This window comes from Mobula birostris, unplaced genomic scaffold (assembly GCF_030028105.1).
Source record: "Mobula birostris isolate sMobBir1 unplaced genomic scaffold, sMobBir1.hap1 H_1, whole genome shotgun sequence".
Taxonomy (NCBI): Eukaryota; Metazoa; Chordata; class Chondrichthyes; order Myliobatiformes; family Myliobatidae; genus Mobula; species Mobula birostris.
In genome coordinates, this window is record NW_027274040.1 from 809754 (window position 1) to 881842 (window position 72089).

Consider the following 72089-nt stretch of genomic DNA (forward strand, 5'->3'; position numbering starts at 1 on the left):
ATCCATACACTATAAAAATGGTGAACAGTGACATTGGTCCAATTTTTACCTGCCCAATGCTGTCTGCTAGTCACATTGTCGGGTTGATTGGACCACTGCATTAGGGGCACGAGGAGGTACCACACAAGGAAATCCCTGACCAGTTTTTCTTAGACCCTGGTTCTGAACACAAACGGAATCAAGACAATTCCCAGCAGACTCGCTGCCAGAAATTTTATAGGCTTGAGGAGAACCTCATAGAATGCATCCACGATGGCTTTCTTGAACAGCACGTTACTGAACCTACAAGGGAACATGCTATCTTAGATCTGGTCCTGTGCAATGAGACAGATAAAATTAGTGATCTTGGAAAGAGTGATAGCAGTATGATTGAATTTCTCATCAAATGGAGAGTGCAATAGTTCAGTCTAATTCCAGTATATTATACCTAAACAATGCAGGCTGCAAAGGGATGAGGGAGGATTTGACTAGTGTAGACTGGGAACACAGGCTATGTGGTGGGACAGTTGAGGAACAGTAGAAGACTTTCAAAGAGATTTTTCACGATGCTCAACAAAAGTATATTCCAATTAAAAGCAAGGACAGGAAGGGTGGCTGCAGAGCTGGACCATCAAATCCCTTTAGGATGTTATACATTTCAATCAGATCCCCCCTCAATCTTCTAAATTCCAACGAGTATAAGCCTAGTTCATCCAGTCTTTCATCATATGAAAGTCCTGCCATCCCAGGAATCAATCTGGTGAACCTTCTTTGTACTCCCTCTATGGCAAGGATGTCTTTCCTCAGATTAGGGGACCAAAACTGCACACAATACTCCAGGTGTGGTCTCACCAAGGCCTTGTACAACTGCAGTAGTACCTCCCTGCTCCTGTACTCGAATCCTCTCGCTATGAATGCCAGCATACCTTTCGCCTTTTTCACCGCCTGCTGTATCTGCATGCCCACTTTCAATGACTGGTGTATAATGACACCCAGGTCTCGTTGCATCTCCCCTTTTCCTAATCGGCCACCATTCAGATAATAATCTGTTTTCCTGTTTTTGCCACCAAAGTGGATAACTTCACATTTATCCACATTAAATTGCATCTGCCATGAATTTGCCCACTCACCCAACCAATCCAAGTCACTCTGCATCCTCTTAGCATCCTCCTCACAGCCAACACCGCCACCCAGCTTTGTGTCATCCGCAAACTTGGAGATGCTGCATTTAATTCCCTCATCCAAGTCATTAATATATATTGTAAACAACTGGGGTCCCAGCACTGAGCCTTGCGGTACCCCACTAGTCACTGCCTGCCATTCTGAGAAGGTCCCGTTTATTCCCACTCTTTGCTTCCTGTCTGCTAACCAATTCTCTATCCACATCAATACCTTACCCCCAATACCGTGTGCTTTAAGTTTGCACACTAATCTCCTGTGTGGGACCTTGTCAAAAGCCTTTTGAAAATCCAAATATACCACATCTACTGGTTCTCCCCTATCCACTCTACTAGTTACATCCTCAAAAAATTCTATGAGAAGACAGAATTCCTTGGAGAAGACTCTCACGTTAGGTAAAACAGGAGGTAAAAGAAGGAGAGGACGATAGAGGCTATGATGGATAGACAATATTATTCAGACAATGCATATGCCTTCGGGGATCTTAGAGAGACAGTTTCCAACAAGAAGGCTTGGTGTGCAGCAGTCCATGAGGTCACGAAGAGTTAGACTCGACTTAACGACTGAACAACAAGGGGAATCAACATATCAATTTGGGTGGCCATCCCCATTTCGGGTGGCGTCCACCCAGTGCTGGATTAGTCTCAAATTAAAACCTGCACCTTCCAACCTGCACCTTGTAGGGCATGAAAATGCCCGACACAGGCCTCTCATGGTCTGAGTTGACATTCCCTCCCTCCTTAATTTTGTAGCCCTAGCTTGTTTTCTTCTCAAGTTTTCTTCCAGCCTCAGTTGTGCAGGTGTCTTGGCTTACTCTGAGTCACTGGCCGGACGCTAGGGTACTGACTACCTTCCCTTCTCCCAGGGAGGTCTCTGGCAACTACCCCCCTTTCAGCTAGAGCAGTTCCAAAGTAATTCGGACCCCACCCCTCTTTCAGCTAGGGCAGTCCCCTATTTAACGTGGCCCTCTTTGTTAGCCTTGCTTCAGATCTCGCTTCACAGAGATCACCAGATTCTGCCATGGAAACACGAACTAAGAACACCAGAGTGACTTTGAGTTTTGTTTTAAGAGTTCATTAACATGACATCATGGAGAGTCTGCAGCAGTCTCCACGGCCACCAGAATTCTGATTTTTAGATAATTAAAGGCATCCGTTAGTCTTGCGAGACCATGGATCTGTGCCTGGAAAGTCTTCACTCTCCAGGGCGCAGGCCTGGGCAAGGTTGTATGGAAGACCAGCAGTTGCCCATACTGCAAGTCTCCCCTCTCCACGACACCAATGTTGTCCAAGGGAAGGGCATTAGGACCCATACAGCTTGGCACCAGTGTCGTCGCAGAGCAATGTGTGATTAAGTGCCTTGCTCAAGGACACAACACGTTCCCTCGGCTGGGGCTCGAACTCACGACCTTCAGATAGCTAGTCCAATGCCTTAACCACTTGGCCACGTGCTCACACTTTTTTTGATAATGCAGTGCTCATATTCATACAGCAAGACAAACAACTTCACATAACTTTGCTTAACATCCCACTACCTGATCAACTGTTGAAAAGATATGTTAATTGTCTCTCAGCAGGAGTCTAACAGTCCTCTTTATTCCATTATTAGGACTCATAATTTACCTCCAGATGCATCCTCTCTCCTGGTTCCAGGGCCCTAGTACCTTATTTATTGGAGTTCCTTGTACTGTGCTTATCTTCCAAGGTTATTTTGGAGCTGCTCCAGAATGGTCAAGTATCCCATCATACACTAGCTTTAACCACTACCACCACAATCTCAAGAGAGTGAGTTTGTTGATTGCCAACCAGATGGTTTTTCATTGAGCCTACTAGGGGATCAGTTATATTGGATTGGGTGTTATGTACTGAACCAGAGGTAGGCAGCCAGTGATTGAGTTCAATTTGAAATTTAATAAGGAGAAAGTGAGGTCTGATGTAGCAGCATTTTAGTGGAGTAAAGGAAATTACATTGGTATGAGAAAGGAGTTGGGCGAAGTAAACTGGAAGACGATGTTGACAGGGATGGCAGCAAAGCAATAATGGGGCGAGTTTCAGGGAGAAATGAGGGAGACGCAGGACAGGTGTGTAGCCCCCCCCGCCCCGGCCCCTTACAGGTGTATTTCAAAAACAAAGACCGGGCCCACGACGAGCCCCACAATTCGGACGCGGCCACAATGACCCCACGGACTATGGAAACCGCATCCCAAGGGGGAGAGGGGAACACGGGAGTGGGAGTGCGCCGACACGTGCAGTCGCGCTGTCTCAGGTCCTGAGAACAACACGTGTAATGGGAGTTCCGCCACCGTCCACGGGAGGGCGCTGGAGCTAGTTAGTCCTCCCAGAGCCGACACCTGCAGTGGAAGTTCCGGCACCGTCCACGGGAGGGCGCTGCAGCTAGTTAGTCCTCCCAGAGCCGACACCTGCAGTGGAAGTTCCGGCACCATCCACGGGAGGGCGCTGGAGCTAGTAAGTCCTCCCAGCGCCGACACGTGCGGTGGGAGTTCCGCCACCGTCCACGGGAGGGCGCTGGAGCTAGTAAGTCCTCCCAGCGCCGACACGTGCGGTGGGAGTTCCGCCACCGTCCACGGGAGGGCGCTGGAACTAGTTAGTCCTCCCGGTGCCGACACCTGCGGTGGGAGTTCCGGCACCGTCCACGGGAGGGCGCTGGAGCTAGTAAGTCCTCCCAGCGCCGACACCTGCGGTGGGAGTTCCGCCACCGTCCACGGGAGGGCTCTGGAGCTAGTTAGTCCTCCCGCGCCGACACCTGCGGTGGGAGTTCCGGCACCGTCCACGGGATGGCGCTGGAACTAGTTAGTCCTCCCAGCGTCGACACCTGCAGTGGGAGTTCCGACACCGTCCGCGGGAGGGCGCTGGAACTAGTTAACCCACTCGACGCCGATGCGGGCCCACTGCCCCAGTCACAGGAACAGAGAAGATGCCAGGTAAGCCCCTCTCCACCCATGAGCCCTCGGAGAAGATGCAATCCTACCTAGAGCAGGGGAGCCCCAGCCCGCCGCCCCCATGGCCTCCCCGACCCAAGACTCCAAGGAATCAGCACCCTACCCCATACCAGTGCGGATGGGCACACAGACAAGGGGAGCCAGTCCACGAGGACCGAGCAAGTCTTCCAACCCAGGGAACCACAGAGCCCGAGAGTCGGAGGACATGGGACAAACAAGAGGAGAGGTAACCCCTATTTGCAACAACCAGGAGGGTCAAATAACGAGGCATCCTCACTCTAAACAGAAAAATGTAACTTAGGAACTAAGGCGTCTTAAACCTATACTAATTATAGGGGACTCAAACATTTCCAGGATCAAAAGGTGCCCTAATAAGGATGTTCAATTGGACAGCTTTCCGGGAGCCAAATTCACCCATGCCACTGCTATCCTGACAAAGTTAGAACCACAACTGGAAACTAAGAAGGTTATCCTTTCCTTTGGAATAAACAACAGGTCACATCAACCAGCAACAGCGACTAAACAGCTTCAGCAACTATTAAGAATGGCCCGTATTAAATTTCCCAATGCCAGTATCTGGGTGCCAGAGCTGAACTTTAGCCACTGTTTGACAGAGGCAGAACAAGCAACCCTGGGCCAACTAAGTGATCTAAGAATTATATCCCTCCAATCCTGGCGAGGCAGTTTAAGGTAGACACAGACCACATCCATTGGACAGAGAACATAGCCCTGACCATAGTCAAGAGGTGGATGCAGACTTTAAACTAGAGTGGAGACAAAGCCAAGAGAGGCAGGGTCCACGACTGGGAGAGACCATCGTGAACCTCTCCCGTACATTCATCCCTACAGAAACCCAGCGAAAGGTTCTGAACAGGGGCCTCACTTTTGTGCCAACTGCAAAGCACCATAAAGAGCAGATTGAGAGGGACATGGATAAGTTCTACAGGAGAGTGGTACTCGTCGACTTTTTTGGGGAGACAGAACGTAGAAAGACCCCTTTCACCCCACCCTCAGACTGGATGCCCAAGAGGAGGTACAGGTCAGAAGCAGTCCTACAATTTGAGAACACGCTGGGTGAGATAACGCAGAGGGAGAGAGAGGTACAGGATAAGCCCTATTTAACCAGGAAGGAGAGAACAGCCCTGAAGGAGTTGAGAGAAAATATGGATATTGTTATCAAACCAGCAGATAAAGGGAGCAGCATAGTTATCATGGACAAACAGCAATATCTATCTGAGGCACACAGACAATTAAACAACACAGAACACTGCACTAAACTAAAGGAAACCATATACTGGGAAACACGCACAGAAATTAGGAACATTCTGCAAGAACTAGAAAGGACTAGATACCTCGGGAAGAAGCAGGTGGAGTACCTGACAGGGATACAGCCACGAGCAAGGAAGTTCTATATCCTCCCCAAAATACACAAGAACCCAAACTCATGGGCTGTTCCGGGAGAAATACCACCCGGCAGGCCCATCATGTCGGACTGCGGCAGTGAGTCATACAGGATAGCAGAATACATTGATGCCTTCCTTAACCCACTGTCGCAGAAACACTCCAGCTACATCAAGGACACGTACCACTTTGTCCGGATAGTCAATTCCATCAAAACACATCAAAGTTGCTGGTGAACGCAGCAGGCCAGGCAGCATCTGTAGGAAGAGGTGCAGTTGACGTTTCAGGCCGAGACCCTCGGTCAGGACTAACTGAAAGAAGAGTGAGTAAGGGATTTGAAAGTTGGAGGGGGAGGGGGAGATCCAAAATGATAGGAGAAGACGGGGGGGGGGAGGAATGGAGCCAAGAGCTGGACAGGTGATAGGCAAAAGGGGATACGAGAGGATCATGGGACAGGAGGTCCAGGAAGAAAGACGGGGGGGGGGGGGAGGGACCCAGAGGATGGGCAAGAGGTATATTCAGAGGGACAGAGGGAGAAAAAGGAGAGTGAGAGAAAGAATGTGTGCATAAAAATAAGTAACAGATGGGGTACGAGGGGGAGGTGGGGCCTTAGCGGAAGTTTGAGAAGTCGATGTTCATGCCATCAGGTTGGAGGCTACCCAGACGGAATATAAGGTGTTGTTCCTCCAACCTGAGTGTGGCTTCATCTTTACAGTAGAGGAGGCCGTGGATAGACATGTCAGAATGGGAATGGGATGTGGAATTAAAATGTGTGGCCACTGGGAGATCCTGCTTTCTCTGGAGGACAGAGCGTAGATGTTCAGCAAAGCGGTCTCCCAGTCTGCGTCGGGTCTCGCCAATATATAGAAGGCCACATCGGGAGCACCGGATGCAGTATATCACCCCAGTCGACTCACAGGTGAAGTGTTGCCTCACCTGGAAGGACTGTTTGGGGCCCTGAATGGTGGTAAGGGAGGAAGTGTAAGGGCATGTGTAGCACTTGTTCCGCTTACACGGATAAGTGCCAGGAGGGAGATCAGTGGGGAGGGATGGGGGGGACGAATGGACAAGGGAGTTGTGTAGGGAGCGATCCCTGCGGAATGCAGAGAGAGGGGGGGAGGGAAAGATGTGCTTAGTGGTGGGATCCCGTTGGAGGTGGCGGAAGTTACGGAGAATAATATGTTGGACCCGGAGGCTGGTGGGGTGGTAGGTGAGGACCAGGGGAACCCTATTCCTAGTGGGGTGGCGGGAGGATGGAGTGAGAGCAGATGTACGTGAAATGGAGGAGATGCTTTTGAGAGCAGAGTTGATGGTGGAGGAAGGGAAGCCCCTTTCTTTAAAAAAGGAAGACATCTCCCTCGTCCTAGAATGAAAAGCCTCATCCTGAGCGCAGATGCGGCGGAGACGGAGGAATTGCGAGAAGGGGATGGTGTTTTTGCAAGAGACAGGGTGAGAAGAGGAATAGTCCAGATAGCTGTGAGAGTCAGTAGGCTTATAGTAGACATCAGTGGATAAGCTGTCTCCAGAGACAGAGACAGAAAGATCTAGAAAGGGGAGGGAGGTTGCAAACAACAGGAATTCTGCAGATGCTGCGCAAACAACTTCAATTCCATGTCAGTGCCCCCTGAGGCCATACTCTTCACCATGGACATTGAAAGCCTGTACACCAATATAGAAATGGACGGGGGTATAGAGGCAGTGAGGGATATCCTTCGGGAGAACCCTCAGCTAGAGAGACCAGACGAGGCCTTGATAGAACTCCTTCACCTCAGCCTAACCAAAACTGATTTTGAATTCAATAATGAATTCTACTTACAAGTCAAGGGCACAGCGATGGGAAAGAAGTTTGCTCCAGCCTATGCCAATATATACATGGCAAAATGGGAGGAAACTGTTTATCCAAAGTGCCCCAAGATACCTGGATGACATCTGGGGAGTGTGGACACACTCGGAGAATTAGAGGAATTTATTCAAATCCTAAACACTCATCATCCATCCATTAAGGTTAAGGCCACAACAAATAGGGAGAAAATTGACTTCCTGGACACTACGGTATTTAAACTAGCACCAGAAAATGGCAGCCAGAAATGGGCCACCAAAGTATTCTTTAAAACCACAGATACGCACACCCCCCTACACACAGGGAGCCACCATCCCAAACACACCTTCAGAGGCATTGTCAAAGGACAGCTGACCCGGTTTCACCGCATTTGCACCAGGGCAGAGGACTTCCACCAAGCCACTACTTTCCTCTTCTCTGCACTTAGACACAGGGGCTACAGCAGATGGAGACTCAGACACATCAAATCTGACCTTTTAAAAAAGTATCACAAATCCCCGACCACGGGACAACACAACACGGAAACTACCCTTGATAACAGGATACAGTGGGATGGCAGTGAGTATCCACAAGACAGTTAAAACACACTTTGAAGAGCTAAAAGCAGACGGGGGACACTGGGACAATACAGCATCGTCTCAGCCTTCAAAAGGGGTCGAAACTTAAAAGACATACTAGAACCCGAACCCGAACCTGAACCTGGATGTGAGGTTATTAGCTTTGCTGCTCTCTGGACAGTCACTTGTGTCCAGCATGCCTCCGCCGCCGCCTCCTCCTCCTCCTCCTCCTCCTCCTTCTCCTCGTCCTCCTCCTCCTCCTCCTCCTCATCCTCCTCCTCCTCCTCCTCCTCCTCGTCCACCTCCTCCTCCTCCTCCTCATCCTCCTCCTCGTCCTCCTCCTCGTCCTCCTCCTCCTCGTCCTCCTCTCCCCTTCTTCTTCTTCTTCTTCTTCTTCTTCCTTCCCAAAACACCTTCGCTCGTATTCCCAGCATCCAGTGGCAAATGCTGGAATTAAAACTGAAGATGTTGTCCAATCTGAAAATGTTCTTGGAAGGGGTGGCAGAGGAGGGACCAGTGAGGGGTCCACGTTGGATGGGCCTTGGCTTGGGGAAGTTGTCCACATAGCTGGGTCCTGACCCAGATGTAGGAGAGGGTTTTGCATTTGATGGGGCCTGGTGAAGGGGTGGAGTCCACATTGATGGGTCCTAAGGTGGGTCCCACATTTAATGGGGCCTCGTAGGGAAGGATGTCTGCACTGTATTGTCCCCAGGTTGCTGAATGACGTGCTATAAGGTTTGACCTACCTTAATTTCCCTTTTAATCATTTTTAACGTTAAAAGAAAAACTGCCCGTTAGACAGTTATTGAAATGACTTTCAGTGCCGACCTCATTATTCCAGTGACTTGAACAGCAGTGCCAGTGGATGCTGTGATTACCTGATGGTTTGGTTAGGTAGCCATTGCTTCTGTACTTATTAGTTAAAGTAGATTTTTCAATAGCTGAGCTTCTCTTCCCGACCAGAATTACACAATATTGTATCATTCCAGTGGTCTGGTCACATTTGGGATGCCATTTCAATATTGCAAATCACATAATTTAATCTCTGATAGCTTTTTGAATGATTTTAGAGATTGTGTTAGGCACGTTTAACCTGTTACCAGTGGACATCTTTCTCCTAATTTGTACATTACATCGTTGTTTTGACTGGTTTCCCTAATAAAGTGGATTAAGGTAAACGCTGCCTTGTGTTGCACACCAGAGAGGTGCAGGATTTACCTCCTTGCGACTTTCGCAGAGCAGAAACACGTAAAAGGCATGTCATGTGTTTCATTTCCTTGTAATTTTTTCCTTCTGTTAAATTTCTTTTTGAGGTAGCTTTCTGTGCTGTTCACCTGGTTTTAGAGAGCAAAGTCTTGCACACAAATCAGAGTTAGTCACTGAAGATTTAGTCAACGTGGAGAGACAAGTACAGCAGGGGAACAGGCCCTTCACCTCTTCTCTCTGGCGTCTTCTCTCTTCATCTCTTCCTAACAAAAGCCCCAAGCCCAACCTTAGTGTCCCTCACCAGAGAAACCTCCCCTTAATCATAAGACCATAAGATGGAGGAGCAGAAGTAGGCCAATCAGCCCATCGAGTCTGCTCTGCCATCCAATTCTTCCAGTCATCCCCATTCCCCTTGCCTCCTCCCCATACCCTTTGATGCCCTGGCTAATCAAGAACCTATCTGTCTCTGCCTTAAATGCACCCAATGATTTGGCCTCCACAGCTGCTTGTGGCAACAAATTCCACAGATTTACCACCCTCTGACTAAAGAAATTTCTCCGCGTCTCTGTTCTAAATGGATGTCCTTCAATCTTGAATTCGTGCCCTCTTGTCCTAGACTCCCCGACCATGGGAAATAACTTTATCATATCTAATCTGTTCAGGCCTTTTAACATTTGGAATGTTTCTATCAGATCCCCCTTCTCTCGTTCTCCTGAACTCCAGGGAATACAGCCCAAGAGCTGCCAGACACTCCTCATACGGTACCCCTCTCATTCTTGGAATCATTCTCGTGAATCCTCTCCAATGTCAGTATATTCTTTCTAAAATAAGGAGCCCAAAGCTGCACACAATACTCCAAGTGTGGTCACACGAGTGCCTTATAGAGCCTCAACATCACATCCCTGCTCTTATATTCTATACCTCCAGAAATGAATGTCAACATTGCATTTGTTGCCTTCACCACCAACTGAACCTGGAGGTTAACCTTTAGGGTATCCTGCACAAGGACTCCCAAGTCCCTTTGCATCTCTGCATCTTGAATTATCTCCCCATCTAAATGGCATTTCACTTGCCATTTCTTTGCCCATTCTCCTGAACTATCTAAGTCTCTCTGCAGGCTCTCTGTTTCCTTCACCTATCTTGGTATCATCGGCAAAATTAACCACAAATCCATTAATCCCATAGTCCAAATTATTGATATACATCGTAAAAAGCAGCAGTCCCAACACCGACCCGTGGAACTCCACTGGTAAGCGGCAGCCAGAATAGGATCCCTTTATTCCCACTGTGTTTTATGCCGATCAGCCAATGCTCCATCCATGCTAGTAACGTCCCTGTAATTCCATAGGTGATTATTTTGCTAAGCAGCCTCTTGTGGGCACTTTGTCAAAGACCTTTTGAAATCCAAATACACCACGTCTACTGCATCTCCTTTGTCTACCCTGCTTGTAATCTCCTCAAAAATTTGCGGTAGATTTGTCAGGCAGGATTTCCTTTCAGGAAGCCATGCTGGCTCTGGCCTATCTTGTCATGTGCCTCCAGATGCTCCGTAATCTCATCCCTAACAATCAATTCCAACAACTTCCCAACTACTGATGTCAGGCTAACAGGTCTGTAGTTTCCTTTCTGCTGCTCCGACCCTTCTTAGATAGCAGTGTAACATTTGCAATTTTCCAGTCATCCGGTACAATGCTTGAATCTATCGACTTTTGAAAGATCAATGCTAATGCCTCCGCAATCTCTCCAGCTACTTCCTTCAGAACCCAAGGGTGCATTCCAACAGGTCCAGGAGATTTATCCACCCTCAGACCATTAAGCTTCCTGAACACCTTCTCAGTTGTAATTTTCACTGCACATACTTCACTTCCCTGACACACTTGAGTGTCCAGTATACTGCAGATGTCTTCTACTGTGAAAACTGATGCAAAATACTCTGCCATCTCTGCGTCTCTCATTACAGCATCATTTTCTATTGGTCCTATAGCTACCCTCAACTCTCTTTTGCCCTTTATATACTTAAAAATGCTTTTAGTGTCTTCTTTGATATTAGTCACTAGATTCCTTTCATAATTCATCTTCTCTTCTTCCATAAAACTACAACTTTGAAGCACCCAGGCAACAGTTGTTGTATGCACAGACTTTCCCATCTCAGCCTCTGAAGCTTGTAACTTCTCCAGGGTTGTCACAGGTCTCTTCATGTACTCCCTCACTACTCCCCTTCTTGCACGGTCACTCAGTTTTCGAGAACGGCTTACTCCCTTCAGATTTACAGCTGAGCCATATTCTTTCCATTTCTTGATGATTGACTTTACTGTACTCCAAGGGATATTCTGTGACTGAGAAATATTCTTGTATCCATCTGCTGACCTGTGCTTTTCAATAACCTTTTCGCGGAGTTGCTTGGAGAGTCCTTTTGTCTTCATGGTGTAGTTTTTGCCAGGATACTAACTCACCAGCAGCCGCACCTTCTGCTTCTTCTTCGTTTTTGTTTTATGGCGGTTGGCAACCAGTTTTTCAGTGCGTTACCGCCACCTGCTAGACTTGTGGTGTCCAACCAAATATGTCCTGGATTTCTCTACTTTAGACAATCTAGTTCAGCCTGCAGTTCTTTATTAGCATCACTCTGTAGTTGCAATTCCTCGTGAATGCTTAATGGGCTCATTAGATAATGCCGCAAACTGCTATTCTTCCCTAATTATGTCGCATGTTTTTGTGTAGTTGCATTACCTCAATTACATCAATTTCATCTACATCACTTGTAAGGCTAAAATCGTCTTGTTAAAGAACAGTAATTATCGCACGACATACTTTTAAAATTGCTGTTTTTCCAAGTCTATCTGCTTTTTCCTTTTCTTTTCTTGGATCGTAGCCTGCAGTTGTTTACTGAGACCTCGGAGTTCTTCTTCATTTGCTTCCATGTTTTCATTTTATAATCTGAATGTAGATAATTCACTTCGCAACAAACTCCTTTTCCTTTTGTATCCTTGTAATAATTTCCTCCATTTTCCAATCTCCTTTCCAATTCACAGTTGTTCTTGTCAGGTACTACTTTGTTGTTGAAGTTGTGCACCCTGGGCTTCAACCATAAAATCTGAGGATTTTCCTTAAGTTCTGAAACATATTTCTTAAATTCTCTTTTTTCATATTATTTTTATTTTTTTTATTATACAAAAAAACAGCACATCTACAAAAACCACGACCTTAACAAAATCGAATTAAATGTTGAGCAGCAAAAAGGAGAAAAATATAAAGGCAGAAGTAAACATAGACAGCAGAGGTTCACCACACTAAAAAACCTCAGTCCTCACCCCGTGAGAAAGTCCAATACAGGGCCCCATATCCTTTCAAAGATGTCCCTTCTGTCCTCTTTACATAGTCTCAGTCTCTCCAGAGGTAAAGTATCTGCCAGTTCTCTCAGCTGCAGGTTGTACGTAGGCACAGAGTCCATCTTCAGCATTTGCAGGATTAACTTCTTGGCAATCAGCATGCCAAACAATACAGCCTTTTTTTTCATACTTATTGGCTGAAGATAGGGAGCTTGTTGCTCCAAGGATGGCTATGAGCGGGTCAGGTTCCCACCGCTTCCCGGAAGCCTCAGAGAAACAGTGAAAAATACTTTTCCAGTATGGTTAAAGCTTACAACATGACCAGAATGAATGTGACAAGTTACTGTTCACAGATTTACATCTATTACAAACTGGTGAAACTTCAGGGTAGGAACTGTACAACTTTTCTTTGGAATGATGAAGTTTATGTATTGTTTTAAACTGTGTAAGTCTGTGTCTGACACTGACCGAACAATCATTTATACTCTTTAAACACTCATCCCAGACCTCCTCTGTCAGTTCTATACCCAATTCATCCACCCATGCCTGTTTAAGACCTGCAGTATTCACCCGAGCTCCATTATGTAGGATCTGATGAAAATAGGATACCGCACTACGAGTAACAGGATCAAATTTATTTATTGCCTCCAGGGACTCATGTTTGTCTAAAACCTCGAAGTTAGCTATATATTTCCTAACATAACCTCGAATTTGTAAATATCTAAAAAAAACTAGATGCAGGGATATTGTAAACTGCTTGTCACTGTGCAAATGAGGCAAAGTTTCCATTAATATACAGGTCACCTACACTACAGATGCCTCTCTGTTTCCAGGTAGGAAAAAACAGTATCATTCAGACCAGGCAAAAAGGAATGATTGTCACAAATCGGAGTGTTAATATAAATTTTTGGGGCCTTAATGTGTAGTTGAATCTGCTTCCAAATTCTTATAGTGCTGCCAACCACGAAGCTGTTACTAAAATGTGACTTATTAACTGCAATGGGGCTATTAAGGAGAGCTGGTAAGGAAGTCTTCTTACAAAGCACTCGCTCTATGAGTAACCATGCTGGGCACGAGTCTGAGGTAGAGGGTGGGCCTTTTTTCACCACGCAAGAATGGATGGGTGGGCAGCCCAGTAATACATTTTAACGTCCAGTAGGGCAAAACCACCTGCTTCCTTGGGCTTTGACGAGTCTTTTTTTAGTAATTCTAATGGCTTTATAATTCCAAATGAAGGGTATAATAATTGAATCCAATTGCTTAAAATATGACAGAGGATTAAAACATGGAATTGACTGGAAACGATGAAGAAATCGTGGCAGTACAATTATCTTGATTGCGTTAACCCTCCCCACCAAAGAAATTGGAAGGGTTTTCCAAAAGTCAATATTGCGTTTAACCTGCTCAACTTTGTTTCGCCAATTCACTTGCAAAAGGTCATCTGGGTTTTTTGTAATAGTCACACCAAGATAAGAAAAACGATCATAAGTTATTTTCAAGGGAATAGACTGTAAATACGCTGTATTAACCACTGCAGTGACTGGCATCAGTTCACGCTTACCCCAATTAATAGAGAAACCTGAGAAACTACCAAAATTATTAATTAGAGTCAGAAGGGCGGGTATTGATGTTCGTGGGCTGGAGATGTATAAAAGGATATCGTCAGTGTATAACGAAAGGTGATGTTTATGTCCATGCATATCAACGGGAGATATCAAAGGGTCCTGTCGGATGCTGACAGCCAGTGGCTCAGTGATAACTGCAAACAAAAACGGAGAAGGGGGCAGCCTTGACCAGTCCCACGATGAATTGCAAAAGGGGAGGAAATATTCTGATTAGTGATAATAGAAGCAGATGGGTGTGAATAAATTATCTCAATCCATTTAATGAAAGATGGTCAAAATCCAAATTTCTTAAGTGCAAACATCATATATGGCCATTCCACTTGGTCAAACTTGTTGCACATCCAATGAAATGACTACAGCCTCTTCTGCGTGTTTTGTATATAAAATATTGAAAAGACAACGCAAATTAATGTCTACCTGGCATAAAGCCAGTTTGATTTAGATGAATAATAGAACAAATGCATTCTTTTAACCTATTGGCCAGGACCTTCTCAAGAATTTTGGTTTCAATGGGCAGCAGTGAAGTGGGGCGATATGATGAAACCACCTTGGGATCACGGCCTGGTTTTGGAATCAGAGAAACATTGGCTTTACATAAAGTGGTTGGCAATCTGGAAGCTATCCTAGAGTGATTCAACATTCGTAAGAAGAGGTGACAATTTTGAACTAAATACTTTGAAGAATTCCATGCTAGAACCATCAGGACCTGCAGCCTTATCATTGGGGAGGGAAGAGATGACCTTCTTGATCTCACCTAGGCTTATATCAGCATCAAGTGTACTTACTGAATCTGTTGACAGTGTGGGCAGATTCAGATTATCAAAAACTGCATCCATAGCTTCAACGTCTGGACCGCCTTGTGATTGGTAAACAGTAGCATAGAACTCCGCAAGACACTTATTAATTTTTTTCCGGGTCCGTCCATTAAAAGCCATCTTCACCTTTATACGATGTGTGGCCCTGGAGGCCTGCATCTGTCTTAACTGACGGGCTAATAATTTATGGGGCTTTTCACCAAGCTGAAAATACCTCTGTCTGACTTGTGTCAGTAGTTTTGAGATACTCTTGGACGGTATAGAATTATACTCATACCGTAAGACAGTAATCTTATTAAGTAATTCTGCTTCCTGGTCATATTTCTTAAATTATTGACCATTTGCGATAAATATGCTGCCATTAAGATTCCATCTCCCCTGCCTGTGAACCGTTGGATCCTCCGTTCAGCGATTCTTTGACTTCTTCCCACCTAATCCCTTTAATACCAAGATACTTTTCTGCAGACTTGACTATAATTTTATTTTATCAGTTCTTTTGCTTGTTTGTGCTGAACAATTAAATGCATCCACCATAAAAGTACGAAATTCTTTCTACTCATTAATATTGTATCCTTATTTTTCATATTAGAACCCTCACAATTCACCAGTTTATTATTCCCTGTATTTGTTTGCTTGACAGCCTTTATTTCAGTAAATTCTTTCACTGCCTCTGCACAACTGATTCCTTGAGTTACATTTACATATTGTATCTCAGCCGCCTTCTTGCTATAAATGCACCCTCGATAAGCTGCGCTGTTCCTCGCCACAATTGCAGCATTTCAGCCCAGCGCCTGCTTCACGTTTCCCATATTCATGTTCTCCAGCGCATCTCCCACATCTTTGTTTTCCTCTGCAGACCGCCGCAATGTGCCCGAATTTCTGACATTTATAGCATCTTAAAGGTGGTGGTATATATGTTCTAACCACATAACACATATACGCTAAATGAACGTTAGTCGGCAATCTCTCTTCATCAAAGTTAATCATTACTGATAAACTATCACACTTCTTCCCATTTCTTGTAACTTTTAAACGTTTGGCCTCAATAATTTTTGCTCCTTTTATGTTCTGTTTAATCTCATCCATAGTAACTTTTGTTGGTATTCCCGAAATAACTCCTCTAGTCCACTTTCTATTGTTGGGTATTGAGCATTGTACTTCTTTGCCGTCTATTTTACATAATCTTATCACTTTGCCTTGCTGAGCACTATCCCGACAAATCACTAATAGCCATCCATTTTGTAAAATCTTTGCTCTTTTCATCTCCCCTATAATTTTGTTGAGCATCTTTGTCAAACAAATCGGGTTCCAATCACCAAACGACGCCCCGTCTTGGCTTAGTTTTAGAATTGCTTTAATTTCATCTTCTTTCCATTGTTTTGCTGTCCTGCTTTGATCATCCGCTGACTCCTCAGAGTTTGATATCCCGTAGCTCTGCTTTCTTTTTTTCCTCTTTCCATTCTGTTCCTCTTTCCCACCGACCTCTATCTCTAGTTCACTTGTGCTCTCGCCAAAAACTTCCCTCAACAGCTTGGCTCTTTCCTTGATGTCCTCTCTCTGCCATTTTCCAGTGAGCTCCACAATCAGCTCATCAGTTGCACCTTCCAGACACAGGTGTATTTTTGCTGGTGAACGCAACAGGCCAGGCAACTCTAGGAAGAGGTACAGTCGATGTTTCGGGCCAAAACGTCGACTGTACCTCTTCTTAGAGATGCTGCCTGGCCTGCTATGTTCACATGCAACTTTGATGTGTGTTGCTTGAATTTCCAGCATCTGCAGATTTCCTCGTGTTTGCAGGCATATTTTTACAACAATCAATTGAAACACCTTGTTCGCACACAGGTGATCTCCATTTAACTAATTATGTAACTTCTAAAGCCAATTGGCTGCACTAGTGATGATTTGGTGTGTCATATTAAAGGGGGTGAATACTTATGCAATCAATTATTTTGTGTTTCATATTTGTAATTAATTTAGATCACTTTGTAGAGATCTCTTTTCACTTTGACATGAAATAGTCTTTTTCTGTTGATCAGTCTCAATAAAACCAAATTAAATCAACTGTGTTTCAATGTTAAAAAACAGGAGAACTTGCAAGAGGGATAAAGACTTTTTACAGGCACTGTATAGTTCTTGGGGTTAAATTAAATCAACTGTGTTTCAATGTTATAAAACAGGAGAACTTGCAAGAGGGATAAAGACTTTTTACAGGCACTGTACAGTTCTTGGGGTTAAAGGAAGCGAAGAACATGAGGAGGTAACAGGAACATGATTCAGAATCTGGAAAAGGTCCCGATACAAGAGTTTGGCCCGAAACATTGACAATTACTTTCCTCCCACAGATGCTGTTGGACCCACTGAGTTCTTCCAGCGGGTTGTTTGTTGCTCCAGATTCCAGGATCAGCAGTCTCTTGTGGCTCTCCTGAATCTTAATGATCCGCTGTGATCATATTGACTGGTGGGGTAACTCAAAGGGCTGACGGGCTACTCCTACTTTTTGTGGAATGGATGAGGCCTAAGGCTCCATGTCTTGAGCATCTCCCCAGGATCCTACGGCCACCCCCCACCCCCCCACCACTAGCTACTTTCAAAGGAATTCCAAATTACCAAATTAAGCGTGTACCTCCCTACCCAGAAGAGTCTTGCTCTCTAAAGACATTAGCAAGCCAAGGAAGATGGAAAATTCTGTGGTGAGGTTGTTGCAAATTTTAAGAGCGTGAAAACTGGTGGAGAAGAGAAAGAAATGTTGAGGGAGGTAAAGAGTTCAACACAACAGGTATTGGAAAAGAATGAATTCAGGTTAGGAGATACAAGCATAAAAGATGGGAGTAGGAGGAGGTCTTTCAGTCCTTTGCGTCTGCTCTGACATCAATAAGATCATGGCAGATCCCCTGCCTTTGCTCCATTTCCTGGACTCCCTGATAGCCTAGAAATCAGTATTTGCCTTGGCTTTGAATGTACACAATAACTCTGCCTCCCTTGCTCTCTGGGCACAGTTCCACAGCTCGGACTGAAGACATTCCTCTTCTCAGCACTAAATGGCCAATCCCCCAATAGTGAGGCAGACATTTGAGACAAGTAGAACAGCCTTTCAGCACCCACACCGAGGAGCTCATTTGTATTTTATACATTTCAGTTAGGTCACCTTGCATTCTGCTACAGAGGTGATCAAAAAAATCTTAATCTCAAACCTCCAGGCAGAAGTTAAAGGAAGGTTGGGTAAGAAGGCAAATTTAACCAGGGCCTTTGCCTGTATTCATTTCAATGCTGTGAAAGATTTAGAAGTACAAGGTCAGTCTGCGACAGGCGTTCAGCATAATGACACATTACCACCCCTCTGTATTATGTGTGTCGCACTAAGTTATTTTTGGAAATAATCAAATTTGATTTGTTCTCAGGTGCATACTAATTTCAAATTCCTTATTATTGAAATTAACTTCAAGTTTATTAGCGTCCGACTTCCCAGGGGGCGCTCATGGAGTGAGCTATACTTTGGCATCGCTCCATTCCCTTTATCTTTTTTACAGGTAACCACCCTTATTTACTTTATCTATACCTACACGAAAGGATTTATACTACAAATATATCTTTGAACTTTGATTTTTACTGATTGAAAATGCATACCAGAGCACGAGAAGTTAAAAACTGAAAAGGCTCCAGTGGGAACGGAAAAAAAGATGGCGATCCTGAAGCATCGAAGGAAACTCCATTAACTGTTGAAGTAATGAAGAAACTTCTAGAGAATACATTTAACCAAAGACTCGCTGTGTTTGAAGAAGTTTTGAAGACAATTCAAGATGACGTTAAATCGTTCAGACGCGAAATTGATCAACAACAAATTAGAATCCCGGAACTAGACAAAGATGGTCGCAAAAGGGATCGAAAAATTGAATCTCTTGTCAAAAATTTAACTTCGGTAACTCAGCAGTTGGAGCATTATAAAGCAAAGATTATCGATCTTGAACATCGCTCTCGACGACAGAATCTGCAAATAATCGGTTTTCCTGAAGATGTTGTGACGGGAGATCCTACTAAGTACTTTTCTAAATTGTTAGTGGATGTGTTTGGTCCAGATATATTGGAGAAACCCCCATTGTTAGGGTGAGAGATTTTGTGAGTGTAGGTATTTTTCACATTCTTAAATGATAGTACTCTTTTTTGTTAGTGATTTTGTAAATCTCACATTTAATATTTTTCCTTTTGAGAGCAATTTAGTTACAGTTTTAATGTTTGCTTTTCCTTTTTTTTGAAACGTTACTGGAGAAGTATTACATTTTAAGATGGTGGATTGCTTCCTTCTCCTTCCCAGAATTCTCTCTTCTTGCGTCATTTCCAATCATTTCTCTATGAAAATCTAATAATATGAACTGGAGCTTGTTTTCCTTGAAATATGAGTAAGTTTATTAGCATCCAGGGCATTAGTCATGGAGCAGTTCTCAATGTCTGTCATTTGACGTTTAAAAGCCTTGCCTCCCTCACTTGCAGATGCAATTAGTGCCACCAATCCACGAGTCATTGATGATCCCCGGGCACGTAAACTCTGCGTTGACTTGAAACGCTGCATGTATTATGAGACCTGCACGACATATGGACTCAATGTGAATCGAGTGTTTAATGAAGGTAATGGCTTTGTGTCTGGCACTCAGTGTTTGCCCTTTGCAGTTTGTCCAAATAGTATGGAGGAAGGATAAATGTAAAACCGATCCTTTCACATTCCTTCCAGGACAAAACTGTATTTCGCCAACAAGGAGATATATCGGAATTTAGAATCTTTGTAATGTGGGAAACATAGGAACCAGTTTTCACACAGCAGGCTCCCTCAAACAGCAGTGTAACGCAGACCAAATTGTATATTTTAGTGGTGAGTATCAGTCCCAGGACACTGGAGAACTCCCCTGACCCTTTACTTGTGACAGGATCTGAATGTGCAGACAGAGTCTGGTGCAATGTCTTATTTGGACCTCCACCCTCAGCAGATCATTAGCCTTGATTCCACCATCCAAACCCATCTTAACGCTCCTCCCCCCCACCCCACTCCCCTGCTCTCCGCTTTCCACAGAGATTCCTCTCACTGTGATTATCTTGTCCATTTGACCCTCCTCATTAACCTCCCTTCTGGCACATATCCCTGCATGTGACAAAAGGTGCCCATTCACCTTCCCTCACTGATGCACTATCAATTACTCCAAACAACTGGAAGTAGAGTAAATACTGAAAGGCTTTTATTAACAGTAAATGGCCTAACGTCCATGCTGGGCATCTGCCCTGGACTGAGGGAGGAGCAGTGACACAATCACCTTTATTCAGGGGTGTGTGGGAGGAGCCACAGGAGCAGTCAGCAGAGGGGCCTGTCCAGACAGGTAACCCAGTTACAACATATAAACATGGTTCACCACACTCACCACCATTCAGAGCCCTAAGCAGTTCTTTTAGGTGAGGCAGCACTAGCTGCAGTCTGGAAATCTACTACTTCCGGTACTCCTGATGTGGCCTCCTCTACATCGGTGAAATCCAACGTAGATTGAGGTACACTGTGTCGAGCATCTTTGCTCCATTTGTAACAAGCAGGATTTCCCAGTGGCCAACCATTTTAATTCCAAAACCTATTCCCATTCCGACATGTTGGTCCATGGCCTCTTCTACTGCAACGATGGGGCTACTCTCGGGTTGGAGGAGCAACGCCTCATATTCCGTCTGGGTGGCCTTCACCTTGATGGCATGGACATTGATTTCTGTATCTTCTCTCCCCTTCCCTCTTCTTCCATTGCCCACCCTAGCTCTCTCTTACCCCTTCTGTTCTCACCCGATTATCACCTCCCTCTGATACTCCTCCTTCTTCCCTTTCTCCCAACGTCCGCTCTCCTCTCCTATCAGATTTCTCCTTCTTCAGGCCTTTACTTGTTCCACCTATCACCTCCCAGCTTCTGACTTCATGCCCCCTCCAGCCTCCACACCCACCTACCTTCCCCTCATCTGGCTTTATCTATCACCGTCGAGCTTGTCCTCCTTTCCCTCCCCCATATTTTTATCCTGGCTCTTCCCCTTCCTTTCCAGTCCTGTTGGAGTGTCTCAGCCAGAAACACTGACTGTTTATTCCTTTCCATAAATGCTACCTGACCTGCTGAGTTCCTCCAGCATTTTGTATGTGTTACTCGAGATTTCCAGCACAATCTCTTGTGTTTTTGATTTGCGCGAGTCAAGACTCTGGAGGGGCTTTGAATTTGACCCAAGGAATGTTGTCCACTGCGCCACGACTCAAATGGAGGGACCTCAGTAAGACCACTACAGGCTCAGTGAACTAAATAGTTTCTGTTCATGTTGCAAGTGATTCTACTAGTGGTAATACTTCACTGTGAATTTATGACATTGTTTGGCTGGGAATGGTGTTACATTCATCCCTGATTGAATTTCAGCCCCATAATGGTCAGTGAGTAATGACCAGGAATAGATGTTTTCTGCAGCCACAGTATTCCTTTTGCTGATCGTATCGGCACTGACCAGTTATAACATCTGGGAGCCTTCGCTGTCTGTGGGGCTTGTAATCAGTGCTTTTCCTGCTAATCTGCCTACTTTGCACAATGCCTTGGAGGCAGGTTGGTTCTATTGGAGTGATGTCTTACCTCACTCTGGTGAAAACAGAGCAGTATCTGTGACCAGTGACGGCCTCCTATTTAATTCTTACTGTACATAGTCTCTGCTCACAACGGATGTAAAGGGGTATCCCACACCAGGGCAAAGGGTTCAGTCTGTGTACAAAATGAGACGGGATGCTTGGTAAAACCCGAACTTCACTAAGGTGATTGAGAGCAGTTGAATATTACACTAAGTGTTGTTTGAATGGGCCGACCTCTTGCACCTTCCCAAATGAGGGGGGATAAAAGGAAAGAAACAGAAATACTGGAAGAACTTGCTTGCTGGATGAGTTGTTCCAGGACCTCTCGTTTAGTTTCACATTCCAGCAACTGCAGCTTTATTTATTTAGCACTTTGCTCGCATGAGTTTCATAGCCTTGGGAATTGTGAGAGCGTTTCACAGCCAACACCCCACTTTTCAATAATGCTGATGTCCTCTAACTTGCACGGAGCCCTGTCACCCCGGCCTGCTTCCTACCAGCCTGGCAGCACCTCGGTTTTAAAATTCTCATCCCTTCTCATCCTTTCCTGTGCTGTCCCTTTCCTAGATCGGAAAGTTAGCTGAGACCTCTGATCCCCTCTGTTTCCCATCTCATGATTCCTCTCACTCGGCCACTGGCAGTTGAGATGCCCTTCCTCACACCTCTCAGCCTCTCCACCTCCATTAAAACCCTCCTCAGAACCCCTACCTTTGATCGTCTTAATGGTTCTTGATGTGACGGTCTCACACTTTTTACAGGCTCTCTTGGGACAATGCAGGCTCTGTCTAAGTGGAAGTTGTAGTTTTTATTGAATTATAATCATTGTAGGGCTAGCTAAGATGTGGAAATTTCTATTTGTCAGGGAGGGTGAATTCACTGTTGAGCCAGATTGGGACCATCTGTAACCCAGGCACCCAAATGAACACATGCAGCTTCAGCTTTTACTTCTGGTTCCTCGAACTGAGGAACTCTGTTAGCAGATTCCGGTCTTCAGCGGTCTGCAGAGTGCAGACTGTTGCTGAACGCTGGTTAGTTCTGTGGCCATGACAGGAAATCTGAAGCCTGAGAGAAAACAGGGAAACCAAACAGCTTAGAAGAGGAAGGCTTTGCTGCAGACACCCTCCACCAGCCAAGTGTGTGCACACACTGATCCAGAACTGTCCGCAGATTCGGGTATCAAGCCAGATCAGGCTTGATTACTGGTAAACTCTGTTGAAGAGCCGAGAGGTAATGTTACAGCTATATAGGACCCTGGTCAGACCTGACTTGGAGTACTCTGCTCAGTTCTGGTCACCTCACTGGAGGAAGGATGTGGAAACTATAGAAAGGGTGCAGAGGAGATTTACAAGGATGTTGCTTGGATTAGGGATCATGCCGAGTGAAATCGGTCTTTCCTCCTTGGAGCGGCAGAGAATGAGATCCGCGAAGCATGCAGTGGTGCAGCGGTAGCCAGGACACACCCAGCACATTTCTTTTAAAAAGCTGAAATAAACAAGCTAATTAATGCTGAGCTCGCTGCATTGGCACTGCTTCCTGCATGCATGCTAAACTCACTGACTTCATTAACCTTGCCTCCAACTTTCACCCTGCCCTCAAGTTTACCTTTATACTTTAAACTTTATATTTTATGGTCGCCAAACAATTGATACTAGAACGTACAATCATCACAACGATATTTGATTTTGTGCTTCACACTCCCTGATTACAAATATTAAATTTTAAAGATATTAAAAATAGTTAAAAATAGTAAATATTAAAAATTTAAATTTTAAATCATAAATAGAAAATAGAAAAATGGGAAGTAAGGTAGTGCAAAAAAACCGAGAGGCAGGTCCGGATATTTGGAGGGTACGGCCCAGATCCGGGTCAGGATCCGTTCAGCAGTCTTATCACAGTTGGAAAGAAGCTGTTCCCAAATCTGGCCGTATGATTCTTCAAGCTCCCGAGACTTCTCCCGGAGGGAAGAGGGACGAAAAGTGTGTTGGCTGGGTGGGTCGTGTCCTTGATTATCCTGGCAGCACTGCTCCGACAGCGTGCGGTGTAAAGTGAGTCCAAGGACGGAAGGTTGGTTTGTGTGATGTGCTGCAACCGTGTTCATGATCTTCTGCAGCTTCTTCCGGTCTTGGACAGGACAACTTCCATACCAGGTTGTGATGCACCCTAGAAGAATGCTTTCTATGGTGCATCTAGAAAAATTAGTGAGGGTTTTAGGGGACAGGCCAAAATTCTTTAGTTTTCTCAGGAAGTAAAGGCGCTGGTGGGCCTTCTTGGCAGTGAACTCTGCTTGGTTGGACCAAGTCAGGTCATTTGTGATACTGACCCCGAGGAACTTAAAGCTTTTGACCTGTTCCACTTGCGCACCACCGATGTAAATTGGGTCGTGCGGTCCGCTACTCCTTCTGAAGTCAACAACCAATTCCTTCGTCTTCCTGACGTTGAGGGATAGGTTATTGTCTTCGCACCATGCCACCAGGTTCTTAATTTCCTCTCTGTACTCAAACTCATCATTACCCGAGATACGGCCTACAATTGTTGTGTCATCAGCAAACTTATATATTGAGTTTGATGGAAACTTGGCTACACAATCATGGGTGTACAGTGAGTAGAGCAGGGGGCTGAGTACACAGCCTTGTGGGGCACCAGTGCTCAGAGTGATTGTAGAGGAGAGCTTGTCCCCTACTTTCACAGCCTGGGTCCTGTCTGTGAGGAAGTTGAAGATCCAGCTGCAGATCTGAGTGCTAAGGCCCAGGTTCCGGAGCTTAGGAATCAGTTTATTTGGAATAATGGTATTAAAGGCAGAGCTGTAATCAATGAAAAGGAGCCTTACGTATGCGTCTTTATTCTCCAGGTGTTCTAAGGAGGAACGTAGGGCCAGAGAGATGGCATCTGCCGTTGACCTGTTGCTCGGGTCGGCGAATTGCAAAGCGTTGAGGTTGACCGGTAGGCTGTGGTTGATGTGTGCCAAAACCAATCTCTCGAAGCACTTCATAGTAATTGATGTCAGAGCCACAGGTCGATAGTCATTCAGGCATGCCACCTTGCTCTTCTTCGGCACTGGGATTATCATTGTCTTCTTAAAATACAAGGGGATCTTAGACTGAAGCAAGGAGCAGTTGACGATGTCAGCAAACACTCCAGCTAGCTCGCTTGCACAGGCCCAGAGAACCCGTCCTGGGACGCCATCTGGGCCCGTTGCCTTCCTTGGATTTATCTTCAGGAAGGCCCTTCTAACGTCCTCCTCGGTGACGATGAATCTCGATGCCACCAGGTCCAGTTCATCCAGAGGGAACGGGACGCTCCTTTTCTGTTGGAATATTGTGTAGAATACGTTAAGTTCGTCAGGAAGAGAAGCGCCACAGTTATTGATATTCCCAGCCTTTTCTTTGCGCCCAGTGATCTCATTCAGACCCTGCCATAGTCTACTGGCATCCCTTTGGTTAGCCTGGGCTTCCAACTTGGCTCGATATTGCCTCTTGGCGCCCTTAATGGCTTTCCGGAGTTCACACCTGGATTCCGTGTAGTGACTGGTAACCCCGGACCTAAAAGCCACAGCTCTAGCCTTTAAAAGGGACTTGACTTCATAATTCATCCAAGGTTTCCGGTTGGGGAATACCCGGATCACCTTGCGAGACTCACAGTCCTCCGTGCATTTCCAAATAAAGTCCGTGACAGCTGAGGCATACTAATCGAGGTTAGCTCCGAGTCCTTGAATACTAACCTTGAATACCTGGTCCATTTCCGACACCTCCCTCCCCTTTCTAGATCTTTCTGTCTCTACTCTGGAGACAGCTTATCTACTGATGTCTACTATAAGCCTACAGACTCTCACAGCTATCTGGACTATTCCTCTTCTCAGCCTGTCTCTTGAAAAAATGCCATCCCCTTCTCACAATTCCTCCGTCTCCGCCGCATCTGCTCTCAGGATGAGGCTTTTATTCGAGGATGAAAGAGATGTCCTCCTTTTTTAAAGAAAGGGGCTTCCCTTCCTCCACCATCAACTCTCAACTCTGGTCTCAAACGCATCTCCCCCATTTCACACACATCTGCTCTCACTCCATCCTCCCGCTACCCCACGAGGAATAGGGTTACCCTTGTCTTCACCTACCACCCCACCAGCCTCCAGGTCCAGCAAATAATTCTCTGTAACTTCCGTCACCTCCAACGGGATCCCACCACTAAGCACATCTTTCCCTCCCCACTCTGCTTTCCGCAGGGATCGCTCCCTACATGACTCCCTTGTCCATTCATCCCCCCCATCCCACCCCACCGATCTCCCTCCCGGCACTTATCCTTGTAAGCGGAACAAGTGCTACCCATTCCCCTACACTTCCTCCCTTACCACCATTCAGGGCCCCAAACAGTCCTTCCAGGTGAGGTGACACTTCACCTGTGAGTCGGCTTGGGTGATATACTGCGTCCGGTGCCCCCGATGTGGCCTTCTATATATTGGCGAGACCCAACGCAGACTGGGAGATCGTTTCGCTGAACACCTACACTCTGTCCACCAGAGAAAGCAGAATCTCCCAGTGGCCACACATTTTAATTCCACGTCCCATTCCCATTCCAATATGTATATCCATGGCCTCCTCTACTGTAAAGATGAAGCCACACTCAGGTTGGAGGAACAACACCTTATATTCCGTCTGAGTAGCCTCCAACGTGATGGCATGAACATTGACTTCTCAAACTTCCGCTAATGCTCCACCTCCCCCTCATACCCCATCCGTTATTGCCCATCCTCTGGGCTTCCCCCCTCCCCCTTTCTTTCTTCCTAGGCCTCCTGTCCCATGATCCTCTCATATCCCTTTTGCCAATCAGCTGTCCAGCTCTAGGCTCCATCCCTCCCCCTCCTGTCGTCTCCTATCATTTCGGATCTCCCCTTCCCCCGCCCACTTTCAAATCTCTTACTAACTCTTCCTACAGTTAGTCCTGACGAGGGGTCTCGGCCTGAAACGTCGACTGTACCCCTTCCTATAGATGCTGCCTGGCCTGCTGCGTACACCAGCAACTTTTATGGGTTTTAATTAATTAGGTGCTGATTGCATCGTCTCTGATCTGGGCCGACATTTACGTGCCGGGCGGCACCTAATTAATTACCTTGTTTATTTCGGCTTTTTTCTGGGTGCGTTCCGGCTACCGCTGCACCCTGCATGCTTCACTGATCGGTACCGGTCCGCGGCCCGGAGGTTGGGGACCTCTGATGTACAGCGTAATTTCACTTAGCAGAGTCAAGAAGACGGCCAGCACGCTGGAAGGTTCACACATCTTTCTATCATACAGTTCTTTGTAGGCACTCAAAACATCCTGCAAACCTGCCCTGAACCTACGTGCCCTTTCAAAGTTAAAGTCATACTTTCCTGCAATCATCGCAGCATTGTCAATTGTAGCGAGAATCTCACGCAGTTCAAAGCTATGACAGCTTAATGCTGAGATACTGAGTGTAGTTCCCGGGGAAGAAGCTTGGCTTTTCACCACTCTTGCAGCTCGGGGTGCGCGCTGCCACTATAACGGCTCGCTTCACAACAAACGCTGAACGCTATTTTCGCCACTCTCGCTGCTCGGGGTGCGCACTGCATTTTTTTGTAACAGTGAAAGCACCTTCTTGTCAGCGAAAACAGGTGACTAACGTAGTTCTTTCGTAACAGCGAGGTGTCGTAAAGTGAACGTTCGAAAAACGGGGGCCACCTGTACACTGAACACTTGCTAACAAGTTCGGAATTATCTGAGATCTTTCCTCTTCATCCTGCCTGAGCAAGCATCTGCTCCATCCCAACACCATTTGTTCGGAGTTATCACCTCTTTAGCTCTCTAGTATTTCCTAGCTGAAGACTGAGACACAACAGTTTGTGCTTCTTATCTGATATCAATACCAAAATATTTCTCATCGTTTCTGATTTAAAGCCAATGTGGTCACCAGCCACTGTGATGTCACCAGCCACTGTGATGTCACCAGCCACTGTGATGTCACCAGCCACTGTGATGACATCAGCCACTGATTAAAACGTTCAATCTGATAAAATGAAGCTATCCCAAATACTTGAAGCATTTCATTATTTGAACCTTCCCATCATTGATTATAATCAGTGGCCACAAATTTCAGTTTGGGTGGGTCTTGTGATTTATTTAATGAAACAGTTATGTATGACAGACTTTTTGTTCCAATGTACACAGTAAAGAACAACGACACAGAATGACATTCATGATCCCAGTACATTAATATTCACCTCTTTGGGCAAGTTAGGATAAAAAAAAGAATTCACTCTAAATTGTTCTCCGAGGCAAAACAAATAAAGGGCAAGTTGGCAGTTGTCCATACAATTGGCTTTAATTGATTTCTAATCTAAATTACCTTACCACCAATTGTTAGTCAAATAACCTCACACCTCCTCCCTTGCAGGAAGCAAAGAATCTTTAAAATATAGAAATGGTCTTTGAGAAAAACAAATCCTGGCACTGCTAGGAGAATTGCCAACTGAAGAAAACTCAATTCTACCGTTGACTTGTTTCCAAAATGCATCAGGCTTGCTTTGACGTTCCTTTGCAAACTTCTGATGCTGAAATTTGTGGTGAGGATGCAGGAAAAGTTTTCTTCTGATGACTCTTCCATGAAGGTCATATTTGTTCAGTGTCGCTGCACAGTAGAACAGTGCACCACCACTCCAGAGTCTGCTAAATCTTCCTGAAGGTCTTTTGCAGTCAAACAGGGGTTTTGATTTGCCTTTCTAGCAATCCTACAAGTAGCTCTCTTGGAAAGTTTTCTTGGTCTTACAGACCTCAACTTGACCTCCACTGTTCCTTCTAACTGCCATTTCTTAATTACATTATGAACTGAGGAAACAGCTATCTGAAAACGCTTTGCTATCATCTTATAGCCTTCTCCTGCTTTGTGGGCATCATTTATTTTAATTTTCAGAGTGCTAGGCAGCTGCTTAGAGGAGCCCATGGCTGCTGATTGTTGGGACAAGGTTTGAGGAGTCAGGGTATTTATAAAGCTTTGTAATTTGCATCACTTGGCCTTTCCTAATGATGACTGTGAACAAGCCATAACCCTAACAAGCTAATTAAGGTCTGAAACCTTGGTAAAAGTTATCTGAGAGCTCAAATCTTTTGGGGTGCCTAAACTTTTCAATGGTGCTCCTTTCCTTTTTTTCATTCTAAAATTGTACAAAACCAAAATAATACACTAATCTTGCTCAAAATGTTGAAAAGAATGTTTCATCTTCAACTTTATGATTTTTGGAGATCAGTTCATCTTCTACTCACTTAACTATTCACAGTAGCAGAAATTTTGACCCGGGGTGCCCAAATATTTTCCTGCCACTGTAAGTCAATTTAGGCAGCTGCAAGTACCATGATGTTTACTTCTGCAGAGACTGCAAGTAAACTTTATTTTTTTTCCAGTAATATTACTGGTATTGTGAAAATGGTATTCTTCACCATCCACTTCAAGGTTCGACATGTGTGTTTAGAGATGCTCTTCTGCACACCACTGTTGTAATGTGAGGTGATTTGAGTTACTGTCACCTTCCCGTCAGCTTGAACCAGTCAGTTGTCGTTTTGGGCCAAGATGCTACATCAGGACTAGAAAAAAATAGATTGGATCAGAGTAAGAAGGTGGGGAGGACATACAAGGTTGTGGGTGATAGGTGAAACCAGGAGATGGGGAGTGGGGAGGTAAAGAGCTGAGAAATTGGTGAAAGAGATAAAGGGCTGGAGAAGGGGGAATCTGATAGGAGAGGACAGAAGGCCATGGAAGAAAGGGAAGGGGGAGGAGCACCAGGGGGAGGTGATGGGCAGGTAAGGAGATAAGGTGAGGGAGCAAAATGGGAATGGGGAATGGTGAAGTGGGGGGTCATTACCGGAAGCAGGAGGAATTGATGTTGATGCCATCAAGTTGGAGGCTACCCAGACAGAATAAGGAGTTGTTCTTCCAACCCAACTGTGGCCTCATTGCAGCAGAAGAGGAGGCCATGGACCGACATGTTGGAATGGGAATGGGAAATAGAATTAAAATTGGTGGCCACCAGGAGAAGTGCCACACCTGCCCCTGAATCTCCTCCCTCACTACCATTCGGGGCCCAAACAGTCCTTCCAGGTGAGGCGACATTTCACCTGTGAGACTCGGCCCAGATTGGGAGACCACTTCGACGAGCACCTGCAGTCCATCCAGCAGAAGACAACAGGACCTCTCGGTGGCCACCAATTGACCTGGATGAGGAAGTGGAGGGATAGGTTAGTAAATTTGCGGATGACACAATGATTGGCGGGGTTGTGGACAGTGTGGATAGCGGGACATTGATAGGATGCAAAACTGGGCTGAGAAGTGACAGTGAGAGGTGGTTCATTTTGGTCGGTCAAATATGATGACAGAATATAGTATGAATGGTAAGACTCTTAGCAATATGGTGACCTTTTATCCAATATTTTTATTTAATTGTTTATTACTCTTTGTCTTTTTTCAAAGTTTTAGATTTGATCAAAAAGTCTTTCTTTCTTTCTTTTTTGATCGTATCCTCAAAATGGAATGCCCAGTCCTCTTTTTTTGTTTTCTTTTAGTGTAGTGGGTTTTTTTTTCCTTTTCATTTAAATCCCAATGTTTTTTCCTTTCTCTTCATAAACTGCTAAGAGAATTGTTATTTTCATTTTTTAATTATATATTTTACACTAATTTAACAATATCTATGATTTTGACAATGTCTTTCTTAATCTTGGATTATATTGTTACTGATATATATATTTGAATGAATTCTCCTCTTGATTGTATTTATGCTTTTTTTAAATCAATAAAAGGATTAATGAAGAAAAAGACTCTTGGCAGTGTGGGGGATCAGAGGGATCTTGGGGTCCGAGTCCATAGGACGCTCAAAGCTGCTGCGCAGGTTGGCTCTGTGGTTAAGAAAGCAGACAGTGTACTGACCTTCATCAACCGTGGGATTGAGTTTAGAGCCGAGAGGTAATGTTGCAGCGATATAGGACCCTGGACAGACCCCACTTGGAGTACTGTGCTCAGTTCTGGTCACCTCACTACAGGAAGGATGTGGAAACCATAGAAAGGGTGCAGAGGAGATTTACAATGATGTTGCCTGGAGTGGGGATCATGCTGAGTGAACTCGGCCTTTTCTCCTTGGAGCGGCGGCGGATGAGAGGTGACCTGATAGAGGTGTATAAGATGATGAGAGTCATTGATCTTGTGGATAGTCAGAGGCTTTTTCCCAGGGCTGAAATGGCTAACACGAGAGGGCACAGTTTTAAGGTGCTTGGAATGGTGCCGGAGGATTGGCTCATGTGGTTCCATTGTTTAAAAAGGGTTCTAAGAGTAAACCTGGCAATTATCGGCCTGTGAGTTTGACGTCAGTGGTGGGTAAATTGATGGAAAGTATTCTCAGAGATGGTATATATAATTATCTGGATAGACAGGGTCTGATTAGGAACAGTCAACATGGATTTGTGCATTGAAGGTCATGTTTGACAAACCTTATTGAATTTTTTGAAGAGGTTACTAAGAAAGTTGACAAGGGTAAAGCGGTGGATGTTGTCTATTTGGACTTCAGTAAGGCATTTGACAAAGTTCCACACGGAAAGTTAGTCAGGAAGCTTCAATGGTTAGGCATTAATATCAAAGTAGTTAAATGGATTCTGCAGTGGCTGGATGGGAGACGCCAGAGAGTAGTGGTGGATAACCGTGTGTCAGATTGGAGGACGGTGTGTAGCGGTGTGCCTCATGGATCTGTACTGGGTGTTGTTTGTCATATATACTAATGATCTGGATGATGGGGTGGTAAATTGGATTAGTAAGTATGCAGATGATACCAAGATAGGTGGAGTTGTGGATAATGAAGTAGGTTTTCAAAGCTTGCAGAGAGATTTAGGCCAGTTAGAAGAGTGGGCTGAAAGATGGCAAATGCTGATAAATGTGAGGTGCTACATTTTGGTAGGACTAATCAAAATAGGACATACATGGTAAATGGTGGGGCATTGAAGAATGCTGTAGAACAGCGGGATCTGGGAATAATGGTGCATAGTTCCCTGAAGATGGAATCTCATGTGGATAGGGTGGTGAAGAAAGCTTTTGGTATGCTGGCCTTTATTAATCAGAGCATTGAGTATAGGAGTTGGGATGTAATGTTGAAATTGTATAAGGCATTGGTAAAGCCAAATTTGGAGTATTGTGTACAGTTCTAGTCACCGAATTATAGGAAAGATGTCAATAAAATTGAGAGAGTACAGAGGGGGTTTACTAAAATGTTGCCTGGGTTTCATCTCCTAAGTTACAGAGAAAGGTTGACCAAGTTAGGTCTTTATTCTTTGGAGCGTAGAAGGTTGAGGGGAGACTTGATAGAGGTGTTTAAAATTATGAGGGGGATTGATAGAGTTGACGTGGATAAGCTTTTTCCATTGAGAGTAGGGGAGATTCAAACAAGAGGACATGAGTTGAGAGTTAAAGGGCAAAAGTTTAGGGGTAACATGAGGGGGAACTTCTTTACTCAGAGAGTGGTAGCTGTGTGGAACGAGCTTCCAGCAGAAGTGGTTGAGGCAGGTTTGATGTTGACGTTTAAAGTTAAATTGGATGGATATATGGACAGGAAAGGAATGGAGGGTTATGGGCTGAATGCAGGTCGGTGGGACTAGGTGAGAGTGTGAGTTTGGCACGGACTAGAAGGGCCGAGATGGCCTGTTTCCGTGCTGTAATTGTTATATGGTTATATGGAAGGAGATTAGATTAAAGTCTGTCACAAGCCTTGTGGCAGAGAGCGACTGAGAGTATGAGACTCCCCCCTCCCCCGCCCCGGATAGGACGCCAGTCTATTGCGAGGTTAACTCCCAGCATTTTTTTGCCGATACCCATTCTCAGCTGGGTAGACAGGAGCATTGTGTGGTTAAGTGCCTTGCTCAAGGATGCACACGCTGCCTCGGCTGAGGCTCAAACCCATGACCTTCAGATCGCTAGTCCAACGCCCTAACCACTTGGCCACACGCCACACAGAGGTAAGTCAAGGGTATGTTTTTTACGCAGAGTGCGTGGAATGGGCTGCCAGCAACAGTGGTGGAGGCAGATGTGATAGGCTCTTTTAAGAGACTCCTAGGCAGGTATATGGAGCTTAGAAAAATAGAGAGCTAAGGTTAATTTCTAAAGTAAGTACCCATTCCCATTCCCATTCGGGCATACCAGATAATGGCCTCCTCTTTTGCCACAATGAGGCCACTCTCATGGTGGAGGAGCAACATATTCTGTCTAGGTGTTCTCAAGCCGATGCCATGACAGATTTTATTTTCCAGTTCCCTCCCTCTGCTGCGATTCCCCATTCTGGCCTCTTGCCTCGTCTCCTCACCTGCCTGTCACCTCCCCCACCCCGGTGCCCCTCCTTCCTCCCTCTCTCCCACGGCCCACTCTCCTCTCTTATTAAATTCCACCTTCTGCAGCCGTTTACCCTTCCCACCCACCTGGCTTCACCTGTCACCTTCCAGCTATCCTCCTCCCCCCCCCCCGACTTTTTATTCTGGCATCTTCCCCGTTCCTCTCCAGCCCTGAAGAAGGCTCTGCGCCTGAAACATGGACTGTTTATTCCTCTCCATAGATGCTGCCTGACGTGCTGAGTTCCTCCAGCATTCTGTGTGCGTCACTCTGGATTTCCAGCATCTGCAAAATCTCTTGTGTGCACGTGACCAATAAACCTACTAACCCAGATGTCTTTGCAAAGTGCGAGGAAACCCACACAGTCACAGAGTGAACAAACTATAACTCCTTATAGACAGCGGTGGCAATTGAACCCAGGTTGCTGGCACTGTAATGGCGTTATGCGAACTGCTATACCAGCCGCTTGTTTGAGGGGTAAATATCTGCCCCAGGACACTGTGAGAAACTTCCCTTCTCCAAATCACTGATGCTGTAAGATATCTTAAATCTGTTTACAAAGGGTCTTGGTTTAACATCTCAGGCAAATGATGGTACCTATGACCGTACAGCATTCCCTCGGTACTGCACTGAGAGTGTCAGTGGTATCAAGTCACTAGCTTATCTCTTGAGCTGCTATAATCCAACCACATGTCTGCAATGCTGGAAATCCAAACAACACACACAAAATGCTGGGGGAGCTCAGCACTGAGGTGTTGTGCAGCATTACCATCATCTTAGTGGGAAGAGTTGTTTCCCTCAGACAGAAGTCTACCAAGCCAACTGGACATTCAAAGAGTATGGACAAACACTGGACAGGTTTTTCCACAGAGAGTTAACTCATTCTTAACTTCCAATACCAAGTGGGTCATCCCACAGATATCCTGACCTTGAAGAGGTCTCTGTGGGTGGCTGCAACCAGTTGATAGTTAATGGGTGTGATTAGTATATATAGTAGCACAGTGGCTAAGTTGCTAGACTTGCTCCCAGAGAACTGCGCTCTTAAATCCATCAAAACGAGTTCATATCTCACCATCGCAGCTGGGAAATTTAAATCTGAATCATTAGAACAATTTCAAATATTAAAAATTAGTGTCATTATTTGTGTTTGTAAAGCATTGGATTGATGTCCAAGTTCACCTGGTTCAGCAAGACCTGTAAACACCAGAATCTCAGCAGTACGTTAGCTGTCAATTGCTCTCTGAATTGGCCCAGCAAGCCACTGCTCAGGAGTAGCTAAGGATGGGCAATAAATGCCTACCGCACATCCTGTGGGCAAATAATATTTTTTAAAAAGTTGATGAGAAGTCGTGGAGAATCCGGCAAGTGAATGAATTGTTCTTCCTCTGTGCCCCATCCCACTGGTATCAGTGATCCCCACATACAGAATTGTGGATTCTCCTCTTCGATCTCTGGTCACATCTGGTAGCAGCTGGCTTTGCCGATCTCCAGAGTTTGCTTGTGTGCTCTGTGATGGCGAGTGGGCAGCCGGAGTAGTGCCAGCCCCCTCGATGCCACACCCCATGTATGAGGTTTAACTAGATCTGGAGACAAAAGGGACTTCAGATGCGGTAATGTGGAGCCAACAAATCACTGGAGGAACTCAGCGGTCAGGCAGCATATGTGGAGGGAGAGGGGTGCTCAATATTTTGGATTGAGAACTTGCTCAGTTCCTCCAGAACAAATCAAATGGGTATACATGGCTACAAGCCCCTGGCTTCTCACAATACATTAACATGGAACAATGCAGCATAGTACAGGTCCTCTGGCCCACAATGTTGTGCTGATCTTTTAACCTACTCCAAGAGCAATCTGACCCTTCGCTTCCTCATAGCCCTCCATTTTTCTTGCATCCATGTGCCTATCTAAGAGTCTCTTAAATGTCCCTAACATAACTGCCTCTACCAGTGCTTTCCACTCACTTTTAAAGATTAGCTTTATTTGTCACCTGAATATCAAAACATACCATGAAGTACATCCACGAAGAAATCTGCAGATGCTGGAATTTTAAGCAACACACATAAAAGTTATTGGTGAACGCAGTAGGTCAGGCAGCATCTCTAGAGAGAGGATCTTCTATATATTGGCGAGACCCGACGCAGACTGGGAGATCATTTCGCTGAACACCTACGCTCTGTCCGCCAGAGAAAGCAGAATCTCCCAGTGGCCGCACATTTTAATTCCACGTCCCATTCCCATTCTGATATGTCTATCCACGGCCTCCTCTACTGTAAAGATGAAGCCACACTCAGGTTGGAAGAACAACACCTTCTATTCCGTCTGGGTAGCCTCCAACCTGATGGCATGAACATTGACTTCTCAAACTTCCGCTAATGCCCCACCTCCCCCTTGTACCCCACCCGTTATTTATTTTTATATATATACATACACATACACACACACACACACACACACACACACACACACACATGCATACATACATATATACATTCTTTCTCTCTCTCTCCTTTTTCTCCCTCTGTCCCTCTCACAATACCCCTTGCCCATCCTCTGGGTTTCTCCCCCTCCCCCTCCCACTTTCTAATCTCTTACTAACTCCTCTTTCAGTTAGTCCTGACAAAGAGTCTCGGCCCGAAACGTTGACTGTACCTCTCCCCGGAGATGCTGCCTGGCCTGCTGCGTTCACCAGCACCTTGATGTGTGTTCAATGAAGTGCATCATCTGCATTAAAGATGAACAGCTTGTGGAAATGCTGAGGGCAGCCCGCAAGTATCTCAATGCTTCTGGCAGGCCCACAACTCACTGATCCTAACCTGTACGTCTTGTATGGGAGGGAACCCATGTAGCCACGGGGAGAACATACAAACTCTTTGCAGGGAGTGGTGGGAATTGAACTGGGACTGTTGGCACTCTAAAGCAATTGTGTCACCACTTTGCTACCGCACCACTATTGTAAATCTCCTCTGCACCCTCTCTAAAGCTTCCACATCCCTCCCACAATGAGACAACTAGAACTGAACACAATACTCCAAGAGTGGTCGAGCCAGAGTGTTATAGAGCTGCAACATTACCTCACGGTAATCCCCCGACTAAAACCTGCCAAAACACCATACTCCTTCTTAACCACCAGAAATGAAGGACATGGGACAAAGATGATGATTTCTTTATTAGTTTTCTGTGGGCTCAATGAGCAAACCGATGGGCAGGTACAAAGAGGGAGTGCTCGGCACCTGTCGTCATGGTGCATACAATGTCATGCTATGATCCATTGGTATGTGCGTTTAACTATCTTCAGTTCCAGTGTTTCTTGGAGAAAGAGTGCTTAATCTTTCTGATTGTAAAGCTGATTCTGTGTTCATCTTTTCCTCTGTTTCCTGCCACACTATCTTTCACAGGCAACATGGGTGAGTATTCCTCATCCTCATTCCCTTACCATGTAAGGAATCTGGAGCAGCAGCTGGATGACCTTTGACTCATAAGAGAGAATGAGGCAGTCATAGATGAGAGCTACAGGGAGGTAGTCACACCTAGGCTGTCGGAAGCAGGTCGTTGGGTGGCAGTCAGAGGGGGGAAGGCGAAGGTGAGCAGACAGGTAGTGCAGAGCACCCCTATAGCCATTCCCCTGAATAATAAGTTTACTGTCCTGGATACTGTTGGCGGGGACAACCGACCAGGTGTGAGCCACGGTGGCAGGGCCTCCGGCACTGAGTCTGACCCTGTGGTGCAGAAGGGTGGGACGGAGAAGAGGAGAGCTGTCGTCATTGGAGACTCTATAGTCAGGGGAGCAGACAGGAGATTTTGTGGATGTGAGAAGGACACCCGCATGGTTTGTTGCCTCCCGGGTGCCAGGGTCCGGTATTTCTCTGACCGGGTGCACGACATCCTGGTATGAGAGGGAAAGCAACCAGAAGTCATGATACATGTTGGGACCAACGACATAGGCAGGAAGAGGGATGAGGTCCTGAAGTGTGAGTTTCAGGAACTAGGCAGAAGGCTGAAGAACAGGACCTCAAGGATGGCGTTCTCAGGATTGCTGCCAGTGCTACGTGACAGAGATGGTAAGAATTGGAGGAAATGGCCGTTGAATGTGTGGCTGAGGAGTTGGTGCAGGGAGCAGGGTTTTAGATTTTTAGATCATTGGGATCTCTTCTGGGTAAGGTGGGACCTGTACAGATTGGATGGGTTGCACCTGAGCTCGAGGGGGAGCAATATCCTTGCAGGTAGGTTTGCTAGCATGGTTCGGGAGGGTTTAAACTAATTTGCAAGGGGGATGGGACCCGGAGCGATAGAGCAGTGAAAGAAGTGCATGGAGTAAAGCCAGATCTAACATATAGAGAGGCTTTGAGGAAAGAGAAGCAGAATAAACGGTGTAAAGACAGTAAGGTAGAAGGGCTGAAATGTGTGTACCTCAATGCAAGAAGCATCAGGAACAAAGGTGATGAACTGAGAGCTTGAATACATACATGGAATTATGATGTAGTGGCCATGACAGAGACTTGGCTGGCACCAGGGAAGGAATGGATTCTCAATATTCCTGGATTTCAGTGCTTTAAAAGGGATAGAGAGGGTGGAAAAAGGGGAGGAGGGGTGGCATTACTGTTCAGGGATACTATTACAGCTACAGAAAGGGTGGGTAATATAGCAGACCCTCTTTTGAGTCAGTATGGGTGGAAGTCAGGAACAGGAAGGGAGCAGTTACTCTACTGGGGGTATTCTATAGGCCCCGTGGTAGCAGCAGAGATACAGAGGAGCAGATTGGGAGGCAGATTTTGGAAAGGTGCAAAAATAACAGGGTTGTTATCATGGGTGACTTTAACTTCCCTAATATTGATTGGCACCTGATTAGTTCCAAGGGTTTAGATGGGGCAGAGTTTGTTAAGTGTGTCCAGGACGGATTCCTGTCACAGTATGTGGACAGGCCGACCGGGGGAATGCCATACTAGATCTAGTACTAGGTAATGAACCAGGTCAGGTCACAGATCTCTCAGTGGGTGAGCATCTGGGGGACAGTGACCACCGCTCCCTGGCCTTTAGCGTTATCATGGAAAAGGATAGAATCAGAGAAGACAGGAAAATTTTTAATTGGGGAAGGACAAATTATGAGGCTATAAGGCTAGAACTTGCGGGTGTGAATTGGGATGATGTTTTTGCAGGGAAATGTACTATGGACATGTGGTCAATGTTTAGCGATCTCTTGCAGGATGTTAGGGATAAATTTGTCCCGGTGAGGAAGACAAAGAATGTTAGGGTGAAGGAACCATGGGTGACAAGTGAGGTGGAAAATCTAGTCAGGTGGAAGAAGGCAGCATTCGTGAGGTTTAGGGAGGGAAGCAAGAAAAGAGCTTAAAAAAGGGCTGAGGGGAGCAAGAAGGGGGCATGATAAGGCCTTGGCAAGTAAGGTAAAGGAAAACCGCAAGGCATTCTTCAATTATGTGAAGAAAAAAAGGATGACAGGAGTGAAGGTAGGACCGATTAGAGATAAAGGTGGGAAGATGTGCCTGGAGGCTGTGGAAGTGAGCGAGGTCCTCAATGAATACTTCTCTTTGGTATTCACCAATGAGAGGGAACTTGATGATGGTGAGGACAATATGAGTGAGGTTGATGTTCTGGAGCATGTTGATATTAAGGGAGAGGAGGTGTTGGAGTTGTTAAAATACATTAGGACGGATAAGTCCCCGGGGCCTGACGGAATATTCCCCAGGCTGCTCCACGAGGCGAAGGAAGAGATTGCTGAGCCTCTGGCTAGGATCTTTATGTCCCCTTGTCCACAGGAATGGTACCGGAGGATTGGAGGGAGGTGAATGTTGTCCCCTTGTTCAAAAATGGTAGTAGGGATAGTCCAGGTAACTATAGACCAGTGAGCCTTACGTCTGTGGTGGGAGAGCTGTTGGAAAAGGTTCTTAGAGATAGGATCTATGGGCATTTAGAGAATCATAGTCTCATCAGGGACAGTCAGCATAGCTTTGTGAAGGGCAGATCGTGTCTAACAAGCCTGATAGAGTTCTTTGAGGAGGTGACCAGGCATATAGATGAGGGTATTGCAATGGATGTGATCTATATGGATTTTAGTAAGGCATTTGACAAGGTTCCACACGGTAGGCTTCTTCAGAAAGTCAGAAGGCATAGTAGTCATCGTACTTTATTGATCCCGGGGGAAATTGGTTTTTGTTACAGTTGCATCATAAATAATAAATAGTAATAGAACCATAAATAGTTAAATAGTAATACATAAATTATGCCAGTAAATTATGAAATAAGTCCAGGACCAGCCTATTGGCTCAGGGTATCTGACCCTCCAAGGGAGGAGTTGTAAATTTGATGGCCACAGGCAGGAATGACTTCCTATGACGCTCTGTGCTGCATCTCAGTGGAATGAGTCTCTGGCTGAATGTACTCCTGTGCCTACTCAGTACATTATGTAGTGGATGGGAGACATTGTCCAAGATGGCATTCAACTTGGACAGCATCCTCTTTTCAGACACCACCGTGAGAGAGTCCAGTTCCATCCCCACAACATCACTGGCATTATGAATGAGTTTGTTGATTCTGTTGGTGTCTGCTACCCTCAGCCTGCTGCCCCAGCACACAACAGCAAACATGATAGCACTGGCCATCACAGACTCGCAGAACATCCTCAGCATCGTCCGGCAGATCTTAAAGGACCTCAGCCTCCTCAGGAAATAGAGATGGCTCTGACCCTTCTTGTAGACACCCTCAGTATTCTTAGACCAGTCCAGTTTATTGTCAATTCGTATCCCCAGATATTTGTAATCCTCCACCATGTCCACACTGACCCCCTGGATGGAAACAGGGGTCACCGGTACCTTAGCTCTCCTCAGGTCTACCACCAGCCACTTAGTCTTTTTCACATTAAGCTGCAGATAATTCTGCTCACACCATGTGACAAAGTTTCCTACCGTAGCCCTGTACTCAGCCTCATCTCCCTTGCTGATACATCCAACTATGGTAGAGTCATCCGAAAACTTCTGAAGATGACAAGACTCTGTGCAGTAGTTGAAGTCCGAGGTGTAAATGGTGAAGAGAAAGGGAGACAAGACAGTCCCCTGTGGAGCCTGGAGCTAGGTGGTGTAGCCTGTACATTCCTGGAAGGATGTTATTGCACTGGAGAGAGTGCAGAGGAAATTGCCGGCATATTCCCTGAGTTGGAGCATTAGAGCTATAAGGAGAGATTGGGAAGGCTGGGTTTGTTTTCCCTGGAGTGGAAGAGGCTGAGGGATGACCTGATAGAGCTGGAGCTAATACAAATCTTTTTGCCTTGGTGGGGGTGTCTAAAACAAGAGGGTGCAGGTTTAAGATTCAAGATTTAAAATTGTTTAATGTCATTTCTAGTACACAAGTGTAAAGTACAAAATAATTGTTACTCCAGATCCGATGTAGCACAATAAAACCACAATAGGATAAGGCACACAATAATAACAAAATACAATAAATAGAAATAGTTTATATCCATAGATTGATTATATGTCCATAAAGTGACGCTAGGCACAGGAGGGTCTGTACACAAGGTGACTTGATAGGAAATGATAAAGAAATGGTGGTTGGGAGTGTGGAGGGGTGGGTTAGTGGGTGGACATGTGGATCAGCCTTACTGCTTGGGGAAAGTAACTGTTTTTGAGTCTGGTGATCCTGGCGAGGATACTACACAGCCTCCTTGATGGGAGTGGGACAAACAGTCCATGAGCAGGGTGGGTGGGATCCTTCACGATGTCACTGGCCCTTTCCTGGCACCTTTCTGTATATACTGTGTGTCCTTGATGGTGGGTAGGCTGGTACCGGTGACATGTTGGGCAGCTTTGACTGCCCGTTGTAGAGACTTCCTGTCTGACGCAGAGCAGTGTCTGTACTGAGCAGTGACACAGTGTGTTAGGATTATCTCCACTGCGTACCTGTAGAGTGACATGAGTATACAGCAGATGTACATAATCCTGCTCTCTTCAGTCTCCTCAGAAAGTAGAGGTGTTGGAGAGCTTTCCTCATTGTGCAGTATGTGTTCTGGGACCATGAGAGGTTGTGTGAGATGTGCACTCGCAGGAGTGTGAAACTGCTGACAGTTTCCAGTGCTGTGCTGAGTGGTGCCAGTTGTCCTGGAGACGATCAGCATCTCCTTTGTCTTATTGACGTTGATTTACATGGTTATTTACATGGCACTGGGTCTCCAGTTCTTCCGCCTGCTTTTTGCAGGCCATCTCATCGTTGTTGATGAGCCCCACCACTGTTGTGTTATTGGCATGACAGATGCTACGGCATCACCACTAAGATGAGAGATTTAGAGGGGATATGAGGGAGGAATTTTTTCTCCGGGGGAGGCAGAGGGGGGTGACGGGAATCTATCTGAGAGGGTGCTGAAGGCAGAGACTCTCACAACATTTAAGAAGCATCTCAACAAGTCAACAAGATTTGTCGTGACACAGGCTATGGATTAAGTAGTTAGATTCAGTTAATGAAATAAACAGTCCCCTAAGACGGGCTTGTGATCTCCCAGTCTACTTCATCATGGTCCTTGCACGTTACTGTTTACTGGGACTGCACTTTCTCTGTAGCTTTTACACTTCATTCTGCACTCTTTTATACGACTTCAATGTGCCGCTGTAATGAAATGATCTGTACCAGTGGCGTGCTAAACATGTTTTTCACTGTACTTCCGCACATGTGACAATAATAAACCAATTTTACCGATTCTCATCTGGAATTTGGGGACAAAGTAAAATGTAGCATCAGTAATGGTGAGCGGGAAACCATTGAATTGTCAGAGAAACTCTCTTGGATCACTGATGTCCTTCAGGGAAGGAACTCTGCCAGCCTTACTGTGTCTGGCCTGTGCATGACTTCTGTCTCAAGAGTGTGATGGACTCTTAACTGACCTCTGAAACAGTCAGCTGAACAAAAACATTATCCTCATTGCAAGGCTGGGAGCAGCTTAAGGTTACGTACATCTGGCCCTCTTTCAGTGCTAGTCTAACGATTGAGACGGGATTAACCCACTCAGGGCTGTTTCGTTCTGTTACTGTGCGACTCCTAGGATACAGCTTTTGTTAAGAGCTGCCCCTGTAGCATTGCCTACAATACTGTGTTCTCGCTCCCTCCACAGGCTCGGCGGGGAAGCGATACGGAAAGGAGTAGTCCGGACAGTAAGGCAGATAACATCGGAAGTGGCTGTGCATCCCAATTAAGCAGGTGGGTTTCAGCCAACTCTGTGTAGGGTGCACTGATCCATACCGAATGAGTCTCCTTATAGCTGCGCCACAACTTAGCTACAGCCACTTTCACACAAAGGCGACCGCTGGGGCTGACTTGGTCAGTGCACAGCCTAGGGACAACTGAAGCATCTGGTGGTCATGGAACTGGACATTAAACTGACCACGACCTCCTTCAGGCTGAGTCGTACCTACAGAAAGACCAGAAGGCAGGCAGTAGGAGTTGGAAGCTGAATGTCAAGCTGCTGACCAGAGATTATCGAGGAGCTAAAGAAGGACCTAGCCAGGTTGGAGAATGATGAAGTCCCTCTTTGACTCCCAAAGCACTAGTAGGAAGCAATTAAGGAAATCATCAAGAGATCCTTCATCTGAAAAGGTATTCAGAAACCAAGACAGGGTCAGCAGGACTTGTGTCAACTTCTGACATGCTTGCACAATCTTCTCCTGTTGCAGTCAAGGGTGTGGATGTTAGGGAGGAACTCCGAGAAGTGGAGAGCCAGCAGGCCTCGGTCTTTGTCTCAGAACCCTCCAAGATCATCTTCCGACTCAGAATCCATTCCATGAAGTGGGATGAGATGTACTCACATTACCTCTTCCAAAAAGTTGACGGGGATCTCCCTGATCCACAGCTTTAAGGAAGAGGTCCGGTAGCACCCTTGCAAATGGCCATACTGAGGAGCTGCAAATGCTTCTACGCCATACTCCTTAGTTACTCCCACTGACTTCCATTGATTTGGCAAACAGGGGATTGATATCAAAATTCATGTCCTTATTTACAAATCCTTCCATGGCTTCACCCCACCTAGCCCACTTAGCCTTTCCTGGCCAAGTATCCCAAATCTTGTCTTCCCCTGTTCCAGCTCTGGATTCTAATTCTCCAGATGTCCCCATACTCTGAGACTCCCACCTTGCATTGTTATCTCTGCACCACCTTCCAAAAAATGTCAAACCACCTGCCCAATCTCCTGTTTAACAACTAACAATTTTTAATCGCCCAAAACACTGCTGCCTTGTTCTAACACGCACCAAGACCTTTCATCCATCTCTTCTGTCCTCACCAAACAACCCAAACTCCTGGTTAAACAACATTTCAATCTTAAGACTCTTGTTTTCAATCCCGTCTCCTGTTTCTGCATCCTCTCCCACTCCTACAAATCTCTGCACCCCCAATTCCAGCATCTTGTTCAACCATGATTTGAAGCGCTCTGCTGTTGATGACTGTGCCTTCAGCTGTCTGTGTCTCAGGCTCTGGAATCCCTTCCCAAAACGTTTCTGCCTCTCTCCCCACCTCTGTGATGCTCCTAGGAAACTTCCCATCGACCAAACTCTGCTCACCTGTTCTAATATCTCCTTTCACGGCCTGGTCTCGAATAGTGTTTGATGCTGCTGTTACGAGTGTGTCAGGACCTTTTGCTGTGTAGCTGTCAGTTCCAGTTCCGTCATAATTCACCTTTAGGCTCATAGGCCACTACAGCACAGAATCAGGTCCTTAGTCCGTCCAGTCCATACCAAACTATTATTCCGCTTAGTCCCAGCTGCCTGCACCTGAACCTTGCCCTCCATACCCCTCCTATCCATGTACTTACCCAAATTTCTCTCAAATGTTGAAATCAATCACTTGTACTTATCCACCACTTCCTCTGGCAGCTGATTCCACATTTGCACTACCCTCTGAGTGAAGGTTCACCCTTAAGTATTTCACCTTTCACCTTTAACCTATGACTTCTAGTTCTAGTCTCACCCTACCACCATGGGAAAAGCCTGCTTGCATTTATCCTATCTACATCCCTCATAATTTTGGATACCTCTACAAAATCTCCCCTCATTCCCCTACACACCAGGGAATAAAGTCCAAACCTATTCAACCTTTCCATCTCGCTCAGTTCCTCAAGTCCTGGCAACATCCTTGTAAATTTTCTGTGTGCTCTTTCAATCTTACTGATATCTTTTCTGTAAGTAGGTAAACAGAACTGCACACGATGCTCCAAATTCGACCTTACCTTTGTGAAAGATTGTTTCTTTACATTATAAACACCAATTGTGTTTTTATAAAACGTATCTGAAAACGACTTCAGGCATATTACTATCTTTACCTGCTGGTTCTTAATTATTTTGGTCAGTTTCCTCTTTTGTGTTCCCACATCAGGTGGGTGTCACTTAAATGTTCCTTAGGCCATGGGAAAGGAGTTAAGGCCAATTTATACTTCTGCGTTGAATCTACGCTGTAGTACGGCATAGCCGCGTACCCTACGCCGTAGCCTGACGTGCACCTCCCCAAAAATGTAACCACGCGTTGTGGTGACGCAGACAGCAACAACTGATTGGTTGGCTTGGTAGCATTGCATTTCCTGCTACTCATTTCTGGTTGCTTCTTGTCTCTCAGTGGCCGGACAAGCACAGAAAATTCACCATCCATTCACACTATCTCCTCCCACGTCTTCCCTCCTTTCTGCGCTGCAGTAATTTCAATAAAAGTTACTCTTGTTCAACATTTATTAGCTCCAACTGCAACATGATGCGCTCAGTTTCAGTCGCCACTGTTTGAAGTACACGAAGAAACTCAACACAGTGGCATAGAAACCCCACCGCCAACGAGCGTTTTGGCGGTGAATTGCAGAGCGACGCGGACACTCCAGTGCACACGTATAAATGCTCACAAGAGCATAGGCCACTTGCGTAGGCTACGGCATCGGCTACAGGTTAGAGCCGACGCAGAAGCATAAATCAGCCTTAAGGGTGGGGCGGGTGGAGAAGGGACGAGGGGAGGCCAAGTCAGTCAGATGACGTCTTGCATCTGGGTTCGATCGGCTGTTTCTTTGTGGCAAGTATTCACGTCTCTCTCCTGAGTGCACAGATTGTTCTTATTAGCACTTGTTGATGTGCAAATGTCTTTGCCACCATAGTATTATATAGGAGTTTAATTCCAAAACAGTCCAATTGGCTCAACTAATCTGTCTCAGTGTTTTGCCCCCCACCCCATACAAGAAAATAGTACTGATCATATTTACCCAATCAGCTCCTATATGTCTTTAGACTTGTTTCCATCATGCACCAGTCCAGTCTTTCAGCTGCAACTCTGAACTGTGAAAATTAATTCCATGGCTTCTCCAACATCTCCGGTCTTTTGTTTGAAGTTTCGTGCATTTACTGCTGTATCCATGGGCCTTTGCAGTGGATCCCATGACTACTACTGGCCCATCTTTGCAACATTTGAAAAAACACTGTCATTGCAGCACACTGGGTTCCCTTTGTCCTTGCCTACCAGCCCATGAGCCTCTGTATCCAACACATCACTCTCCAAAACTTCTGCCATCTACAACGGGATCCTACCACTAAACACATCTTCTCCCTTCCCCCCCCCAAACTCTCGCTTTCTGCTTGTCCACTTATCCCTCTCCACTGATCTCCCTCCTCCACTTATCCCTGTGAACTGCCCCTAGACCACCTCCCTCACCACTATTCAGACCCTGAAACAGTTCTTCCGTGTGAGGCGATACTTCACCAGCAGGTCTGCCAGGGTCACCTGCTGTAACTTGGTGCAGCCTCCTCTGCATTGGTGAGATTCAGCGTAGATTGGGGTATCATACAGTCAAGCACCTTCACTCTATCTGCCACAAAAGGCAGGGTCTCCCAGTGGCTATCTATTTCAATACAACTTCCTATTCCCATTTTGGCGTGTTGGTTGTCTCCTCTACTGCTCGAAGGGGCCACACTCAGACTGGTGTAGCAACATCTCATATTCCATCTGGGTAGCCTCCAGCCTAATGGCACAAACACCGAGTCCTCCAACTTCCAGTAATCTTTCCCCACTCCCTCCTTCTCTGTTTCCAGCCCTCATGCTGGCTCCCCTCTTACCCTTCTCTTCCTCCCTCCTCCTTCCCTTTCTTCCATGGTCTCCTGTCAGATTCCCTCTTCTCCAGCCCTTTACTTCTTCCACCTATCACCTCCCAGCCTCTCACATCCCCCTCACCTGGTCTCGCCTATCACCTTCCAGCTTGTACTCCTTCCTCTCCCTGCACCACCTTATTCTAGCTTCTGTCCCCTTCCTTTCCAGTCTGTCCTGATGAGGGCTCTGTTTATTCCTCTCCGGAGATGGTGCTTGATCTGCCAGGCTCCTGTGTTAGTGTGACCTGTGCTGTTCCAACAGGAAAGATTCTGGTTTCAAGGTCACTCAAGCTGAGAGCAGTGGAGTAATCTAACTGAATCCTGGTCTTCATTGGTGTGTTTTCTTGCAGGGAGTGGCTGTTGAAGAGAAGTGGAAACACACTGAATAAGGACTGGAAGAAGAGGTATGTGACCCGGCATGGAGCAGCGTGCAGGGGAGCTGGCTGGATTCGAACCGGGGACCTTTTGTCCCCAAGTCCGACTCTGATGCCACTACACCACCAGTCGGGTCACAGAAGGAGTATAGATGGGGAAATGCAAGCAGGCTTTTTCCACTGATGTTGGGTGGGACTACAACTAGAGGTCGTGGGTTAAGGGTGAAAGGTGAAAAGCTTAAAGAGGAACATGACGGGAAACTCAGAGGGTCATGAGAGTGTGGAATGAGCTGCAAATTCAAGTGGTGCATGCAGACATCCCACCCTGCAAAAACTCATTTCAGGGCAGTAGCACCATCAACTTGTGAGAGACTCCTGGAACTTCCGGGAGAGGTGGGATACCTGCAATAGAGTAGCCCTTAGCAGCTAGCCAGCTAGTTTAAATAATGTTAGCTACGTAAATGAATGAATGACACCTGTTAAACTCACCTCAACATGTCTTTTACAGTCTTAACCCACCATGGGCAATAGAAAAGTCACTGTTGCAAACAGTGCTGCGAGCAACACTGTCATTATTTTTGACCCCTATTAAGCAGGGTTACACTTCAGTGTAGTCTGTGGTGATGTATGTTTTATATTTTCTTTTTTTGGAACACTCTGCCATCCATCCATCCTCTCTCCCTCCCTCCCCCTCTTTTTTCTTTTTCTTTCTCTCTCTCTCTCTCTCTCTCTCCCTCTGTGAAAAAAATCCATTTCCAGGATATTGTATATAATTTGTGGCCGTCAGGGAGCCACTATCAATGTGCGGGTGACTCATGCAACTTCTGGGAGAGGTGGGATGTCTGTACGTGTGAGCTCAATTTCAACATTTAAGAGAAGCTGGGATGGGTACATGGATGGCAGTGGTGTGGAGGGCTATGGACCCAGTGCAGGTTGATGGGAGTAGGCAACTTAAATGGCTTTCTATGAAGTAGATCAGCCTGGGGCCTGGTCCTGTGTTGTACTTTTCTATGACTCTATGACCTATGGAAGGCTATCTTAAGTCTGAAAAAACAGTTCCAAGGGAAGCTAGAGACAGAATCGGATGCACCTTAGCTTTGGCAGAGTTTGCATGCTATTACTTCCTACAAGGTGAAACCTAACATCTTAAATGGATGAATTAAGATGAATGCCTTTTATGTACATTTTGAAAGGCAGAATAAAATTATACATGTGTAATTCCCTGCAGCATCTTATATCTGTCTCAGAGGCCGACATCTGAACAGCTTTCAAGGGGGTGAACCCTGACAAAGCTTCAGGCCCAATGGTGTACCTGGCAAGCCACTGAAAACCTCTGCCACCAACCGACCAGTTCTATAGGGAATGAATCTCATTGGCACTGAAAACCTCTGCCACCCAACCAACCAGTTCTATAGGGAATGAATCTCATTGGCACTGAAAACCTCTGCCACCCAACCAACCAGTTCTATAGGGAATGAATCTCATTGGCACTGAAAACCTGTGCCACCCAGCCAACCGGTTCTATAGGGAATAAATCTCATTGGCACTGAAAACCTGTGCCACCCAGCCAACCGGTTCTATAGGGAATAAATCTCATTGGCACTGAAAACCTGTGCCACCAACCGATCAGTTCTATAGGGAATGAATCTCATTGGCACTGAAAACCTGTGCCACCCAACCGAACGGTTCTATCGGGAATGAATCTCATTGGCACTGAAAACCTGTGCCACACAACCAACCGGTTCTATCGGGAATGAATCTCATTGGCACTGAAAATCTGTGCCACCCAGCCAACCAGTTCTATAGGGAATGAATCTCATTGGCACTGAAAACCTGTGCCACACAACCAACCTGTTCTATAGGGAATGAATCTCATTGGCACTGAAAACCTATGCCACACAACCAACCGGTTCTATAGGGAATGAATCTCTGGCACTGAAAACCTGTGCCACCAACCGACCAGTTCTATAGGGAATGAATCTCATTGGCACTGCACTCACCCTTGCACCAGCTGGTCAACAACAATGCCTACGTCAGCCTGCTGTTTATTGATTATAACTCAGTGATCAACATCATCGTTCCTTCATTATTGATCAACGAGCTTCAAAACCTGAGCTTCTGTACCTCCCTCTGCAACTAGATCATTGACTTCCAGATCAGGAGAGCAAAAATAACGTCTCCAAGACAATCATCAAAGACTTATTGTAACTTAGTTATTTTGTTTTCTGTATTGCAGCCACAAACAACAAATTTCACAACATATGACACTGATAATAAACTTGATTCTGATTTTATAATGAAGGTCCACGAACAATGCATCATTATGCATTTTAAGCACTATTTATTTTGAAATTTCTGGCAATTTACTGTCTTTGGGCTGTACTTTTGCAACTTTGCACTTTACAGTTGCTGCAAAGCAGCTAATTTCCTGTCATATGAGACAGTATTAATAGACCTGGTTATGGTGTCACTGGAGAACACTATGCTGGGGATTTGGGGAAGTGCCGGGCCCTCCTTCTGCAATGCTTCTTGGATTTCGAACAGCAGTCATCCACGTACTCCACAGACAAGTCGAAGATTGGTTATATCACGGGGTTGTTGCGGTGAAGTGCCTTAGCGTGGGCTACAGCTGTCTGGGATAATCAACCGGCTATCTGCTCTTCATTCCCCACCTTTATCACAGAAATGAGAAAGATCTTTGACCACCCCGTCCATGGTAAAGATGCCGCTAAGCGACTACTCACTCTCCGTCAGGGCTGACACAGTGTTGCCGAATATTCCGTGGAGTTCCGGATGTTAGTGGCCGACTCGGGGTGCGATGATGAGGCACTCCAAAGGGTATTTCGAAAAGGCGTCAGCGACCTGCTGAAGGACGAGTTGGCGGCAAGGGATGACACCAACAGCCTGGATTGTTTGATCTCCCTAGTCACCAGGTTGGACAATCGTCTTCGAGAAGGCCATAGGGAGAGAACTGGTCGTCCACTACCTTTGGCCACTCCACGACTCTCTTTACCGTCTCCCACCAGCCCTAGCCTCTCTTCCCCTCCCGCTCCTAGAATAGCTCCCAGTCCAGCCTTTTCTACCACCACAGGAGAGGAACCCATGCAGCCGGGACGGAACCGCCTTTCTCCCACAGAGCGACTCCGGAGATTGAGAGCAGGGAAATGTCTCTATTGCGGCCAGTCCGGCCACTTCTGTGCTACCTGTTCCCTTCGGCCAAAAGGGAGGGCTCACCAGTAGAGCGGGGAACCCTGGTGAGTCAGACACCATTCTCCTCTGTCCCCCGAACCCGGATGCAGATCCAAGCTCCTATAGTTTTTGTGTACCCCTGGTTAAGCCGCCATAATCCCCACATTGACTGGTCCGCTGGGAAGATAGCCAGCTGGAGTCCGTTCTGTCATCCCACTTGTCTACAGTCGGCCCTTTCCCCTGAGAGAGTCACCATGACCTCGTCTGCCTCTGAAACCCCTGACTTATCCAAGGTTCCAGCAGAGTAGCACCACCTGGGAGAAGTGTTTAGTAAACAACGGGCCCTTTCCCTACCTCCACACCGCCCTTACGATTGCGCCGTTGACCTTCTCCCCGGAGCCCCTCGACCCACCAGCCGGCTGTATAACCTGTCCCAGGCAGAAAGGGAAGCAATGGAGGCTTATCTGAATGACTCTCTCGCGGCTGGCATTATCCGACTCTCATCTTCCCTGTAGGCGCGGGTTACTTCCTTATGGGGAAGAGAGGCGACTCACTGCGGCTTGCATTGACTACCGTGGCCTGAATAGCATCACCATAAAGAATAAGTATCCAATGCCCCTTATCAACTCTGCTTTCCAACCCCTTCTCGGAGCCATTTTCTCTAAGTTGGACCTACGGAGTGCAATCCTGGTCAGGGTAATGGAGGGAGATGAGTGGAAAACAGCTTTTAACACCCCTGTTGGTCACTTCGAATACCTGGTCGTGCCATTCGGTCTCACCAATGCTCCTGCCGTCTTCCAAGCCCTTAGGGACTTGGGGATGTCCTTAGGGACTTTATTAACCGTTTTGTTTTCGTTTATTGGGACGACATCTTAATCTTCTCCCGCAGTCTTCAGGAGCACACCCACCATGTCCGTTAGGTTCTGCACAGGCTTTGGGGGAACAAACTATTCGTTAAGGCAGAGAAGTGCATGTCCCTTCTGTCAGGTTCCTGGGGTACATCGAGAGCGGGCAAGTGAGGGCGCATCACGGAAAAGATCCGGGCGGTGGCGGAGTGGCCAAAACCCACGCCACTCAAACAACTCCAACGATTTCTGGGGTTGGCAAACTTCTCCCGTCGCTTCATCAGGGATGACAGCCGGGTGGCAGCGCCCTCACTCGACTCACCTCTCCTGCGACCCATTTTCACTGGACCCCCGAAGCGGATTCAGCCTTCTCGGAGCTGAAGAGGTGTTTCGCCTCCGCTCCCATCCTGGTCCAACCAGACCCCTCTCGCCAAACTCCCTACAGCCCGCGTAACAGCCGACCTACTTGTTCGTCACATCTTCCACCTTCCTGGAATTCCCTCTGACCGTGGCCTCCAATTCATCTCTCAAGTCTGGAGATCCTTTTCTCAAGCCCTTGGAGCCTCAGTAAGTCTGTCTTCCGGCTTCCATCCGCAGACTAACGGTCAAACAGAACGAGCAATCCAGGATTTGGAAGCAGCATTGCTCTGCATAACCGCCAACAATCCTTCATCCTGGATCACCCATCTCGCTTGGGTAGAGTACGCCCACAACTCCCTGGTCAGTACCGCCACCGGAATGTCGCCCTTCGAATGCTCCCTCTGCTTCCTGCACGTTGCTGTGCCTTCAGTTCAGGCTCATCTCCGCCGGTGCCGCAAGGTCTGGGAGGATGCATGCGCGGCCCTTCTCCGCTCAGCCGACCGCAACCGGAGGATTGCCGATCGCCATCGAATTCCTGCACCCAGTTATCGGCTCGGGCAGAAGGTTTGGCTCTCATCAACAGACATCCCCCTTAAGAATGAAGGGAGAGATGTGCTTTTCCGCTCCTTCATCCTGGACCCTTCCCTCATCCATGATTTCCATCGAGACAATCCGGCCGAGCCTGGTGGTTCGCCTGGAGGCTCGCCTGGAGGCTCAAGTTGAGGGCGGGGAGGGGCGTGGTTTCCTTTCATGGTCCCGGTCGTTAATTCCCTATTTTCACCTAATTTCCTTTGATTCTGCCGTGGTTCCGACCGTTAATTTCCCATTTGCTCCTAATTCTCTTTGATGACGACACACCCGGTTGCCATCAGGACCTGCAGCATAAGAACCCCGGCATTACAACCACTAATTGCCAGATCGTTGGTTTTGCCCGTGTGGTAATTAACGTTTCCCAGCCGCTTACTGTGGGCTCTCCGCGTGTTCTAAGTGTTGCTCCAATTCCGAGGTTTACCTGTGAAACTCCGTCTCTCCGTGTCAAGATCCCTCCTGTTTGCTGTTCAACGCTCACGCCCGCGTCAGCATCCTAACTCAATCTCCGTGCCTGTATCCTGCGTTTGGGTTCGCCTCATTCATTGCATCACGGGGTTATCGTCGGTGGGGATACAATCAGTGATACAGGGCTATGGGGGAGAGGGGTCTCTCAGGGACCGTGTGAGGGAGATGGGTTATTGTCAGTGACACAGGGCGCTGGGGGAGAGGGGTCACTGAGGGACAGTGAGGGGTACAGGGTTGTCAATGGGGATACGGTCTGTGACAGGCCACTAGCGGAGATTGGAGTCTCTGAGGGACGGTGAGAGGGAATGGGGTTAATGTCAGTGGGGAAACTGCTGTGACAGGGCTGGAGGAAGAGGATTGCTGATATCGGTTCATTAAGCAATATAACAGATAAAGGACCTTCAGCCCAGCAATTCCATGCTGACCCAGATCGTCCCAATTTCAGCCCGTATCCTCAAGGCCCTGCCCTCTACGAATCTGTCCAAGTGCTCTTTAATTATATCTTTGTGCCTCAACCACTTCTGGTAGACTGATCACCCTCTGCTTGTCCAAATTCCATCGGGTCCTTTTTAAATCATTCTCCTGTCCATAAAGACCATAAGACATAGGAGCAGAATTAGGCCATTTGATGCCCTGATCGTTCAGGAAACGGATCAACTTCCGCTTTAAATACACGCCTGGACTTGGCCTCCACCGCAGTCTGTGGCAGAGCATTCCACAGATTCGCTCCTCTCTGACTAAAAAAAATCCCCCTTCCCTCTGTTCTGAAAGACAGATCCTCAATTTTGAGGCTGTTCCCTCTGGTTCTGGATACCTCTACCATCGGAAACAGACTCTCCATATCCACCCTATCCAGTCCTTTCATCATCCGGTACGTGTCAATGATATCCCCACCCACCCCGCATTCTTCCAAACTCCAGTGAGTACGGGCCCAAAGCTGCCAAACGCGCCTCGTATGTTAACCCCTTCATTCCCGGAATCATACTCGCGCACCTCCTCTGGACTCTCTCCACCTCAGTCTCTGCCCGCTAGCTTTGGACTCCCTGCCTGTTACTGCCCAACTTATCCGCGCCCCCTTAGAATTTTAAGCTTTTCGACAAGGTCGTCCCTCATTCTACGTTCCGAGGAATAACGACCGATCCGTCAGGCCCTCTCGTCCTGGCAACAGTCTCCTCAATGTTTTCTGTACTCTTTCTAGTTTAATTACATCTCTCCCAGACACGGTGACTAAAACTGTACCAAATTCTCCAAGTGCAGCCTGACCAACAACTACAACCGTCCCAGCTCCTATACTCAGTGCGTTCCTCTGGGCCAAAGTGCACAATGCGGTGTATATAACTCACACACAACACATAAAGTAACATTACCAGAAATAAATTAGCGAATAACAAGGTGCATTTACGACACAAGTAAAAAAGTTAACCGTATAACGCTACTGGGGCTGCATATGTGATGAGACCTGGGAGGTGGCAGGGAGTTCAGTCAACCTGTGTAGCAGCTTTGAGTGTCCTATGGACTCGGACCCCAAGATCCTTCTGATCCTCCACACTGCCAAGAGGTCTTACCATTAATGCCGTATTCTGCCATCATATTTGACCTACCAAAATGAACCACCTCTCACTTATCTGGGTTGAATTCCATCTGCCACTTCTCAGCCCTGTTTTGCATCCTATCAACCCCCCGGTGTAACCTCTGACAGCCCTCCACACCATCTACAACACCCCCAACCTTTGTGTCATCAGTAAATTTACTAACCCATCCCTCCACTTCCTCATCCAGGTCATTTATAAAAATCACAAAGAGTCGGGGTCCCAGAACAGAATCCTGAGGCACACCACTGGTCACCAGCCTCCATGCAGAATATGACCCGTCTACAACCACTCTTTGCTTCTGTGGGCAAGCCAGTTCTGGATCCACAAAGCAATGTCCCCTTGGATCCCATGCCTCCTTACTTTGCTGGTGACTCCTGGTGTTCTGCAGGGGTTGGTGTTGGGAGCACTTCTTTTTAGTTTTATGTCAATGATTTGGATGATGGAATTGATGGCTTTGTGGACAAGTTTGTGAATGATACAAAGATAGGTGGAGAGGCAGGTAGTGTTGAGGAAGCAGGGAGTCGACGGAAGAACTGAGACAGATTTGGAGTATGGGCAAAGAAGTGGCAGATGGAGTATCGTGTAGGGAAGTGTTTGGTCATTCACTTTTGTAGAAAGAACAAAAGCATAGACTATTTTCTAAAAGGACAGAAAGTTCAAAATCTCAGGTGCAAAGGCACTTGGCAGTCCTTAAGGGGGGGCGGGGTTATATGGGAGGCGGGGTTTGAGGTTCGGCACAACATTGTGGGCAGAAGGGCCTGTACTGTGCTGTACTATTCTATATTCTAAAGGCACTTGCCAGTCCTTCTACAGGATTCTCTAAGGTTAACTTGCAGGTTGATTTGAGTGGTGAGGAAGGGAACTGCAATCTTGTCATTCATTTCGACAGCACTAGAATATAAAAACACGGATGTAATGTTAAGGCTTTATTAGGTGCTGGTGAAGCCTCACTTGGAGTATTGAGAACAGTTTTGGGTCCCTTATCTAAGAAAGGATGCGCTGATATTGGAGAGGGATTGGAAGAGGTTCACAAGAATGATTCCGGGAATGAAAGGGTTATATTATGTGGTGGAAATGGTTAAAGCCGGTGTATGCTGGGATACTTGACCATTCTGGAGCAGCTGGATTTAAGGCTGTCGTTGCGAGTCGAGAACAACCTTGGATGGTTAGCGGAGCGCCAGGAATTAAAATCAACAGTATATTAAACCCCTGGAACCAGGAGGGAGGATGCGTCCGGAGGTAAGTTATGAGTTCTGATGACAGGAAAGCAGAGATTCGCTCTCAGAAGTAAATCATGAGCCCTGATAACAGGGAACAAAGAGGACTGTTAGACTCGTGCTGAGAGATAATTGATGTGTCTTTTAACGATTGATCATGTGCTGACTGTGGGACGCTTAACAAAGTTATGTGAAGTTTAAACATAGAACATAGAAAATAGGTGCAGGAGTAGGCCATTCGGCCCTTCGAGCCTGCACCGCCATTTATTATGATCATGGCTGATCATCCAACTCAGAACCCTGCACCAGCCTTCCCTCCATACCCCTTGATCCCCATAGCCACAAGGGCCATATCTAACTCCCTCTTAAATATAGCCAATGAACTGGCCTCAAATGTTTCCTGTGGCAGAGAATTCCACAGATTCACCACTCTCTTTGTGAAGAAGTTTTTCCGAATCTCAGTCCTAAAAGGCTTCCCCCTTATCCTCAAACTGTGACCCCTCGTTCTGGACTTCCCCAACATCGGGAACAATCTTCCTGCATCTAGCCTGTCCAATCCCTTTAGAATTTTATAAGTTTCAATCAGATCCTCCCTCAATCTTCTAAATTCCAACGAGTACAAGCCTAGTTCATCCAGTCTTTCTTCATATGAAAGTCCTGCCATCCCAGGAATCAATCTGGTGAACCTTCTTTGTACTCCCTCTATGGCAAGGATGTCTTTCCCCAGATTAGGGGACCAAAACTGCACACAATACTCCAGGTGTGGTCTCACAAAGGCCTTGTACAAGTTGTTTGTCTTGCAGTATAAATATGATCGACGTATAACCTAAAAATCAGAGTTCTGGTGGCGGTATCACGATCATAAACTCTTAAAACGAATGAAAATAAGGGACTGATTTAGCTGAAGGGGTAGGGTGGGAGAGTGGCGTCCGCATTAAAATAAGGGCCTGCCCGAGCTGAAGGGGGTGGGGAGATTTCCAGGTTCGTAGATGGAGATTCAGTGAGAACTCATTGTGTTCATAGTGCGTATAAAAAGACTTTGTGCTGTTTTAACTGAAATTAAAATACTAAACAGGAAAAATGGGAACGCCGGCAGTCGGTCACCCCCTAGCGCAGATCCTGCCAGTAAACCGAAGAGGTCCGGAGGTAAAACGAGGGCTTTCAATACTCAACTGCAGGTAGGAAAAAAGACCGCCAAGACTACTAAACAGGTAAAAGGGCACCGCCAGCAGTTCGGAGACCCCCTGGTTCCGCCTGGACCCCGGCCGATACGGTAATTAGAGAGACCGGGGATGATCGTTATGCGGTAACGTTCAGCAGTGATTTGTATGAGCGGTCACATGGGGATCGGCCGTATGCGGGGAGTTTTCATTTGAGTCTAATCCAACACTGGGAGGACGCCACTCGAAATGGGGACGGCGACCCCAATTGGGATGTTGATTACATGTTAAAATGTTTTAAACGATGGAAGAAGGTGGCTAAAAGACGCCAACCTCCAAAGAAACAGGAGAGTAAGCAGCCTGAAACAGAGAAAGCTGGGGCTGAAACGAAAGCTGCCCCGGGACTTTATCCCCGACCCCCCGTACCGGCCAGTGCCCCATCGGCACCCTATAGTGAAACAGCCGATTTTATGATGACGGCCGCATTGGGACGACCGGCTCGCCCTCCATACACCTCCCCTGTGCCAGAAGTTCAGGCACCGGCGCGAAGGACCTCCACCCCAGCCAGTCCACGGTCGATCGCCTGCTTCAGGGACCACGCAGACGTTGCTAAGTATACTCGGCGGTGTCGACCACTAGAGGTTGCTTAAGTTAGCCCTACCTATTAGTGGCCGTCGTCTCCGGGAGTCCTATTCGACCCAAAAGAACGTATGGAGCCAATCAGCTCGTCCAGGGTCAGAGGCTGATCCAGACTCTCCCGCTTGCCGTCGTCTAAGACCTGCGTGATAGACGACTGGAGGTTGCAGGAAGCTGTGGCCTTTTAGTCGTACAAACCGGCATAGAAGGACGTGCAGATCCTCAATATGTCCGTCTGCGAGGACGCGACGGAGCCGTCCTCTTCCTTAAGGCTGTGGATCACAGAGCTCCCCCTGTGCACCTTTTGGAAGAAGAAGCGTCAGCACGTCTCATCCTGGTCCACGGTTTGGACCCTTGATCGGAAGATGATCTTGGAGGATTCGGCGGCGAAGTATCGGGCTTATCGGCCCTTCACCTCTCGCAAATCTTCCCTGACATTCACCACACCCCCTTGGACTGCAGAAGGAGAAGTTGCTGCAACGGAGTTCCCTCTGCTCCTGCCTCGCTTTCTGGATACCCTGGCGAATGAGGAATCTCTTGATGTTCTCCTTGGTGGCTTCCCACCAGAGAACCGAGGAATCAAAGAAGGCTTTCAAGGTTCTCCTTGTCGAGTTCCCTAGTATTCTCTCTGGTCAGCAACTTAACGTTGAGCTTCCTGCCTTCCTAAGTGACAGGTGGCTCGCAGAAGACAGTGGTCTGGGAGGAACAGCGGCTTGACGTCGGTGGACCTGACCGTGAGGGACTCTGAGAGGAAGAGGAAGTCGATCCGGGAGTGGGCTGAGCCGTCCGATCGTGTCCAGGTGGCTTTGTGGCTGTGTTCCACCCGTGGGGGTGCCAAAGGCGTCTCGCAGCTGGGCTGTCTTCACCGTTCCCATCAGGAGTCTGGGGGTACGGTCCAGCCGCATCAATGGCGCAGTTGATGTCTCCGGCTGGGACGTCAGCAGCAGCGGGGCGAGCCGTGAGCCCTCCCCACAGTCGCAGTTTCCGTTTCACCTTGGCAGTGGAGTCAGCTCCAGCCAGTTGTTCCCGCACGCCTCGGCCCCTCTGAACCAGATCCCCAAAACCTTCAATCCCTCACGGTGACGGGGCCAGTGGATCCGTCACCCCTCTTATGCCTTGATCAGAGCTCCCGATCACGGTCCCGCCACTGCCAGGTTTGATTTGTTTCTCGCCTGGCCTGGGTGTCGTTCTGACACGCGATGGCCGGGCCGAAGAAGAGAACCCGAACAGTGATTACGAAGAACGGAAGGAGCCAAGCCTCAGGAAATGAAGCGGTAGGAGACAATGAATCACCATCTGCCGGCAGTCCACCAGCGGAGCGCTTGTCCGAAACGTGCGAGCGCTTCCGCTTCCATGGCGCTTTTTTCTCCAAAAATACTTCATTCAGAAATATTACAAAATAAAGTTATTTACTTAAAAAACATTCGTTGACTCTGAGTCCTTATTCAATAAATAAAGTTATTTACAATAAAATTATGCGTTGATGCTCAGTCCATATTCAAATGAAAGATGTTTACAATAAATTGTTCGTTTACTCTCAAACCTTAGTCAAGAATTATGAATATTTACAATAAAATTATTAACAATAAAAACAGGCGTTGGGTCTAATTCCTTTTCCAAAGTTACAATTCCAGTCACTCCTGGGGCACCATGTTGATTCATCTATCCACACCGCTGATGAGGGGTATACTCCCTCCCACTCCCACTTCCGCGGGTGACGAACCTTAAACTGTGCTCCTTCCCCACCGGGCCTTCGCGGTGGCCGCACCAAGCTTGAGTGCGTCCCTCAGCACCTACTCCTGCAGGCGAGAGTGAGCCAGTCGGCAGCATTTAGTCACCGACATCTCCATGTGCTGGTAGACCAGCAAGTTTCGGGCCGACCAAAGAGCGTCTTTCACCGAATTGATGACCTGCCAGCAGCACCGGATGCTTGTCTCCGTGTGTGTCCCCAGGAACAGCCCGTAGATGACGGTGTCCTCGGTAAACGCAGCTGCGAGGCATGAATGTTAACACCGTCCGTCCCTTCCATTCTCCTGCACACCTTCTTCGCGAACCCACAAGGTGAGCCAGCGACTGCAGCCCATCACAGTCCTCCCGTGGGCAACGGGGTGTGGAGGCGCCGTCGGGCGTACAGGAGCGATCTGACTGTGAGGGCCCCTCTCACCGGCAGCCAGGCGAGGGCTTTGTGCCTGTTGGTGAGGTGTGGCGATGAGGCAATTTGCCAGATATACTGGACAGTCTGCTGAGGGAAGCACCTGACTGTGATCGTCACGTCCTTCTCCTGCAGTTCCTGCAGGACAGTACGTGCCGACCAGTGTCTAATTTTTTGCCTTGTGGACAAATGCGTTGGCCTTGAAGAACTTTTCTACCAAGGACAGGTATAGAGGTAACGAGCAGCTGACAGAGGTGTTGCGCCGGAGCGGGGCCGGACACATCCTTCGTAGCCAGGGCAACAGGTAGTGGTACTTAGTGCCCACGTATCTGGGATCCACGCACAGCCTGATGCAGCCACTCACGAAGCTGGCCATCAGGGTGAGGGCGACATTGAGGACGCTGTCCCCCCCATTGTCCAGGGACTTGTGGATGACGGTCCGTCTAACCCGCTCCATCTTGGATCCCCAGACGAATCTGAAGACGGCTCGGGTGATTTCCGAGCTGTAGGAGCGGGGGACGGGCCCCACCTGCGACAAGTACAGCAGCCCTGATGACCAGGTTCTTGCCTGTTATGGACAGGGAGCGCCTTCCCCATAGTCCCAGTTTCTGTTTCACCTCGGCAGTCCGCTCCTGCCAGTTCCTGTTGCACGCCTCGGCCCCTCCGAGCCAGATCCCCAACACCCTCATGTGGTCAGACCAGATGGTGAAGGGGACACTGGATCGGTCGGGCCAGCTGCCGAAGAGCATGGCTTCGCTCTTCGTGCGGTTGACCCTGGCCCCTGACGCTTGTTCGAACTGTTCGCAGATGCCAATCAACCTGCGAACTGACCTCGGATCAGAGCAGAAGACGGTTTCGTCGTCCATGTACAGGGAAGTTTTCACTTGGGTCCCTCCACTGCCTGGCAGCGTCACCCCTCTTATGCCCTCATCCCTCCTGATGGCTTCCGCAAAGGGTTCTATTCAGCAAACAAGACAGGGGAGACAGGGGAGAGGGGACAGCCCTGTCCGAGATCTTCCTGCCCGGTACAGCACAGCGTGGAGGGCGTACCTACGCTCTTTCCCCCAGAGAAAGCAGGATCTCCCAGTGGCCACACATTTTAATTCCACATCCCATTCCCATTCTCATATGTCTATCCATGGCCTCCTCTACTGTAAAGATGAAGCCACACTCAGGTTGCAGGAACAACACCTGATATTCCGCCTGGGTAGCCTCCAACCTGATGGCATGAACATTGACTTCTCAAACTTCCGCTAATGCCCCAACTCCACCTCGTACCCCATCCATTATTTATTTATATACACACATTCTTTCTCTCTCTCTCCTTTTTCTCCCTCTGTCCCTCTGACTATACTCCTTGCCCATCCTCTGGGTTCCCCCACCTTTCCTTCTCCCTGGGCCTCCTGTCCCATGATCCTCTCATATCCCTTTTGCCAATCAACTGTCCAGCTCTTGGCTTCATCCATCCCCCTCCTGTCTTCTCCTATCATTTTGGCTCTCCCCCTCCCCCTGTGAGGCAACTTTCAGGGATCTGTGGACATGTACCCCCAGATCCCTCTGCTCCTCCACACTACCAAGTATCCTGCCATTTACTTTGTACTCTGCCTTGGAGTTTGTCCTTCCAAAGTGTACCACCTCACACTTCTCCAGGTTGAACTCCATCTGCCACTTCTCAGCCCACTTCAGCATCCATTCAATGTCTCTCTGCAATCTTCGACAATCCTCTACACTATCTACAACACCACCAACCTTTGTGTCATCTGCAAACTTGCCAACCCACCCTTCTACCCCCACATCCAGGTCGTTAATAAAAATCACGAAAAGTAGAGGTCCCAGAACAGGTCCTTGTGGGACACCACTAGTCACAATCCTCCAATCTGAATGTACTATCTCCACCACGACCCTCTGCCTTCTGCAGGCAAGCCAATTCTGAACCCACCTGGCCAAATTTCCCTCGATCCCATGCCTTCTGACTTTCTGAATAAGCCTACCGTGTGGAACCTTGTCAAATGCCTTACTAAAATCCATATAGATCACATCCACTGCACTACCCTCATCTATATGCCTGGTCACCTCCTCAAAGAACTCTATCGAGCTTGTTAGACACGATCTGCCCTCCACAAAGCCATGTTGACTGTCCCTGATCAGACCATGATTCTCCAAATGCCCATAGATACTATCTTTAAGAATCTTTTCCAACAGCTTTCCCACCACAAACGTAAGGCTCACTGGTCTATAATTACCCGGACTATCCCTACTACCTTTTTTGAACAAGGGGACAACATTCGCCTCCCTCTAGTCCTCTGGTACCATTCCTGTGGACAACGAGGACATAAAGATCCTATCCAGAGGCTCAGCAATCTCCTCCCTCGCCTCGTGGAGCAGCCTGGGGAATATTCTGTCCCCAGGGACTTATCTGTCCTAATGTATTTTAACAACTTCAACACCTCCTCTCCCTTAATATCAACATGCTCCAGAACATCAACCTCACTCATATTGTCTTCACCATCATCAAGTTCCCTCTCATTGGTGAATACCGAAGAGAAGTATTCATTGAGGACCTCACTCGCTTCCACAGCCTGCAGGCACATCTTCCCACTTTTATCTCTAATCGGTCCTACCTTCACTCCTATCATCCTTTTTTCTTCACATAATTGAAGAATGCCTTGGAGATTTCCTTTACCCTACTCACCAAGGCCTTCTCATGCCCCCTTCTTGCTCTTCTCAGCGCCTTCTTAAGCTCCTTTCTTGCTCCTCTATATTTCTCAATAGACCCATCTGATCCTTGCTTCCTAAACCTCATGTATGCTGCCTTCTTCCACCTGACCAGATTTTCCACCTCACTTGTCACCCATGGTTCCTTCAGCCTACCATTCTTTATCTTCCTCACCAGGACAAATTTATCCCTAACATCCTGCAAGAGATCTCTAAACATCGACCACATGTCCATAGTACATTTCCCTGCAAAAACATCATCCCGATTGACACCTGCAAGTTCTAGTCTTATAGCCTCATAATTTGCCCTTCCCTAATTAAAAATGTTCCTGTGCTCTCTGATTCTATGCTTTTCCATGATAATGCTAAAGGCCAGGGAGTTACTTGAAGGTGTGCAAGTGATTGAAGGAGCAGCAAGAACGAGTATAAACCAAGAAAAGAAGCAATTCCCAAATCAAAATCCAGGGAGGTAGAGGAGCATACAGAGTAGGCTGAACCGAAGAGAGGGTGGCTTACAACAAATACTGAGAGCTCCACAGGGGGAAGAATTGGTCCAACGAGAAACTGAAGACATTGCCATTGTGTGGAGGCAGGAGATGTGTACTGTTCGAAGTCAGGGGCTCCCAACCTTTCTTATGCTATGGAGGCTACCCATTGAGAGGTCCGTGGACCCCAGGTTGGGAACTGCTGTTCTAAGTGAAGACTTGACATCTACCTTTGCAGAAGTTAATGCCAATACCAACACCACCCTATCTCTATCTCTCACAATTTTATATACTTTAGTCATCTTCCCTCTTAGGTCCTAAATCCCCCACCACCAGGTTCAAGAACAACTACTTTCCTTAAAATATTCAGTTATCGACCCAACTGGTTAAAATCCTAATCACTATGAGCACTTTGCTCTCAATCTGAGCTTTATTTTATTCTAGTTGTGCTTCCTTTTAAAAAAACTGTATGATTGATGTTTTTCTTGTGAATACAGCTCATCTGATGCCACGTGTCTGTGATGCTGCAGCAAGCGTTTCATTGCACCTGTGTTCATACATGTACTTGTGTGTGTGAGACAGTGAACTCGACTTTGACTTTGATGCTCTATTTGAATGTTCTGGGCATACGCAGGATGTTCTGCTACGGTGGAGTGCAGCCCTGTCCTCTCGTTCCAGGTGGAGAAAGTGCTGAGTAGGGGCCCCTTTGAGCAGAAATCCATTAGGCAATGGTTGGCCAGAATGTGTTTGGAGTCCTGAGAAGAGGAAGGTAATGTTCCAGCTGGGATGTAGCCTGAATGGTGGTGAAGCAGCTGATCTTTGTGCCTCTTCATCACTTTTACTCAAGAATTGATTTTTTTTTATTGACTCTCGTCTTATTTCTTCAGTAGTTAAATGTGAATATGACTCTATAACCATTTTGGACCATGCTCCACTTAAGCTTTCTATTAAATTATTGGCCAATGCTCATAACAATAGACAATGGCGTTTTAATTCGCTGTTGCTTCAGGAATTGGATTTTGTTAACTTCATGAATGAACAGATTGATCTTTTTTTCACAATTAACAGTACAGAGGATGAACACCATGAACACCCTTTGGGATTCCTTCAAAGCTTATATTCGTGGCCAGATTATTTCGTATGCTGCTGCTTTGAGGAAAAGGTTGAAGAAGGAAGAGCTTGCTCTTGTGGACAAGATTAAGGAAATAGATAAGAAATATGCTACAGCTCCTTCTGAGAAGCTGTATAAACAAAGAACTGAACTTCAAATGGAACACAGTTCATTACTTTCGTCCTCTATTGCAAACCAATTAATAAAGAGAAGTGAATTTTATATACATAGTGACAAAGTTTTTTATTCCTCTTTATATCAATCAGAATCTCCACGAGATTCTAAACATATGTGTGACTTTTTAGATAACCTAGACTTCCCTAAGTTAATAAAGTCAACGAGTTCTGCATGCGTGCAGGAAGCAGCGCCAATGCAGTCGTCGATGTAGCGAAGGAAAAGTGGGGGACAGATACCAGAATATTTTTTTTTCAAAAAATACTTTATTCAGAAATATTACAAAATAAAAATAATTACATACAGGAAAAGAAAACCATTCGTTGACTCTGAGTCCTTATTCAATACAGTTATTAACAATAAAAATTTTGCATTGACTCTGTTCATTTACAAATGAAAGATGTTTACAGTAAATCATGCGTTTACTCTCAACCCTTGGTCAAGAGTTAAGACTTATTAACAATCAAAATTTTCAACAATAAAGGCAGGCAATGGCTCTAATACTTTCCCAAATTAACAATTCCACCCACTCCTTGGGCACCATGTTGATTATCTGTCTACACCGCTGATGAGGGTAGGTCCACGGAACATAGATTGTTCCACAAACCCAACAAAAAGGCAGGCATAGCTAGGACCCATACGGGTGCCCATAGCTACACCTTTAGTTTGGAGGAAGTGGGAGGAGCCAAAGGAGAAGTTATTAAGAGTAAGGACTAATTCCGCTAGACGGAGCAAAACTTTGCCGAACTCATTGACTTTATTAACTTTGCCTCCAACTTTCACCCTGCCTTCAAGTTTACCTGGTCCATTTCCGACACCTTCCTCCCCTTTCTAGATCTTTCTGCCTCTGTCTCTGGAGACAGCTTATCCACTGATGTCTACTATAAGCCTACTGACTCTCACAGCTATCTGGACTATTCCTCTTCTCACCCTGTCTCTTGCAAAAACGCCATCCCCTTCTCGCAATTCCTCCGTCTCCGCCGCATCTGCTCTCAGGATGAGGCTTTTCATTCTAGGACGAGGGAGATGTCTTCCTTTTTTAAAGAAAGGGGCTTCCCTTCCTCCACTATCAACTCTGCTCTTAAACGCATCTCCCCCATTTCACGTACATCTGCTCTCACTCCATCCTCCCGCCACCCCACTAGGAATAGGGTTCCCCTGGTCCTCACCTACCACCCCACCAGCCTCCGGGTCCAACATATTATTCTCCATAACTTCCGCCACCTCCAACGGGATCACACCACTAAGCACATCTTTCCCTCCCCCCCTCTCTCTGCATTCCGCAGGGATTGCTCCCTACGCAACTCCCTTGTCCATTCGTCCCCCCCATCCCTCCCCACTGATCTCCCTCCTGGCACTTATCCGTGTAAGCGGAACAAGTGCTACACATGCCCTTACACTTCCTCCCTTACCAACATTCAGGGCCCCAAACAGTCCTTCCAGGTGAGGCAACACTTCACCTGTGAGTCGACTGGGGTGATATACTGCGTCCGGTGCTCCCAATGTGGCCTTTTATATATTGGCGAGACCCGACGCAGACTGGGAGACCGCTTTGATGAACATCTACGCTCTGTCCGCCAGAGAAAGCAGGATCTCCCAGTGGCCACACATTTTAATTCCACATCCCATTCCCATTCTGACATGTCTATCCACGGCCTCCTCTACTGTAAAGATGAAGCCACACTCAGGTTGGAGGAACAACACCTTATATTCCGTCTGGGTAGCCTCCAACCTGATGGCATGAACATCGACTTCTCTAACTTCCGCTAAGGCCCCACCTCCCCCCGTACCCCATTTGTTACTCATTTTTATGCACACATTCTTTCTCTCACTCTCCTTTTTCTCCCTCTGTCCCTCTGAATATACCTCTTGCCCATCCTCTCGGTCCCCCCCCCCCCCTTGTCTTTCTTCCCGGACCTCCTGTCCCATGATCCTCTCGTATCCCCTTTTGCCAATCACCTGTCCAGCTCTTGGCTCTATCCCTCCCCCTCCTGTCTTCTCCTATCATTTTGGATCTCCCCCTCCCCCTCCAACTTTCAAATCCCTTACTCACTCTTCCTTCAGTTAGTCCTGACGAAGGGTCTCGGCCTGAAACGTCGACTGCACCTCTTCCTACAGATGCTGCTTGGCCTGCTGCGTTCACCAGCAACTTTGATGTGTGTTGCTTGAATTTCCAGCATCTGCAGAATTCCTGTTGTTTGGGTTTTATTAAGAATTGCTATTCTTTTTATAATATTCGTACACTTCTAAATATTGTCTATACCCCGTCACAAACTGATCCTGAATGCGTCATTTCCCTAGACGCTGAAAAAGCCTTTGACAGGGCTGAATGGCCCTACTTATTTAAGGTGCTTGAAATGTTTAACTTCAGCCCGAAATTTATAACCTGGATTAAATTGTTATACCATTCTCCATCTGCAGGCATTCTGACCTCTGCAAGGGGCTGGCAGCTGTTGGTGGACCTCGAAGGGCGGCTGAAGTTCCCCAACCATATCGCAGCCACCACCCTGCGACCTGACATTGTCCTAGTGTCTGAGTCGACTAAGCAAGTGGTGCTGCTGGAGCTGACAGTCCCATGGGAAGATCGCTTGGAGGAGGCCTTTGAAAGGAAGCTGTCCAAGTACGCAGGACTGGTCAGCAACTGTCAGCAGGCTGGATGGAGAGCGAGGTGTCTCCCAGTTGAGGTTGGTTGTAGGGGATTCGTAGCCCATTCTTTAGTTAGAGCCTTCAGCATTTTGGGCATCGAGGGAGAGAGGAAGAGGAGAGCCATCCGCAGTACCACCGATGCGGCAGAGAGGGCCTCAAGATGGCTGTGGCTCAAAAGAGGGGAGCCATGGAGTCATAAGTAGCTAGCCATCTGGACACAAGCTGGGGTCTGATCAGCCCCGGCTGGGCACCTGGAGGAGGTTGCATGATGTTGAAAGACCCGAAACACCCGATGATTCCAGGAACATCACTGAAGATGTGTCCAGAAGCATCAATAGATGTATGTACACAGCTATGGCGTCAGTTCGTACTAATACTGAAAACTCACCTTTTTTCCCTCGAGGTACCAGACAAGGGTGTGCTCTTAGCCCTTTGTATCTGATATAGCATTAGAATCACTAGCAATTGCTATTTGAGAATCTCCTAACATTATTGATATAACTCGTGGGTTAAAGTCTCATAAAGTATCACTTTACGCTGATGATATATTTCCAATCCTCAAAAATCTATCCCAGCAGCTCTAGATTTATTAGCCCAATTTAGTCTTTTTTCAGGATACAAATTAAATCTTAATAAGAGTGAATTTTTCCCTATTAATAAGCAAGTTCCCTTATATCAGAACCTGCCGTTTAGATTGGTTAATAATCATTTTTCATATCTTGGGATTAAAACTACCTGTAAACATAAGGATTTATTTAAGGCTAATTATTTACCCTCAATTGACAATATCACACAACTTTCCTTTAAATGGTCTCCACTTTATTTAACTTTGACTGGTCGTATTAATGCTGTTAAGATGTTTATTCTGCCAAAATTTTTAATATATTTCAGGCATTACCAATTTTTGTTCCAAAATCCTTTTTTGATAAAGTAGACTCTAAAATCTCTTCATTTATTTGGCAAAATAAAAACCCGAGGTTGGGTAGAATACATCTACAGAAAGCTAAGAGAGATGGAGGCTTGGTATTACCTAACCTTAGATTTTATTACTGGGCAATTAATATTCGACACATGAAATTTTGGATACTTGACCAAGGTACATTATCCATTCCTAAATGGGTAGTATTGGAATTACATTCTGTTCAAGGCTATGCACTTGGCTCTATATTAGGATGTTCTCTTCCCTCCGATTTGAAACGGTAGAAGCAGGTTTGCAACCCGATAGTTAAACATACCTTACGTATCTGGTTTCAATTCCGAAAATTTTTTGATCTTAATCAATTTGTGCTAGCGATTCCTATTATTGGCAATATATTTTTCTCCCATCCTCTACGGACCGTGCCTTTCAAATTTGGAAGACTAATGGTATATCACAGTTTTCTGACTTATTTTCAGATGGCTCCCTTATATCTTTTGAACAGTTGTCTAATAAATACAATTTACCAAGAACACATTTTTTTTAGATATTTGCAAGTTAGAAATTTCCTAAATACCATACTCTCTTCCTTTCCGGCCTTACCCCCACTCCCCACAAATATTTTAGACGCTATCAGAAAGGTGTAATGGCTACTATTTATAATACTATCATGAATTTTAGGAAAGCTCCATTCGACAAGATTAGGACTGACTGGGAAAGGGAATTGGGTCTTACTATCCCTGCTGAGGACTGGACCTATATTTTACAACTTGTTAACACTTCCTCTATCTGTTCCAAACACTCTTTAATTCAATTTAAAGTTGTCCATAGAGCACATATCTCTAGAGATAAATTAACTCGTTATTACCCTCATATTAACCGTCTTTGCGATAGATGTCATGGGGAGATAGCCTCCTTGACCCACATGTTTTGGTCTTGTCCTACTTTGAAACCTTTTTGGAAAGACATTTTTAATATTATCTCAAAGGTTCTGAATAGTGATATTTCTCCCCATCCTATTACTGCTATCTTTGGATTACCTAAAACTTCTAATAATTTACCTCCTTCAGCGCGTACAATGATTGCATTTCATACTTTAATGGCAAAAAGATGTATTTTACAACATTGGAAGGAGATTAATGCCCCAACTACGTTTTTTTGGTTCTCTCAAACGATACTGTGTCTAAATTTGGAAAAAATCAGAAGTTATCTTTATGATACTTCAGTTAAATTTGAACAGACCTGGAGATCATTTATTCAATATTTTCATTTAATGTAACTATTTTTTTCTCTCTGACCATGTATACATTCCCTTCGTGGATTTTATCTGTTGGGTTTGAGGACGCGATTGTTTAACTGTTTAAAGTCCAGTATATACCTACTTAGCCCATTGCTTTGCTTTGTTACGTTAGTTGCACGGTAGGTTTTCTTTCTGATTTTTTTGTTCTATTGGTATATATGAAAAATTAGTATGCAATTATATTACCTTGTTATTCTATAATTAACATACGTTGTTTGTATTGTTTTCTTTTGTATTAATATTACTTTTATATTTATATCCTAACAATGTATTGGTTACTATATGTTTTACTCTTTGTGTACTAATTCAACAAAAAGATTTAAAAAGAAAGAAAGATCTTTGTGCCTCTTCCTCATCCCGGGCCTTTCCGATGTTATCATCTCTCCCGGCCACCTGTGCGTAGGAGCCCGCCCGTTTCGGTCAGGCCCTGTACAGGTGCTCCGCCTGCCCGCAGAGGTGGCAGGACTTGGCCTCCGTGTCCCTCCACCTTGCAGTTTCTGCACAGCACAGCCTTACACTGGGCTGCGATGTGCCCCGCCTTGCCGCAGTTCCGGCACACCTTGGGTTGCCCGGCATAAACCAGGAAGCCCCGGTTCCCTCCTATTGCGAACACTGAGGATGGATGGATGACACAGCCGCTGGTGTCCACTCTCAGCTTCACCCTGACCTGCCATTTACTTGTCCATACTCCCAGACTGTCTTGGCGTTCTCACACTTGCCCACGCTCTCCACATATCGCGCTGGGAATGTAAGGATGCCAACGACCGGTACATAGGGGTTAAACATTTGTAGCAGAACCGTTCTCTCTTGCTGCGTTACGTCGGCGTAGAAGGGCTGCGCTTTTAGTAGCGACAGCGGCGCCTCGCTCCCCTTCTCACTGAAGCAGTCACGTAACTTCTGCCACCCTGGGGCATGCCCGAAGGTGACGTCGTAGTAACCGGCGAAATCTTGGACGCTGTAAAGGCCGTCCACCTTGAAACCACGGCAATCCGGTAGCACCTTGCGAATGAAGGTCTCCCTACTGAAACCGTTGCCTTCAAATCTCGAACGCTCAGTCTGACCGTCTTCTTGACCCCAGCCCCACGAATCGAGGCGCTGGTCTCTCCAGCCTTCCTCTTCTCTGATGCGTTCGTCTCTCCAGCCATCCTTCCCTCCATCGCCGCTGCACAGGGGGAAAGGGCCAGATTTCGGAGCCAATGCCCTCCACACTCCACCCCGTGTCAGCCCGAGGCCGCTCCCCTGCCAACGCTCTCTGTATGCTGAAATGACCACCGGCGATCAGAGCGTTTCGGTAAAGAACGCTTGATCTTAGCTCTTCATCACCGTCTCTCCCCTGCCAGGTTAGCTCCTGGAAGTTTTCCTCTCGGCGCCGGACATCACGTGTCAGAACAGATATCCAGAAACAAACTACACAGAGCGATGTGACAGGGAACCAGTCTCCATCATCAGGGACAACACCCCCCTCCCTTAGATTACATCTGCACATGTTGGGAGACCGCCCAACGTGGAGCGAGAGTCCCAAGGGCAGCGACGATCGGGGGAAGTCGCAGTTGAACGATCGACTTGTCAGTGAGTTCCAACTTTGCGCAACGGACTGTTTAATAAGATTGGGCCCTTGTTTTTTTTCCGTTTCTTTACTGACCATGTAGTCTTGGCGGAAAAGGATCTTGGCGATTGTAGGGATGACTTGTACTGGACTGAAAAGCTTGAGAATGTAGGTATTAAGAAAGAGGATGTGCTGGAGCTTTTGGATAAGTCACCGGGACCAGACGGGATGTACCCCAGGCTACTGTGGGAAGCAAGTGAGGAGTTTGCTGAACCTCTGGCAATTATCTTTGCATCATCAATGAGGACAGGAGAGGCTCCGGAGGATTGGAGAGTAGCGGATGTTGTTCCCTTATTCAAGAAAGGGAGTAGAGATAGCCCAGGAAATTATAGGCCAGTGAGTCTTACTTCAGTGGTAGGTAAGTTGATGGAGAAGACCCTGAGAGGCAGGATTTGTGAACATTTGGAGTGGCATAATATGATTAGGAATAGTCAGCATGGCTTTGTCAAAGGCAGGTCGTGCCCTACGTACTGACTGAATTTTTTGAGGATGTGACTAAGCACATTGAAGAAGGTAGAGCCATGGTTGTAGTGTACATGGATTTTAGCAAGCCATTTGATAAGATACCCCATGCAAGGCTTATTGAGAAAGTAAGGAGGCATGGGATCCAAGGGGACATTGCTTTGTGGATCTAGAACTGGCTTTCCCACAGAAGGCAAAGAGTGGTTGTAGATGGGTCATATTCTGCATGAAGGCCGGTGACCAGTGGTGTGCCTCAGGGATCTGTTCTGGGACCCCTACTCTTTGTGATTTTTATAAATGACCTGGATGAGGAAGTGGAGGGGTGGGTTAGTAAATTTGCTGATGACTCAAAGGTTGGGTGTGTTGCGGACAGTGTGGATGGCTGTCAGAGGTTAAAGTGGGACATTGATAGGATGCAAAGCTGGGCTGAAAAAAGGCAGATGGCGTTCAACCCAGCTAAGTGTGAGGTGGTTCATTTTGGTAGGTCAAATATGTTGGCAGAATATAGTATTAATGATGACTCTTGGCGGTGTGGAGGATCAGAGGGGTCTTGGGGTCTGAGTCCATAGGACACTCAAAGCTGCTACGCAGGTTGACTCTATGGTTACGAAGGCATACAGTGCATTGGCCTTCATCAATCGTGGGATTGAGTTTAAGAGCCGAGAGGTAATGTTGCAGCTCCTTAGGACCCTGGTCAGACCCCACCTGGAGTACTGCGCTCAATTCTGGTCGCCTCACTATAGAAGGATGTGGAAACCGTAGAAAGGGTGCAGAGGAGATTTACAAGGATGTTGCCTGGATTGGAGGGCATGCCTTGTGAGAATAGATTGAGTGAATTCAGCCCTTTCTCCTTGGAGCGACAGAGGATGAGAGGTGGCTGATAGAGGTGTACAAGATAATCAGAAGCATTGATTGTGTGGATAGTCAGAGGCTTTTCCCCAGGGCTGAACTGGCTAGCACGAGAGGGCATAGTTTTTAGGTGCTCGGAAGTAGGTACAGAGGAGATGTCAGGGGTAAGTTTTTCTATGCAGAGAGTGGTGAGTGCATGGAATGGGCTGCCAGCGGTGGTGGTGGAGGCGGAAACAAAACGGTCTCTTAAGAGACTCCTGGATGGGTACATGGAGCCTAGAAAAATAGAGGGCTATGGGTAACCCGAGGTAATTTCTAAGGTAGGGACATGTTCGGCACAGCTTTGTGGGCCAAAGGGCCTGTATTGTGCTGTAGATTTTCTTTGTTTCTATGTGTCAATGTTCCCACCGCTATCTCTCCCTCCCTCAACCATACAGGTAAAATATCATCAACACGTTATCTACTGGGGAGGCAAAAGAACTGATGCAACATTACAGTGGTTTGCAAGCTTTAAATATACTTAATATGTTTTGGAAAGAGATACATTTACAAAAAGTAGGAAGTTAAGGACTAAAATTTCCACTCAGTAGATTAGTAAGTTATAAAATGATTTCTTCTCAAATTTAAGCGGCGTCGTATCATGTCCAAGACGGAAGAGGCTGGAGCGTAAGTGGACAGGGGCATCAGCGCACTGTAGAGGCGTTGAATCGCCTAGAAACGGCTGAAGTGGTTTTTCTGCAGATTATTGCCAACGTGGACTGTTACCGCCTGCAAGATGAAAAGTGAAAGTTTACTTTGAACTTGGAACTTTGAAAAATTTTCTATCAAAATATGTACAGTACTGTGCCAAATTCTTAGGGACAGACACAGACACACAAACATATATATAAATAGCGTGCCAAAGACTTTTGCACAGTGCTGTAGTGATTTTATGGATTTCACTGTACTGCTGCAAAAAAAATACAAATTTCATTATGTATGTGAGTGATGATCAACCTGATTCTGATGTGGGTCTCTATTGTGGACTGGGAGAGGGGGGATCATGGTTGGGAATAGGGGAAGGGAGAGGCAGTGAGTGGGAAGCACCAGAGAGACATCCGTAATGATCAATAAACCAATTGTTTGGAATCAAATGGCCTTGCCTGGTGTCTCAGGGCTGGGTGTGTCTGCAACCACGCTATCCAAGTGCATTGGCACTCCTCCTCTGCCACCTGTCCCACACCCCTCCCGCGGTGCTCCACCCTCGCCATTCCCAACATTCTTTGCTCCTGCCAGATTTACAAGCTCGCTC

General features: G+C 46.6%; 1 long non-coding RNA gene across 1 annotated transcript; it reads left to right on the plus strand.

The window, feature by feature from the left end:
* Positions 1–19438: 19438 nt before the first annotated feature.
* Positions 19439–46579, plus strand: LOC140192263 (uncharacterized). Its single transcript, XR_011884191.1, has 3 exons — positions 19439–19507; positions 41963–42048; positions 46304–46579. It is a non-coding gene; the product is annotated as an uncharacterized lncRNA (long non-coding RNA).
* The last annotated feature ends 25510 nt before the right edge of the window (positions 46580–72089 follow it).